This window comes from Girardinichthys multiradiatus, chromosome 13, assembly GCF_021462225.1.
Source record: "Girardinichthys multiradiatus isolate DD_20200921_A chromosome 13, DD_fGirMul_XY1, whole genome shotgun sequence".
NCBI lineage: Eukaryota > Metazoa > Chordata > Actinopteri > Cyprinodontiformes > Goodeidae > Girardinichthys > Girardinichthys multiradiatus.
In genome coordinates this window covers 31,988,398-32,060,486 of record NC_061806.1, presented here as the reverse complement: position 1 = coordinate 32,060,486, position 72,089 = coordinate 31,988,398, and the positions used below count along the sequence as shown (strand labels likewise).

Genomic DNA, 72,089 nt, shown 5'->3' with positions numbered 1-72,089 from the left:
TTTTACTCGCCCTTGGTTTCAGTTTGCCAAACATTCCCTGACAATGAGACCAGATAAAAATGTTAATCAGGGCAGCATGGCCCTAAACCAAGTTGAACCCAGTTTGATAATTATTCATGAGCTAGAGTGTCTATGCCAAGCAACTGCTGATGAAAATCTTAGGATTTACTGCAACAAGCTGAGTTTCTCCTTTAAATTCTATCACCAAAAGACAAAGCGGTCTCCAGAGGACAGCTAAAGATATTAGTTTTGGCAAGTATAAACTTCTAAAACTGAAATTTTCACATCATGTTATTATTGCTAACGTTGTGCTGGTAAAAGGCTCCCGATCTGCTCCACCAGAATATTTTCTATAAATTGAAGGACCGTGAGAAACATTGGAAAGTCCCATCTTCTATACTGTTGCACAACTAAAAACCTTTTGCCAAATTAAAATGTTTAGTCCTTAACCAGTTTAGCAATGTAGTAACAATGTTGATTGGTTAACAGAAAACAGCAATGATCTTAAATAAGGTCTTTAACAACGGTCAAGGGTAAACTTTGATGTCTGCTAATGTAATGTTGTATTGTTGTTGTTGCGTTTGGGATCAGTCTGAGAAGATGTGATTCTTGGCTCTGAGAATTTTTCTTTTGATGGGTTACAGAACTATTACTGATAATAACTTCACAGAACATCACAGAAAAATATGAACCATCCCTGTATTGACATTTCTAGTTAAAATGTTTTACTATTCTTGATCACTCTTTTCTTTTGATTTTCATATAATTTACTCTTGTTACATGGATGTGAGTGTTATTGATTTTACATGATCAAATAATTAAATTCTGTTTTTATCTGAAGATATGGAACCAAACGTTGTTTACATGTCATCTCTAATAGATTTTCCCTCATTTTGATGGAATAAAAATGATAAAAAGTTTACAGTATAAATGCTACACAAGAACATAATTTAACACAGAATCAAATTACATTTTTTACTTTAATGCTAACAGCAGCTGGTGTGTAAAGATAGAAGATAGGGTTTGGGGTTCATTTTGACAAAGCTGAGCACATTTTATGTTCTATTTCTAATACAGTTAATGGTTTTTCAGCTTTAAATTCAAGAAATCTGTTTATTAACTGGCTATGCCATTAGAGGATCTCCTCATTGTAATATGAAACGATCAGAAGTTCGAGACAAGGAGTATAAAATAAGGACAAAAACCCACTTACATTAACACTGCATCTGCTGAAATCCTGTAGTCTCTAGGATTCACAGGTTAAGGTGTTTGTCCTCTGTGCTTGTGTCGATTGCAAAGTGTTATAAAGTGATGAATATGCAAGAAAGCTTGTGAATTTGTGTAAGTGTGTGTTTGTTTGTGCTTTACATGTACTTGCGTGTATATGTGGATTGAAAACAAATGGTGTCCATGTCGGCCACACATCAGATTTGCTGTTGCCCCTGGTGATGCGGTTACCACTTGGTGGTATCCATTGGTTACCTAAACATTGTGGCCAGTTTGGAGAGAAAGAGAGATGGTGGAACATGAAAACACAGCACCTTACATCATCAGGGCTTCTGTTCTTACTTTTTGGTCCTTCTGACATGTTTCAGCTCATCAATTAGATTTTATTATGAGACATAGACAACCTATGTAAATACAATATGTAGTTTTCAGTTATTTAATGTATTATAGGAAAACACTATCCACCCTAAGTGAAAAAGCCATTGTGCTCAAAACCTGGCCTTTTTAAGCTCATGCTTCAACATCTCAATTGGATTTTAGTCCAGTCTTCATTTTGTTTTGGGATCTTTTTCAGCTATTGAAAGGTGGAACATTCCTGCTTAACCCAAGTAAGCTTGGGCTTAAGGTCGCAAACCAATTACCAGCCATTCTCCTACCGGATTTTCTGTTTGACAGCAGAATTCGTGATTCCATCAACTAAGGCAAAGCATCTGGGCCCTGACTCAGCAAAGCAGCCACAGGCTTTTACTATCACTACCGCCACAATATTTTACTGTTGATATGTTTTTTTCTCTCCTGATATGCTCTTAGTTTTATGCCAGATGTAACAGGACACATATTTTCCAAAATGTTACATTCAGAATACTTCTCCAAATGTCTTGGTGATCATCAAAATGTTTTTTGGTGAATGTCCAACAGGGATTTGTGTTTTTTTTGGTCACCATAGGTTTTGGCCTTTGACCTCTCCCATCGATGTCATTTTTGCCCAGTCTGTTTCTTGATGATGAATCATGAACAGTGAAGCAAATTAAGTCAGCAGGAAGTTAAATGTAGTTTTTGGTTTTGTTGGGGGCCTCCTGGATGAGCTGTTGATACACCCTTGGAATAATTGTGGTAGACTGGCCAGATCTGGAAGGGTTCACCACTATTCCATGTTTTTCCCATTTGTTGATAATGGCTTTTATTGTGGTTAACTGGAGTCTCAATCCCTTGAAATGGCTTTGTAAACAGTTCTAGGCCGATTGATGTTAACTTTATTTCTAACCTGTTTTCAAATTTTTTGAGATATCAGTGTGCTCATTATTGTTCATGTTACCAGGCAGGTTCTTTTTAGGTGATTTCTGGTTTTTGCAGGTCTGGCAGTAATCGGGCCTGGATGTTTTGAAACTGCTGGTGAATATGGTTAATCAATTAATTCATGGTTTAACAAAAAGTGGTTACTTTTTCAAATCTTTGATAATAATTGAACTAAAGTCCATCTATCCTGTGAAATTTGGCTATTTTTAGCAATACCCACATTTTTACATGGCCAAGCGGAGTAGTTTACACATCCATGTGTACAAATACATCAACCATGCTTAACATTATGACCAATGACAGGTGATGTGAATAACATTGACTATATTTTCATCATTGTGCCATTTTGTGGGATGTGTTAGATAGCAATTGAATATTTTGTTTTTACTATGTTAGAAGCTGAAAGAGGCAAATTGTGATAACAAGTGTCTCAGAGCATCTACAAAACTGCAGCTGTTTTAGGGTTTTCAAGGTCTGCCTTGGCTAGTATCCATCTAAAAAGGTCCGAGGAAGAAACAGTGGTAAACCCGTGACATGAGTCATGGGTGACCAAGGGTTATTAATGTACATAATGACTGAAGGCTGGCCTTTGTGGTCTGATTGAATAGACAAGCTACTCTAACTTAAATAGATGAGCAAGTGTCTGCCTATAATGATAGAAATAACAGACAATGCATCACAGTTTGTTGTATATAGGGAGGTGTCACAAAATGTTCTAATTTAAAACCCAAAGGTTATTAAAAATACAAAGTGCTTCAAGCTTTATTCAAGCTTAGAATAAAAATAATAGATTATTTACATCACTGCATTTGTTGCACAATAATAAAAATGCTACTTATTGCTTAAGAATGTAATTTAATATTTTCAGAAGATAATACCTTCATAGACTACATATAAATATTGAGTTTGCTTTAATTCCAGACAAAAACTATTTGTAAATTTCACTTTCCCTCTTTTAAAATCTCTTTTGTCTTCCCTCCTTTGCTCATTGCACTTACGTTCTTGTACTTTTCTCCTTCCTGTTCTTCATCCCCTCTTTCCTAGCATGGCCATACTGAGTTTTCCTGGGAAGGAATCAATGTAAGTCTCCTAGTTTAAATCTCCCTGTTTTTTTTTTTTTTTTTACAAATCTCCTCCTCCACCTGTCATTTTGTCCTCCATTTCTTACAGTCTACCTGAGTTTGAGCTGTGAGAACATAAGTCGACACTCTGCTTGTTTATCTGTCGACCCCTTGCCACTCATTCTCTTCTCCTTATCTGTCTATTTCACCCCTTTCTTATCCCTATTTCTTTCTTTTTTCACCTGTATATTCTCAGTCATCCAACTCCTTTTTAGCACTCTACTAATCTACTATACTGCAAGCAATATATACTTTCCCGTATGTACAGAATTATAGATAAAAGGCTGTAATAGGCTTATCTTATGTGCAGCTGAAGCACAAATCCCAGTTGTCACTGAGAGCAGAGCGTGATATAATGCACCTTTAAGTAATTGTTGGTGAATCTTTAGCCAAATTTATTTGCACATGTAAATTTGTTTTGTCTCTAACTGGAAGCAAAACATTTTTCAGTGATGCATTTTTAAGTTCAGTCAGCAGAAATCTAATGAGACAATACTGACTAAAAGGTGAATCAGAGTGACTGTAACTTTGAAGCAAAGCTTCTATGAAATGGAAAATCTCTATATATATATATATATATATATATATATATATATATATACGCATTGGTAAGTTACTGAAATGCAACATTATATCTTTTGTAAGCATTGTTAGCCATAAGAAAAACAATTCAACCAAGTTAGAAAACACAGTTTTGATTCAAGTCACAATGCTGTTTTCCAGCAAACTAAACCTTGCCATCTCTGTTATTTTTTTTTTAAACCTGAAAAACAAAATGCGAATTTGATGGTAATGGTAACATAAACAAAGTAATCAGTAACAATAAAGTGTAATTCTGGAACATAGGATAAATTAGTGCAATTTAGGAGGAATGAGAAACCAGAATTTGCTTGGAGTGTGTAAACAATAGGCTGGAAGATAAAGCACTGCAGTGACTCTGCATTTTGTTTCCTCTGTTATTGGTTTTATACACAACAGTGCAGATTATCATTTAACAATACATTATACCGGGAAGGGCATCCACAAGTCTGCCTCCTAAGAATCCAAATTTCAACTTCAGAATTTGAAGCAAGCAATGACAAAAAAATCTCTCTCTCATTATTTTGGCATTTAGGCAATTAGAAATAATTTTTCCAAACATATTTGACCTAAAACAGTAAAGGTTTTAGTCTGATTTTCTGTCAGATAGTGAGAAAAAAAGGTTGTGTGTCTTTTTATACAGTGCATGTAAATATCTGGTTTCAACTGTAAATGTGCAAACAAACAAAAATATCAAAAATATGAAGTGCAAAACATTTTCTAATGGGTGAGATGGCAACAAGATTAGACATGAAAGGCTGAAATCACTAATCAATTGTGGTGTGGCAGACATATCCCTGAGTGGGAAATTAGAAATATGTTTCAAAAAGGGCCCACAGTTCTTACAAAATGTGCCATTCTGACTATTAATAGAGCAACAGATATTTCTGAAGCAAAGACATGACATTTCATCTGAACTCTATTGAATATTGGTGGGCAGGGAAGCAGTCTTCCATCTCAATAATATGGCACACCTGGGCAAAAGACAACCATTGGACAGCACGTAGTGCTTTACATAATTAATGTGTTTATCTATTTGATCCACTGCACCAAAGAAAGCAAAGGTTAGAGGTCAGTTTCAGGTCAGTTAACTGATTAAAATCCTGGAATCTGTGAACTGCCTGTAACAAAAAGTTGTAGTAACAAAGTGATGCTGAATCTTCTGACGTGAGGACTGATGATAAGAGTCTGGAAGATCTTATACAAAAAGGTTTAGTTCTTTATCTCAAGATGAGTACAAATGTTCTGAGAGGGCTTCAGTTGCTCCACAAAATTTATCATGGGGAAGGACAATAGACCTTTGCCTTACGGATGTCAAATAAGAAACTTATCAGATCATATTTTTACCAAAGTGTAATGAGATTCCTTGACTTCAGAAATAATGTTTTATTCTGTAATTAGATTAGTGGAACACACAGTTCTGAAGTCAGCTTCACTTTTTAAAGTTACTTTGCTTGGCATATTACCAAACAGTTGGCAGTTTAGTCCTGTTGACCAGAACCACAATAAAAGGGACTATTTAAAATAATCATCCTTTTAGTCCTCATTTTGTACAGACAACATTTGATAAAGGAATATATCGATATTCATATCAGTTCATGCGCGACTCAAAGACAACAGGGCAACAAGGTCATGGGGCAATCCCAAATCATCAGCTTGTTTCCTCCGTGCTTGACAGCTGGTAGGAGATGTTTATGGTGAATAGAGACTTTCTTCTGATAATTTTTACAAATGAGCAAAGGTTGGTTATATTTTGTCATGACTGTTAACATTTAACACTTTGACATTAATACAAGATCTCGTCTTTTAATTTCTGTAAATAAAACACTGTTTGACCTCAGGCTGAACTTGCTGGCATGTACACTCCTAGGAAGACCTGCTTCTTTGTGGTTTTAAATAGTTTTGTTTCTGGAAAGCAGTCAGCCTTGTCTGGTTTGGAAATGATCCAATAAACCTTCCTGGATTGACAAGCTGCCACAGATGCTTTTCAGAGATAATTATTGTGAAATATATTCATAAATGCTCAGGAGTAACAAAGTATCGAAATATGTGTTTTTATAGAAATGTAAAAAACTTGTCATTACTTTATAAATAAAGACTTACAGCTTTAGCTATTTAGCTTATCATAACAAAGTTTTTCAATGCTGGGAAGGAAACAACAGTGTCTTGGGAAAACATAAAAGGGATAACCAAATCTACTGTAGCCAGAAATATATGGTCCTCTTATTTCTGGTTTATAGTAAATTAAATGACATTTACAGATAAACCGATAGGAATGCATCATGTTTAATTAGTCACATTAGCTGTTTTAATATTATAATCACACATTTTATCAACAATCTTGGGCATTTTCTTTGCTAAAGAGTGACATTTATTTAAGTTAATGTTCAGATTCACAGGCAACTTGACGGTCTGTGTTTTACCTTGAAAATAACCCTGTAGCTGGTTACAGTCTCTAGTTGCCTCCTAAAGGGTCACATCATACCATACATGTGTGAGAAAACTGTCACTTTTAAACAGGGCTTTTCTTTTGAAACAAAGACAGCAATACATCATATTTCAAGCTGCCTTGGGGAAATCTAGCATGTCCCTATAGAAGACAGAGACTGAAAGCTCAAAGGTGAAACAGAACAACATGGTTGGAATATATTCAGGTTTCCTTGTATCTCGTTTAGGTCTGGGTCTCTCTCTCTCTCAGTCTGAAATGGAGACTTGCTGTAGAAAATATAGTTTTAGTTTAAATAGTTCCCTATATTTCTGTGCTTTTGCTAACTTTCATATTAATACCTCACTGAAAATCGCTAACACAAGTCAGACCTAACAATGCTTACATATGGTGCATTTAGTAATCAAATTGATAGGATTTTTTGAGTTTCCGAACAGCCGGTCAGCAAAAACTGGCCGATTCCAATCACCAGCCAATTTCACAGTGCATTTCTCTATATCATCCATATATTTCCTGCCTAATAGTATTATTTCCCAATTTAAGCACCTTTTAACAACTCCTTGCATCACATCTTTAAAATACTATTCTATGGGGAGAATATTTCTTCCATTGGGGTAATGTTTCATAAATACAAACTACTATATTCACACAAGCATTTATTGTATTATTTTTAAATATTCAATTTCATTTAGCTATCATATCTTAAGGTTTTTCTTCTTAAATTAATAATGCCTATAAGAAATTCGCAATGTGCTAAAATATTTAACCCTCCTTTTCTTATTTCTACCCTTATAACCTCTCTCCTCTCTTATTTCATCTTCTTCAAACTGTTCTCTGAATGTTCAATCACCTGGTCTTTCCACCCCAATTTCTTATCAAATCCTCTCTCTTATATTCATCTTCCCTGTCTGTTCTTACGTTGTCATTTTCAATATCACATTGATTTTCCATCTTCTTATCTTATCACTAACATCTTTCACCAACATATCCTGTATTTTCACATCTCTGCTCACTAACCTTTTGATTCAACCATACTTTACTCCACTCCCTTTTCTCTTTAGTTGTCTATGGAGGATACTACTTCTATTCTGCCTCGACTGAACAGGAAGTCCAACAACGCCTATGGGATTGGTGCCCTGGCTAAGTCCTCTCTGACAGGTGTGTCAGGTGTGTGTCTGTGCTACTAGGTGGTAAAACAGCCCCCATGTTGCCTCCACATGCTCCACAGTGGGTCAAGGGTGAAGCTGTTGTTGACTGATAACAAGGTCTGAAATTTCATTTGTGTAAAAGATTATTTTTGTTTCTTGGTGTGCTTTCAAATGGTTATTGGTTTTTACAGTTAAATAAACCCTTTGGGCTTTGATTTAACTGTAATCAGGCATAATCTGACAAAATCCCTATATTATCAGTCAGAATATGTATTTTTCAAATTTATTAACATTATTTATTTAGCACCACCTAACAACAAATGTTATATCAAGGCACTTTACAAAAAACAGGATAAACAGGCCTAATCAATATCCAGTCATGCAGAATCCAGTCCATTCCAAATCCAGACTAAATCAATCTAATTAGGTCCAATACAAACCAGTCATAGAGTCAGATTCACATAAATTACATAGTACATACATACATACTGGTGGTTAGGAGGACAGGAAAGAGAGGGCCTACCTATACTCAGAAGCACTTACCAAGGAGTACTCTCTAATACACACATTTAATGGCAGGATTGTATAACATTAAGTATAAATTTCTTTAATAATTTGTTCTGCTAATTATCTAATACAACACATTGCATTAAAGGCAGGCCTTAGTCTAACGGTCACACTTTGTTACTGTTAGACTAAGGCTAAATTAGACTGTAAAACTTTGTTACAGTTAGACAATGTTTGTCAGTGGATTTATTCCAAACATTAATGTCATCTAACATCAAGTTCGTTTCAGTTGTTATTTTGCAAACATCTGAGAATGTTAACAATATATTTGTTAGTGCAAACCTTTCTGGCAGGAATGTGAAACCAAATGCCTTTATTACAACACAAGTAACACATAAGACACATATATGTTAAATAGCCTGAGTTGTTTCATGCAAAGTAAAGAATTGTAGAATCAGCAAATATAAGTGGGCTATTGTTCATTCCACCAAAATTATCAGAAAATGTATTCCTTTTAAATTATGTTACACATGGGTGGATCGGTTCGTTATCTTGGTTAGTTAAAAAAGTTATCTTGTACTGAAGAGGGATGAGCCAAATGTATACCATCATAGAAGAGAGACCGCAAGAAAAACAAAGAGCTAAGCACAAAGGATAAGCAAAGCCAGCTGCCAGCCAGGGCCATAACTATTTTCAACGACTTGATTCTCTCCATTATAATGCAGCAGTCTGTCTATTATAACTTCTTTTTGGTGACATTCAAAAACATCTTTGACTTGACAAAGATCTAAGTATGATCAAAATATCCAGAAAATGCTGCACTTCTCTCCATTAACATTTTGGAAACCTTTGCAGCCCTGCGCCTTCATGTGCATTTGACTACCTTCCTCCCTACTGAAAACAGCAACAAGACCACAGAACACAAGTAATGTTTTTAGACATATATTTCAGACCGCACCACAACGGCAACACAGTGCTACAAAGAGTTAATGCAACAGTAATAGTGTTTAAATGCACAGAGCAGGTAATGATCCACAAAAAATCTTTCAGAAAAAGAGTTTACTTTCCTTCACACATGCTTCTTTGTCAGTATTAATTAATTTATTTTCAGTTAGGTTATTATATGATTTTTTTGGGGGAATTTACAGTTGTTACGTTACATAATTTTCCCTCTACTGTGTTAATTTGAAAGAATGTTGCAGAGCCCAAATGCTAAAGCTTTCCTTCTTAATAAGACTTATCAATAAAACATTTTAAGGAAGTCTGGTTGTAGTAAATGTAAAATATTGAAAAAGTAATAAAAAAATGAAAGAGTTTTTGGCAGCACAAGTAGCCTTTATTATCTCATTAAGTCAAAAGGAAAGAGTTTTTGATTTGTGAACTTAAGTTTTAAGTAATTTCCCCCCATATGTTATATCTATTTTTATGCAGATTTTGAGACCTTTTCTCCTTTATTGAACAAAACATCAAATGCTTTAAAGAAGAAAAATATACAGACCTATTAGCTGTAATCAGTCCATGTTGGTTGATTATATCGACTTCCAAAATCAACTTCACTTTCCTAAAGTTACTTTCCCTTGGTTTTAGCATGCTTGGCAGACCAAATAATCATCTGACACACCCACACAAAGAAAGCACTTTAATGATCTCTTAACCTTAGCAACAAATGTCAGATTTTGTAAATCCAACCTTGCTTCAACAGACGACTTCACTCTTAACCAGGAGGAGGAAAAGGAGCTTGGAACCAACATGACCGCCCCTGTGGGTGCCCCTTCCTATATCACTTCCTACTTTTCTCCTCTCTCTCATTGATATCAACAGCTGACGTCAATGACACATGTCAGAGTCATTGATGGAAATCCAATCAGGTCTTTGATTTCAAAGAAACTAAAGTAAGTGATATTACTTACTTTAATTACCAACTGAAGCATCCCCACAGGCGTGTTGGGGAATGTAGTGTACTGTATCGTGGCGGTGCGGGTGTAAAATATTTGTGCAGTAGCTGCATTTGTGTGCAGTGTTGTGACTACCAGCGGCTGGTTGTTCCTCTGTGCCTTCTCTTGTGCTCTTTGCTTCCGACTGCAGTGCTCTGTGCCCGACATTGTGTAGCACCTTGTAGTGTTTGTGAAAAAACAAATTCTGTTGTGTCTGGTGTACTTTGAACAAATGTTTTGGATTGTTTAACAGTGCGTAGAAACATTTTTGAGCCTTTGAATTGCCAAGACCCCAACACCCTCCCTCATCCTTCATCACCATTTACTCCACTCATGTTTCCATCCCCAATTAGGCTCTACAGCAAGAGTTTGATTTTCAAATGAGATTGGCTATTTTTATCTTAGGGGATGACTATGTGTATTTATAGGTCAGCCTGCAACCTGCCCTGTGGACCTGGGGAGAAATTTCCATTTGTGTATGCAGCTGTAATCAACTGTAAAATTTAGTGAATAAAATTGGTGTAGATATTTGGATACATTTTTGAGTTTAATCAATGTTTCAGCGTAAGATTATTTAAGTTTAAGAGTCAAAACATGTTTAAATAAATGAGAAAATTTTGATGTTCCTACTCAGTTAAATGTGCTAAATTTGAACTAAATATCAAGATCAAGCTCTGCTGTGGTAATAAATGGTCAGAAATCAATAATTAAATATAAAAAAAATAACAAATAAACATTTATTAATATTTAATTTGGTTCATATCGTGCCTATAGTTAATTACAAACACAAATATAAATTTTAGTGCTCACTGAAGTTTTTATGAACTGCGAAACACATTTACCAATTGTCTTGTGTAGGTTATGACTATTACGGTATAGAAAAATTACTTCTATATTAATTTATTTAAATCCATAATTCAAACATAAAGGTAGGATACCCCCAGATTCACTCAATAAACTGTTTGCTTTTAAATAGTAGTCACAATGTTGTTTGATGGACAGTAATTTAGTTTCAGCTTTAGGTTAGTTTGGAAAAAAATCAAGCCAACAAATATGCAAACATTTCTTTTTCATGTTTGAACATTTAAAACAACAGAAAGCTCCATCAGATGTGATAGCAGCAGTGGCAGTGCATTTGAACAGGGCATGCAATCCACACCCGCTCCTGCAAACGTTTTACCCAGTTGTCTCACATTTTGTTGGCATAAAAAAGAAAGTGAGCTTTTAAAAAAATTGGGATAACAATTACTGATGCAGAGTAAATGTATTTTATTCAAAGCTAAATAGGTGCTCGGGTTTACTGATCATCTTGCACCTAGTCACATGAGTTCATGCATTACATATTCAATTGCCTCATTGACTTCTGCTGTCATAGCCTCTAGGATTAAAAAGATCCTCTAAATCACAGTTTATCATTCTCATTCTACTTCCCTCCTGTGCCTCAGTTGGAGGTGTAGTTATTTGCAGAGGCCAGAAGATGTTTTGACAGTTTGTGTGTGTGTCTGGTGTGTTTGTGTCTTTCCATGTGTGTCTGTTGCTGGCCTGCGACGCCTGCCAACCTTAAACCTGGTGTAGGTGTGACCCGGTCAATGAAGGACAAAGTGACCAAGCCCACTGCCATGGCCCAGGGTCGGGTTGCCCACATGATCGAGTGGCAGAGCTGGGGCAACCCATCGGCGGGGCCGATTGGGAGCACGGGTCATGCCAACTTGCAGCGGGAAAAGGAGAGGAGGATGGAAAACGATGCTTACAGCGACCTCAGTGATGGCGAGAAGGAGGCTCGCTTTGCAGCAGGTGAAAATAACACCTTGGCTTTTATTTATAAAACACATAAAGTGTCTAAAAGCAAGTTCCTTTATTGTATGGAGTATATTCTACATCATCTGTTTGTATTGCTCAGAAATACAATGGTAAAATAAGAAATAGCTCACTGGTTCTGGTCGAGTAGACTTACATTTAATTGCTTACAACAAATCCCGATATTCCCATTTGGAGTAAACACTATATTGTCCTCCACTGCTCTCAAAGCTGTCTGGTTCTCCATGTTAATGACTGTTGTTACCTCTTTTGCTTTAATTACTAATTAACACCTGTATGCACTAGCAAAGCAGGGTCTGAGATTCTTATTATGCACTCCATCCCTAATTAGTAAAATAAGGCCTCATACTGCTACATGCTAAGTTTTCAAACATGAACCCTGCTGCCTCTCAGCTTCTACTGATGGTTGTCTGTCCCCTCCTCAGGTATTATGCAACAGTTTGCAATCTCTGAGGCCACTCTGTTTGGCTGGAACTCGATGGATGGTGATAGTATGGGAGCTGGCTCGAACCAGGGCAGCGTTGCTCACTTGAGCGAGGTCAACCAGGAGAGTATTACCAGCAGAGGTAAATCAGTTTAAAGCACTGCATGTTTTATACTTCTTCTACCTAAATCATAATATGGAGGTACTGAAGGAATCAGACATCTTTAAGATACGAAGAGTCCTTTGTCAGATTAATATGCTAAACCACAGGGGCCACGTGTACAAAGGAGTACCGAGGCACAAAAACATGACATAGTCTTTTTCATGCAAAACTTCATACATAACAGACTGGAAATAACTGTGAGAATGTGCCCCACGGCAACGTTACGGATGGGGTTTTGTTCCTTTTTAAAACTATTGGCTTGTTGGCAACACTTAAAAGTATGCTAAGGAACTGCGAATGATGTGAATAGTTATTCTACGCCCTACTAAGTTTTGAGGAACAGTTCTTGCATCCATATGTTTGCTTTTACATGAATGGATATTATACGATCATACGTGTATCATACGATCTACTTTTCCGTGTACGTGAACTTTGGTGACATCCTATTCTCAATCTATAAGTTCCGGTTCAGGAGTGTGTTCATAGTTAGAGGAAAAAACCAGAATAGCAATCTCTGCTCTAATTCATCCCAAAGGTGTTCAAGAAGGTTAGGGTTAGACCTCTGTCAAGCCTTGGAAGTGATTGTAACACTGAATTTCATTGATTTGATGGTGTGACCCAATGCTTTTAGCTACATAGTGTATGTGATGTTCAATTAAAACTAACCAACTCTTTGGAAATAGGTCTTGGTTCACCACAGTTTGCTTGCTCCAATTAACAGCATATTTGGGAACATAATTCAACCTGAAATGTTTGATGGGTTGCTTCTTGATAAGTGAAAACATTGGCATACAGCTCATGAAAACCCACAATTCCTATCTCACAAAATTAGCATATTTCATCCGACCAATAAAAGAAAAGTGTTTTTAATACAAAAAACGTCAACATTCAAATAATCATGTACAGTTATGCACTCAATACTAATACTTGGTCGGGAATCCTTTTGCAGAAATGACTGCTTCAATGCGGCGTGGCATGGAGGCAATCAGCCTGTGGCACTGCTGAGGTCTTATGGAGGCCCAGGATGCTTCGATAGCGGCCTTTAGCTCATCCAGAGTGTTGGGTCTTGAGTCTCTCAACGTTCTCTTCACAATATCCCACAGATTCTCTATGGGGTTCAGGTCAGGAGAGTTGGCAGGCCAATTGAACACAGTGATGCCATGGTCAGTAAACCATTTACCAGTGGTTTTGGCACTGTGAGCAGGTGCCAGGTCGTGCTGAAAAATGAAATCTTCATCTCCATAAAGTTTTTCAGCAGATGGAAGCATGAAGTGCTCCAAAATCTCCTGATAGCTAGCTGCATTGACCCTGCCCTTGATAAAACACAGTGGACCAACACCAGCAGCTGACACGGCACCCCAGACCATCACTGACTGTGGGTACTTGACACTGGACTTCTGGCATTTCGGCATTTCCTTCTCCCCAGTCTTCTTCCAGACTCTGGCACCTTGATTTCCGAATGACATGCAGAATTTGCTTTCATCCGAAAAAAGTACTTTGGACCACTGAGCAACAGTCCAGTGCTGCTTCTCTGTAGCCCAGGTCAGGCGCTTCTGCTGCTGTTTCTGGTTCAAAAGTGGCTTGACCTGGGGAATGCGGCACCTGTAGCCCATTTCCTGCACACGCCTGTGCACGGTAGCTCTGGATGTTTCTACTCCAGACTCAGTCCACTGCTTCCGCAGGTCCCCCAAGGTCTGGAATCGGCCCTTCTCCACAATCTTCCTCAGGGTCCGGTCACCTCTTCTCGTTGTGCAGCGTTTTCTGCCACACTTTTTCCTTCCCACAGACTTCCCACTGAGGTGCCTTGATACAGCACTCTGGGAACAGCCTATCTGTTCAGAAATTTCTTTCTGTGTCTTACCCTCTTGCTTGAGGGTGTCAATAGTGGCCTTCTGGACAGCAGTCAGGTCGGCAGTCTTACCCATGATTGGGGTTTTGAGTGATGAACCAGGCTGGGAGTTTTAAAGGCCTCAGGAATCTTTTGCAGGTGTTTAGAGTTAACTCGTTGATTCACATGATTAGGTTCATAGCTCGTTTAGAGACCCTTTTAATGATATGCTAATTTTGTGAGATAGGAATTTTGGGTTTTCATGAGCTGTATGCCAAAATCATCCGTATTAAGACAATAAAAGACCTGAAATATTTTAGTTAGTGTGCAATGAATCTAAAATATATGAATGTTAAATTTTCATCATGACATTATGGAAAATAATGAACTTTATCACAATATGCTAAGTTTTTGAGAAGGACCTGTATGTCTTACTGTGTCACATAAAATTTTTGAATGTGAATTTTACAGTCCAAAAAAAAGCACCTTGTCAGTCACTCTTTCACCCAAAAGTCATGTACTTTTGGAGGTCAGCCACACCGCACACATTTGTGCTTTTCCTTCCTACAGGGCACCTAGTCAGAAACTTCCAAATGACAAATCCGGATGACAGCCTGTCATTTCCTAGACATCAGATGGGGTTTAACATGTGCTGTGTGAGAGAACTGACTTACAAATCTAAAGGACAAACAAAATGACACAAATAAGTGAGGATCATATTTTCTGCTTCTTTTTAACACCAAAAACTGATAGATTCAAGTTCAAGTTCAAAGACATTACTATATTTTAGGTGCACATCTAAGTTAAACTTTAATAAACAGATGAAAGCAGACTGTTTAGGAAATATAGTTAAAACAAGGAGTTCTATGACAACTATGTTTCTAGCTACTCTGAAATATTCTGTAATAAATTTGCAACTCTAACCTGGGTGCCACCTTCATTTTTACACCAAGTAACACTATAAAATGAATGAATTTCATTTCTCACTGGTGTTTAGCAATGTCTGTCTAAACCCTGAGGGACCCTGTAGGTTAGCACAAGGACTTTGTTCTGCAGCTTTGCTTTCATTAACACCTCCATATGGGGCTCTGCAAGGCTTCATGTAGCATAAAACATCAACACACATGTGTGCACACAAACACAGCAATGATTATAACTTTATAGGACAAAGAAGATGGTATTCAACAATGTCAATGTGTCTGCTTAATCATAGCAATGACACATAGGTCAATGATACTCCTATTAAATTAATTTGTGTAAATCTCTTGAAACTATCACAATAAATGATCTCGCCCTTTGTGAATTTATTGTTTATGTCTCCTTTTGAACAGTCTTTGTTTCTTCCAGTACCTCACATCTCCATGTTTTTGTGCATCTTTGAACAGACCAGGTGCTCCATCACTCCTCTGCAGATGTCTGGCCTCACACCTACATCTCACAGGGCATGTATTGCCTATCTTCCTCTGATGCTTGGGACCCAATCACCAGCCAGCCTTCAGGCGTGGTCTCGCCTGCCGCAGGCTCCTACATCATGGCTGCGGGTAAGAATTGATGACCCTCTCAAAATGTTTTATACTAAATTAGACAATAAGCACATGCTTGACTGTGTGAGCACTGTTTATTAGGCAATTCTGTGGTTGTTGCAGGTGGTGGTAGTGGAGCAGGATGTACCCCTGGAGATGGGTATGAGGGCACAGTTAACAGTTACATTCAGCATCACCAGGCTCAACTTGCACTGCAGCAACAAGGTCAACTCCAGCAGCTACATCTTCATCATTACCAGCAGCAACAGTTTCTGCAGTACCAACAACAACAACAGGTATATAGCAGACACTTTATTTAGTTTGTTAAGAAGTGGTTACTTCAATGACCACAGAAGCAAATTCATGTTTTATGGAAGAAAACATTGTGGAAGGTTTAAAGCTAGAGTCCTTGGCTGGTTTGGTAGAGTTATGGGTCAACAAGATCTCTTCTGTTTTTGCTATTTCACACGGTATAAAATCTTTATATCAGACAACGCAACCCTGAGTAAAACACGGTTTTCAACTGATGATACAAATTTATTACAGGCAAAATACCCAGTTCAAACCAACCTACCCCCATGTCAAAATTTAACTGCACCCTCAACCTGGTTAGACCACATTATGGAAACCTAGGCTATGCTAAACTGTATTTTTTGTATTTTGTTTTTGTTTTGTTTTTTAATCATTCAGAGGGGGACTTGCTGATGCGCTTTGGATCATTGTTCTGTGTTTTTTTTTTAGACAGATGCGCAGTCATAGAAGATTAAATCAAAATATAGTGCAACAACCCATGGAACTCTGTCTTTCTTATAAGCAAAGGAAATGTGAGCTGCAGTGCATCAAATGACTGCACCCCACAGCAGAACGAAAAAAAATCAATAATTTCAATTTTTTTTCTTTTCTTGCAAATTATTACAATTACTTTAAACCCTAAAATGATATAGGGGGATAATTTAAGTAGTTCTGAAAATAGTTATTTTAAAACCTTTGTATACCTTGATACTGAAAACTTGCTCTTGACCACAAATATCTCTGTATATTTTGTTGACATAATGGGGCAGGCAGTTGTCCTTTTTACAGCTTACATTGCTTTATAATATGTTTCATCCTCACTGGTAATCAATTTGATCACTATTGCATCGGCAGGATTTGTGCTTATTTTGGCTATGAAGTCATGGGTCAGCAGAATAAAGAACAAATGACTGAATATGCATCCCTGAAGGGCTCCTGTCCTTTGTTTGATAGGGCATTGTTTGTCTGCCTACAAAATCAAGAGTATGATTTTCTCTCCAAACTCTAAGAGTTTGTCACTCAGATGTGTGTATAATTTTTTGTGCTTTGGAATACAACAATGTGAGGTGTGTAGGATTTAGACAATCAGAAATGACAATTCCAACATTTCCTGGAATAATCTAAAGACTCAATTGCTGTGGACCTGACGACACCATATGTGTTACATATGGTGGTCGACAAGTGCAAATGTGCAGCAAACGGCAAAAACATGCTGCAAACTCCATAATTCATGAATAATGCAAACACAAATAACCAATGCAACATAAAAATGCTGTAAAACAAAAATGCTGCAGTCACAGAAGCAAATGAAAAAAATGCTGCAAATACAAAAACAACAGCAAATAGCAAAAACAACAGCAAGTTAAAAAAAGCTGCAAACTCACTCCACAAAACGGAAGTGCACCAAACCACTAGAGGGCGTCGACCACTAATATTACCGATACAATAAATATGCTGCTGTTCTATAAAATTGTAAACTATTACAACCACTTGTTTAAAAAAAACATGAAGCAAAACATACTTTTTCTGTCTTCCCTCCAAGTTTCCTGTGGGCATCCTGTTAATGCCTTTACTGAGAGTCTGGTCCCATATGACTTGGTGATCGACTCTCCCTAGTGGTTTGTTGCACTTTCTGTTGTTTTTGCTATTCACTGTTGTTTTCACATTTTCCTTTTGCTTCTGTCTATTTTCTGTGATTGCAGCATATTTATTTTGCAGCGTTCTTGTGTTGCACAGCATTCATGTGTTTGCGGTGCATTTTCGCGGTTTGCTGTGCACCTTTGCACCTTTTGGACACTGTAGATACATTATTAGAACAGCTGCTAACATTCCCTTTTGCACCTTCTGGTTCAGCTATAACTTACTTTTTTAAGGATGTTCTGTATTTTGTTGCAGGACATCAGTTGTTGAGTTTTACATTCTCAGATTAAAGGAAAATGTTCTGCTAAAAAAAGTGAGTCATGAGCTGCGACACCCGAGTGATTCTCAGCACCACTGGCTGTTCCTGCTGTGTGCACTCTTACATTAAATAACTGGATTTTGAAATAATAACTCTTAAATTCTGGGACTGGTTCTCTGAGAAGGTTTGCTGATACAAGACCTCAATGGAAATGAGTTTGTTAGCTGTATTCTATACATTAAATGTGATACATTATTTACAAGTATATATACAAGTATTATGTCACATACATGAAACCTTTGATTTAACATCAATGCATATGTGTCCAAATCTTTTTTTCTACCGTTCGCTGTAGAAGAATCTCTGACTTACAGTTTAAGGGTATGAAATACTTATGTGATGCAGAATTTTATTGAGGAGCTGGCAATGATGGAATCATTGGTAGAAATATTTTCTTTCCAGGTAAAATTTTGCAACATGAAATTGGAAGAAAAATAAATAAATCCTGACTGATCAAATTTCCAAATGCTCAGTTGTCTTCTCCTTCTCCTATTAAATTTCCTTTCTCTTTTTCAGTCTTTGGAGCACAGGCTACACAGTGCCTCCCCTTCCCTCCAAGCCACTCCCAACAGCACCATCCACAGCCTCGGTCCTCCTACTCACCCCCGGCTAGCGGACCTGTGGGGGGCTGTGCAGGTAGAGGCCCATCAAGTAAGCGTTTGCCTGCTGACTCAAAATGAACACATAATATTTGATAACTAGGTGATGGTTTAATATGGCTTGACAGAATAGCTATCACAAAGAACAAGGATACAGGGGTGTTTGACAGCATATATAGTCATAAGCATACCAAACTCTCTTTAGTTCCCATCAGGCTAAGACATCACAGCTATCACTACCAGCCTTATGTGTTACAGAGGTTAATGTCTTTGTTCCATTGTATTAAAGGTACAGAGAATATGCACATACTAATTTACTTTTCCTATTGGTTTGGATTTTTTGTATCAGCAAGCCTATTTAGCACACAACTGTAATGCAGTGAGTGATGAACTGCCAGGGATGTCTTCCAGGTAGGAGACAGGCTAAGGGTCTGCATGGCAAATTTCCAAAGGTCTGCATGTCAGCTTGAGGTAGATTTGATGAATTTTGGGAAACAGACCTGAGTAAATCAGCCCGGCCTCTATGGTGGCATGTCTAAAAGCCTGCAAGGTTACAGCTCTAGGCTTCTGGATCCAGCATCTGCACCTGTTGCATCCACTAAAGTCTTGATGCCCTGCACAGGAAATCCAAGTTGGGTTGCGACAGGAAATCTTCCCTACTTACTCTGTTGCATATTTTTGCCTATCTCTGGGGTTTTGGGGTTTTAAAGTATATACAAAAGCGGTCAAAAGTTTTAGATACACTTTCTCACTTAATGGGGCTCTAGTTTCATGACTATTTACATTACAGATTCTCACCAAAGGCAACAAAGCTATGAATGAACACATATATGTGAAATTTTTTTTCAGATTCTTCAAAATAGCCACCCTTTGCTTTGATTACTGCTTTGCTCTCTTGGCATTATCAACATGAGCTTCATGAGGTGGTCACCTAAAATGGTTTTCCAAAGAATCCTGAAAGAACTTCCCAGACATTAATTGAGAGACGGCCAAAGGTTAATATGTCAGTCATGACAGCAAAGAGCGGCTACTTTAAGGAATCTAAAATATAAAACATATTTTAAGTTCTTTTGCAATTTTTTGTTTGCTACATATTTTCATAGGTGTTCATTCACGGTTTTGTTGCCTTCAGTGAGAATCTACATACAATGTAAATGGTCCTGAAAATAAAGAACACCATTAAATGAGAAAGTGTGTCTAAAACATTTGACAGGTAGTGTATATACCTGTTAAACATGACAAAAATAGATTGTTTCCACTTTGAAAAACAGCTGATATACAGTTAAATCAGTAACAGCATCTGATTTCAGGTGGAGATTGTTGGGCAGCTAAGTGCACAGATGCTTGACCTGGTTGGAGGGGTTGTAGAGACAGTTGGAGAGGAGCCAGAACTTGAATCTGAAGAGATCCTTGAGCAACATGAAGAGGAAGAAGAAGAACTGTCAAAGGTGTGTTGAAACTGTCTTTCCTTAAAACCTCTTGTTAAAATTTGATTTAATGTCAACAGAGAAGGTACGATATTAATAGATTGGATTGCATTAGGCCCAATAGGCAGTGTGTTATTCAATGCAATTCGCCTTTTAGTTTGAATGAAATTTAAAGCCTCTGTTGCTTGAGGCACATCACTAGCATTATAAATCATATTGATTACATTTTACAGGTAGAAGAGGTAACACTGACCTTAGAGCCAGAGCCATGCTCTTTAACACCATCCCCGCTGAGGGAGGATGCCCCAACGACAAGAGGTTCAAGCCCAGGAATACCAGTGCAGACTTCAGAACCTATTCCAGAGAGAATACCTTTCGATGTCACCCCTTGCGTCGTCCAATTGCTCGAAGAGAATGACGAGGAGGCGGAGGAGGGCTCCATTGTCATCGTTGCAACAAACTGAGTCACATGGCCACAAAAAGACTAAGACTTCAATAATAAACCAAGCTACTACCCTTCCCATTTCTTCTTCCAAATATTTACCTTTCTAAACCTGAGTAAATGCTACTTCAGCTGGAAATGTTGGATGTAATGTATACAAACTAGATGCCATCAACCCCAAGGCTCCCAGTTAAGCATCAAAAATGTGAACCTTACCAAGACTATGAACTAGTAATATTAAAAGACAGGAGGGACGTGAAGTCTTACACTACTGAAACACACAACCTGAGGATATAATGGATTATCAATGTTAGGACCAACTGGACTAACAAGCCAGGACTGGAAGCCAAATAGGGAAGAAAAGGATGGACGCACAATTCCCCAAAACAAACAGACAAAACTGAGAGATGAATGAAAAGAAAAAAAAAAATCTGTGCAATACAATAATTATGGATACAAAAATGGGTTGTTAAATTATTCAGATTGTTTGGTTCACGTTCTTTGGAGCAACAGACGTCTCAGAGAAATGCTGTTGGAGAGCTGTTTGGTTTGCTAACTAAGTTCCTGCTCAATGCAAAGAGGAGACATGTTGAATGCACAAACTCAAACCTCAGAGCAACCTGAGGCGTGCAAATACACCATCTGACCACAACCAAAAAAATGCATGCTTATCGGTGACCTAACCCTAACAGTATAACGCAGTATACAAGTAATAATATAACAAATTATTTGGGGTTTTGTTTTTTACAATAAAAGAAAATAATCCAATAAACTGATGTGTATATGTATGAATGTAAGACTGTATGTATGTGTGTATGAATGCAACTGCTTTGTTGGTGTGTTAAATATATATTCTGAGAAATAAATTCATATCAGTGCTGGTTATTTTGAAAATGTTCTGCATAATGGACAATCATTCCATTGGCAATCAAAAGGATTATATGATACCATGTCCATGTTCAGCTTAAAAGTACAGTTGTAACCACAACTGTTATAATAGACTAAGGAAAAAAGGACAGATTTATTGTTTTAAGTTAAATATTTATGAACATACACATCCAACAGCTTTCACTATAAAATAGTCACACACTGACAAACTTAGCATGAAGACATTATTGATTTCACAACAGCTTCAAACAACATTAAGGTTATATGGTAAAAGGTCTGAACAAGTTGAATTTCATAAGTTAGGAAATAGCTACCAGGGCTGTTCTATCGACTCAAGTGGTTGTACAATGTATGAACAGCAGGGATCCCAATAATTTTGTGAATAGTGATTTTTACGAAAACATTTTCCTCATCTCAATAAAACTGTGAAATTAAAAATTTAACTCTGCTAGATTTGCATGATATCAGGAAAATTTAAATATGGATACTTTTGTTGAATATTGTGATGGAAATGTTGATTCTAGCATTTTCTGGACTCTCTACTTTGATAACATCCACACCAATGTGAGCTGTAGCATCTTGGCCACTACATCAAGTCTGTGCATCGAGGGCAATGGAACTCTATCCAACAGGCCAAAAATATTTTTAGCATGCACAATTAGTATGCATAACATTCAAAATATATTATTCTGGCAAATAATGCATTCAAGTTATCCTTTGAGAAATTGATGTTCCAATATGACTGTTATCCAATTATTGTGCAGCTCTAAATTCTATCAAACTCTTCAGTATCCAGCTGTGGTACTGTAACAAAAGCTACATTTATTTTCAGCCCCATCATTACCAGGGGTACAAATTAAGTGTGGAGGGTGCAGTGTATTTGTAGGGATAAGGCACAATTTTTTGGTTTTGTCCCTTTTTTGATTAATTTCTGACAAGTAAAATGAAACAGATCCTATAAGCTCTACAGAAAAATAAAACAAAATCTGTTCCACTCAGCACATTTGGCTTATGCGCTACCCTAAACAATTTCTAGCTGTGTGAAGGCAAAAAAAGTGTCCTTGCCTATTTATGTCAGTAATTTCATGAGTTGGTTTGAAGGCTTTTAGGGACTTTTGCTTTACAAAGTCAATATAGGTTAATACACAGAGGACTAGCTAACAGATGTATAAAAAAAATCGGTTTTTGGATGTCTTTAAATGTGACAGTCTGTTTTATAATGCATGGGTCCTTGTATGTTAACATGTAGTGAAAGCAAAATTAAATGCAGCATGTAGCTTAAGAGGACAAATCATTCATACTTTCCAGCGATCCAGACCACAATGCCCCTAATCGCTCTGATAATCATCCATCTTCTTCTTGTCCTCGTGTTGCTCAGAGATCATATCATTTGAGCTGTTCTAAAGCCCAAGCACTGAAGTGACACTTAAAAAATGACTTAGAAATAAGGAATTTGAAGCGGTATAACAAAGCAACTCCTTTTACAGTAAAGTGAATTAGCAAAAGTGCTAGTTTTTAGATTTTAATTTTTAAAACTGTTATGTGGTGTACTTACAGTGGTTCTGAGTCAAAGATTGAAGAGCCTAGGCAACCATGAGAGTATCTGCACAAAATAAGATTTTTTTGTAAAAAGTAATTCATTATGAAGGACATGTGCATTATTATGAGTTTATAATTTTGCTCTAGACCTTGTGGTATTGCTGTGATGAAGTAACTTGTCTTACTAACTTTTGTTTTTGTCTTTACTAAATATTTTGACTTTGAACATTCATCTGCAGAAACAAACAAACAAACAAACAAATGGTAGGATGGTAAAATGGCCCCATATTTTCAGCACCAATCCCATAATACTTGTAGGTTAAACCACAGCTGCTGTCAAACCTTAATATTTTTTTGTTCTGAATGATGTCTACAGTGAAGTTGCATGACTTCATTGTAAAATAATTTGAATCTCAAAAATGTCAGCACTGTTAATATAGACGGTAGTTTATGAACCATTTAACTGTCTCTATTAAAAAGTAATGTTTGTAGATGTTATGTACATTGGAGGCAAGGTTAGCAAGCCGAATGCCATTCATGGTCTTTTATGTGTAACAGATACTGGGGAAAAAATATGCAAAATCCAGTTAAGGTAATGTACAAAAATTATACAGTGTAGAAAGTAGATAAGTAGCATTGACTTATATTTTTGAATCATATACTCCATTACATTTACATCAGAGTTACTCTGCCAAGATATGCTTAACTACATTAATAAAGATTAAATGCAAATGTGATAGTAATTTGTAAAACATATTTAAAATTTATGAGACTGAAGCAGTTTTAGGACATATGAAAACGTCTTGGCCCCGCTCAGACCAGCTGTTAGCTTTAGCTTGTGGGATCTAACTAATCACAATTAATACAAAATGAAGATGTTTAACAAGGTATTATTTGCTCATAGCCTTTAAACAGAACATTACATAAAAAATGCATATAGCTCTCACTTTGTGTGTTTTAAGCGGTCTGAAGATTTTTCTACAAGTGTCATATCTTGAGGTGGAAAGAACAAGAAAAAATATCTTTTAGCCAGGACATTTCCTATTTCACAAGAACTCAGCTACAGAACCCCTGAGACTCCATCATAGGTCCCTCCCACTACAGAATCTGTCAGTGTAGCAACCGCAACTACTTGTAATTTCTGACCGATTACACAATAGTTGTTGGAGCTTCTGCCGTGAATATGTGTTAAGAAGAAGCTGCAATAACTAAATCAGGGCTACAAGAACAGAATTGTCATTTTGGCCTTGCTCTACTTGGAGGAAGTACAAATTTCTCTCGATTCTTTCAGAGTTTATACAGAACTTTAGTTCTGGAGGACTTTCCAATTACATTTTATAAAGAAGTGATCTGCTACTTTGTAATTACTTTAAGCTAATCATGCCTTCTAATATTCTAAAGATCTAAAGATCATTTCATTTGCCCAACCTAACCTGAGATCAGTTATAGCTTATGTGACCGTTTTCAGTGATTGTACCCCTGCTATTGTTCCCCTGTCTTCATCTGCTATAAAAAGTGAGACCAATAATTTAAGCACACATTGAATGAGAACAAACAAATTCCAAATCTACAGTAACACAAAGCTTTATTTCTCTACTTTTTTTTTCAGTAATATCAATGTGTGGATAACATTTAAATCTACTGAAACACCAAAAAATAAATAATTTCATAAATACTAAATTAGCACAGACAGACGGATAAAGACTTACAGAGACTGAACCTCTCTTTAAAAGGTACAGATACACATTTTTATTTGAACATAAAAAGCTTTTTTCTTTGAAACGGGTAGATTTAAAGACTTTTAAGGTAGCACCTGAGGACTTACTTTGGGTTAAGAGAACATAATAGTGTAAGAGCATAAGATAAAAAATGGAAATGGTGCATGCATTTAGGCATAGATTATGTAAGTAAACAAGCAAATACTATTGAAATCCTTGCTGGCAGCTGGAGTTTAGTTTGACTAGTAAATGTTGAATTTCAAAAATGATCTTCAGTGAATTAATTTACTGAGGATAATTTATAACATTTAGTGGTCCTCTAAGGTGCTAAGCTGAGTTAGAAATTACACCCAACTCCTAATTTCCAGATTAACTGTTCTCAACAGAAAACTGTAGATTCCAATTACAGATCAACATTTAAGAAGAGACGGGTTGAAAACCCACGATTCTTAAATACAATATGTCTACTCTTAAATTCCAGTAACTGAATTAATTCATCATGACTGTTCTTCCTTTAAATAAATATGATAATTATTTCAAATACTAATTTAGAAGATTTCCATCTGTCAGCATTTGTCTGAATCTTTTTCATATGTGTAGATGTTATTCAACAAACTGTCAGCTGTCACTTACTGTCATGAACACTAACCATCGCTTTGCTGATGTTGCGGTAGATGTGTTTGTTTTGTCCGAAATGATCCTCATAAATATTCGCATTTAAATAATTTAAAGAAGCTGTGAGTCATTCTGGGATGCATCTTTGTAAAAAAAAATAAAATAAAAGGATTTGTGTAGAGTAGGTTTAGTGTTGTCAGCCGCCTTTAGTTGCTTCATTTGTCAACTTAGCGATGAAGAAATTAGCTCTGAGGCCGCTTCCACAAGGTCAGCACACTTTACAGGTTGTTGTGGGCTTTGGCCAATCTTCCATGGTAGACTGAACAGCTTTATTACTGCTTTGCTTTCCAAAAGCTCTGTGCCAAATCAAGTGCACCTGCACTAGTTTCATTTAAAATAACAATATGGCACTACTGGAACTTTTCTCTAGAGCCATATCTGTTTTTGTCAGAAAATATTTTGTTTATTTTTCATCAGATTTGCTAACAATTAATTTTAAAAACCCATTCATTTAAAATCTCTCTTTTTTTTGGAAAGCAGTTTGACAGTAACAGAAACAATCAAATGAACTATTAAGAAAAGGAAAGAATCATCATAATATATTTACTCTTTTTCTTCTCTTTTTATGGAATTCTTAATGATAAGCAGAAATCTTTTACATGCAGATTATGGTGAAGATTTTAGCATATCAAAATTCTCTAGATGCTGCTTTGGCTCTAAAACAATCATAAGCGCAATTGTGGGCTTTATTTCCTGTATTCAACAAATGTAATATGCTAAAGGTTCTGGTCAATCTGGTCAATCAAGAGTAAAAGGGGGGCGAGGACTGATCCCTGAGGTACAACACAACTCAACTGAGACTTTGAGGATGTAACACTTTTAAAAGTGATTACAAAAATTTTGCTGGAGAGATACAGTCTTAATAAACTGAGAGGCAAGCAGTGAATTATAAACCATAAAGATTCTGAAGCAGTGTGATAAAAAAAAGGAACATAAAGTGCCCAAACACCAAAAATATAAGTTAAGAACAAAAAAAAACTCCTTTCTATAAAAATTTCCAGTATAAAAAATATTCTTTGTTCACAAGCTAAACCATTGGCTCATCATCACTGTCTTCTTCCACCACAAGGAGTTCCCGGGCAGACCTCAGAGTGGAGAGAGGGATAGAGGAAGAGGGAGATGGGGGAGGAGTTGTGGAAGGAGGGGCAGGAGGAGGAGTGGAAGGTGGAGGGAGGGTGAGATTGCTGTTGTTGCTGCAACTTCTACTTCTCAAGCGACTTGTTGTACTGCTGCTGCACTCCTCTGCTTCCCCGGGTACACCCTCAATCCATACCTCTGTTTCATGCTTGTGGTGATTTTGATGATTATCCTGGTGGTGGTCAAGGGTTAAGGAGCAGGGATCCTCTGGGATCATTTGAGGTGAAGGAGGAAATGTTGCAGAGGGTGATGAAGGAGCACTGGAAGACGAAGGTGGAGGTTTAGGGACAGACTTGTGGTTGCTAATGTCACGAAAGCTGGCCAAAGGGGGCCGGAGTCGGACACCGGAGCGCGTGGAGCCCTCAATGGACTTTTGGAGCTGCGAAAGGAAAAAAAGAAAAGGAAAGCAGAAATGGAAAAAAAAAGAAACAGAGACGGAATGTAATAGAATTAGGTAAAGGAATAGGAAAAATAGGTTTCATGACACAATGCTAGATACGGAAGAGAAGATGACAGAAAGGAGGATTAGCTAAATACTTACAAACTTATGGAAATCAAAGACACTTATGAAGACAGACTATACTGTTTATGCTAGAAATGGTTTAACCAGTTTCAGAGGCTATGAGACCGAAGCCAAATGACTTGGAAAAACCATTTGTGCTTCACAATCACAAGAGATGCATCAGAACAGCTAAATGGTAGTCTAAAAGGAGTCAGTTTTGTCCCCACTGTTCAAACCCTAAACTATACATGCTTGTTAATTTTGTTAAATTTTCTCTTTTTTTACTTTATTTTCTGGGGATGCTTTAACACAGTATGGAGCACTAACCAAAAAAATAATAATAATAATAGCAGCTAGCATGATGGCAGAATCAGTACATAAAGAAAACAGCACAGTCTTCAAACACAGTCTAAGTCCACCCACATTTTGTACTTACTGATTTTAACAAACATATCAATTCGTAGACTGATGGGGGTAATAATAACATCTGGGTAGATAACTATTTCTGTATTGAACCCCCTTTACATTGGGACATGCAACACAGACCTTAAATCTGTCATTAAATAATGCATAAGTTCTGCATTTAATGACTATTCCCCCGGCAGCCATATCTCCCAATAACCTTTGGGATTCTACACTTGCCTTTGCTTCTAATATAAATTATTACTGTCCATCGGTAATTAATCGGCCAGAAATTTGTGTTTGGGGCATCTGTGCTTCTTTATCACAGGAGAACAGGAGTTATCAACCAAATATTAAAATTGTTTTGTCATGTCTGGTCAAGAAGAATAGGAGAAAGAAGCAGAAACAATGACCTTTGTGTTAGACATGGAAAATGTTCAAAACTTAGGTTTCTTACCTCTTTTAAAGCTACCACCCCCACAAGTTTTCCAATGCTGGTCACATAAGCATGACTTAGTCCAAGCAGGGAAAATAATGTGTGAGTCTGAGGAGAAAAGATGAAAGGTGAGCTAACTGACAGGAAATAGCTCTTCTAAAAGGACTTTTTTTTTTTTTTATCTGTCTATGGCTTTAGACGATTTACAAGATCTGTGCTTCTCTGTCTGCTCTGTCTAGACACAAAGAGAACAAAGTAGCTTCAGTCTCAACACAAAGGGGAAGTCCTTGAGCATATTTTGAATGCACAAGCTATATATTTTATTTTCATACAGCAGCTGAGGTCCCACGGTGGAGAGCTCTTTGTATGCATCAGTACATCTCAATCACAAGGACTCTTTTGCACATGAATGAGCACGGTATTCTGTGTATTACCATGGAAATGAAATCACAAAAAAGAATAATAAGGGTACGAGGGTATTTATTCACTTCAGCATCCTGCAAATGTCTGAAAATCCTGGATCACCAAGATTTATAATAATAGGAATCCCATCCAGTGGTAACAACTACAGAATACATGAAAGAAGAGGACACCTAATGAGGATGTAAAAACGCTTAACATTTCCATAAAGCAGATTTTCATAATGTTATAAAAGAACTGCAACTAAAATGGATTCCTGGCATGTTTATATTATTATTATTATTATTATTATTATTATGATTTTTTTTTTTACATTTCCAAACCAGAATTACACTTACAAGGCAGTGACTGAAAACTATAAAAAAGTAGCTGGCATCATTTGAATGTGGATGCATGTAAGGAATAGGAGCAAATGCAGAATGCAGTTTCCTAAATATTGCTTTGACGCATCTATCAGACACAATCTTAGATGCATTGCTTAGACTCAGAGAACCTGTGAAATTCTACACGTCAAAACATTCTGATACATGGCAGGTTTTGATAAAATTAGCTCAAAGAAAATGGCAAACAAGCAGCAATTAAAAGAGAAATGCTTTGGATTATCAAATGTTATTTTATTTTAGAAAATATTTGCAACTGTAGAGAATTTTTGACAGATCTCAGAACAAGAATGCAGTAAATTAATGTGTTTTATCAATTCTTTCAAGTCCTTACTAATAAGGATGAGCAAAATTTGCATTGGTTATACAGTGTGTCAGAATTGGTTATACTACATATATTCAATAAATTAGAATGTTTTTGAAACCTTAATTTACATTAGTAACTAAATTCACTAAGTGAAAACATTATATAAATTATTTACATACAGACTGATGCTTTAAAGCCTTTATTTCTGTTAATTCTGATCATTTTTCACTCACAGCTAATGAAAACATGACATTTCATATTATAATATTACATCAGATCCATAAAAAAACGTTTTAATACAGAAGTGTGGACTTAATTAAAAATATGTTTAAAACCTGCTTAAAAGGTACTTCTAATCTGTCGAGTGAGCCTCATTTGAACGAATATTCTAATTTATTGAATATGACCGTATACAGAACCGCATTGGTTATATAGAGAAAACATCATAACAAGCACCAAATTCATCTTTTTCAAAATACATTCCTCAATCGTCTAAAACACATTTAATCCCGTTCAGCTTTGAGGGGAGCCGGTGCCCATCTCCAGCAGTCAATGTGCATGTGATGGACAGGTCACCAGTCCATCAAGGCAACATGGAAACACACAGGAAAAACAACCATGCACACACACTCATATCTGAGGACAATGTAGTGTGACGAAGGGTCAATGCATACCTCATTGATTTCTATTGACTTATCCAACCTGCATTTATTAAACATATTTCTTGACAGTCTGGAGTATGCAAAGAAAACCTGTGCATGTAACTGGGATTCCAACCTCGACCCTCATTGCTGTGTAACCACAGTGCTAACAACTGTGGCCCCATCCAGCATACTATTCTAAATATGAACTCCAATACATTTGAATTTTTTGCATATTTTATCATTCATTGGAATATAAATATCCAACATGCCTGCTGCTCTGCCCACTCTCTGTTTGCGGCCACAGATGTGAGGAAGTATGGTCTGCTGTTTCAAAGATGCATATATGGCACTGGTTAATGCATGAACATCTGTTGTTTCAGACAGAGGAGAAACCGGGTGATATTTAAGATAATGAGGTTATTATCTTAAATAAAACACCTACTGCAATAAGACCTGAAAACCAATTGATAGACATTTAGATCAGATTATGCATTTCCAATTATGTGCAACCTTTCTCAATCCACAGAACGGCCAGTGCCCAACATCCTGCTTTCAGGGAAATCAAATTAGAGCAGGAGAACAGCTGTTTTACAAGGATTCAGGGAGATGTCTTTTTCCACCAACCTTGTGCAACGATGTTCTCTCCACTAGCTGGAAAGGCGAAGGGTCAATTCGTATCTCATCGATTTCCATCAGCTTGTCCATCTCTCCCTCTTCCCACGCTTTAATCTGCAGCAGCAAATAAACAGCAAGGTCACAGAGATGAATCATCTGTAGGCCATTCAGCCATACCAGCAGGAAAATAAAGTTATTTTTTAGAAGTATGACTTTACCCACAGGGTAACGTCAATATTTGTTTTTATGAGAAGTTATAAAGAATATGAATAAATCTATCAGGCAATAAAAACAAGTCTTATTTAACTCATAAACACCAAGCTGTCTGTATGGTTAAAAGTATATATATATGTGTTTGTACACTGGATGTTTGGCTATGTAGAGGAGAATGCTATAATTTTCCAACAAGGAGGAAGTTTTAGGCTAGAAAAATCCTAAAGTTTCTGTGGATTTTACTGATGAGATTTGGCCTCCTGTGACAGGGGCAGTGCTCTTTTACAAGACTGTGTTTGGGGGAATATTGGGATGGCATCAGGAAGACTAAAGCCAGGTAGGCAGATGGAAAAGCACTACAGGGAGTATTACTGTTTGGTGCAACAGCACAAAAAAGATTATGTTCTCCAATGCAGCGGATTTTCATCAAGTGAGCCACATTTGGATGCCGATTCTTCTATGATAGAACATCTTCTTAACGCAGTTCTGTGTGTCAGAATGTGACTTCCTTGAATTGTCTGTTTGAGATGGAAAAAAAAAAAACTAATAGGAGAAAAAAAAAAAAAAACGTTGTTGCATGTAGCAACAATATTTTGCAAGGAAAGCCTCAGAAATGGCTTTTGTTGGGGTCATCCATTTTGGGGGAATAGACCGGCTGGGCTGCGTAATTTGACATGCGCAGCTCAACAGGCGTCGCAGCTCTTATGTCAACCAGGATTATAAAACCCACAGAAAATAAACTTTCGTTGCCATTTCCAACGTCTCTCATGGGACGATGTAACAGAGGCACATATCTGGAGAGAAAAAAGCTCGCAGGCAAACTTTTCCACCACACGGCCATTCCCAGAAGAGCTTGGAAATCTGTCTGATACAAGAAGGTCAGAAGATTCATATACTGATCGAAAACCCTGCCGACACTCCGCTGCAGGTGGAAACCCACAGAGGCTTTATTTCCAAGGAGACCCCTTGTTGATTCAGTTGACTGCACGGTTCATATTTTCTCCGTTTTGGACGGATAAGAAGTTTTTTTTCTTTTTTTTTCTTTTTTTTATTGTGTCCTGTCCAGCAGAGTATTGTTTAGAATTGTTGTCTGAGTGCCAAGAAATTGCCCAACAGATGTACTTTCACAAGCAGAGCATCACAGCTAATGCTTTAAAGCTCTGCTTGATATTTATAGAAGAAACTTTATTATAAACATCTTTGGGAATATTTCAATTGTTACGGACACGGAGACTGAAATGAAAAATGAAGCTCAAAAAGAGAGAGATGGGGAAAAAGGGGAGAAAGGGAGGAAAGAGTGGAGGAGAGAAAGAAGGATGAAGAGAATGCAAGATTACACCCTGCTTGCTTATACACCTACAGCTGTTTTTTTTTAACAAAATAGTACACGGTAATTCTGAATGTAAAATGTACTTAGTGAGAGGTGCAGCCCAAAATAGAACATCTGTGTATCTGTCAACACCTGAAGCTTAACACCTGTGAGTATGGGTGTGGACACGCTTTTGTATACAAGGTTTCTCCACAAAAATATGCAATAGCGAGTGGGAGGACCCACAGGCCTGCCCCATGGTCCCTGGACGGACACTGAGGAGATCCGAGTCACAGACATCTAAAGGACCCCAAAAGCACAAGAACCCCAGGAGAATCACCGCCGGGACTACCGCAACCCCCCCAGAGAAGAGCAGTGGAGAGTCCCAGGGGAACCACCCAGCAGCGACAGTGCAGAAGCCCCAGGGAGCCGCAGCGACGAGTCCACAGGCCCTGCCGTCAGCCATCCACGCCCGAGCAGATCCAGCCATGGACCCAAAGGCCCAAGACCCCTGGACACACCTCCCCCCAAGCAGAGGCCCGACAGAGCCCAGGGGGCCAGGCCCCGGCAAGCAGCCACCGGGAGTGAGCCAGCCCACAACAAAGCACCCGGCCGCGGACACCGAGAACCACAAGTACACCAGTGGGCAGAGACTCCAACCACCAGCAGGCGATGTGGCGGGGAGGAAGCTGATCCAGGAAAGGGAGCAGTTCAAGACCCAACCTGTTGCAAAAAAAAAAAAAAACAGGCACACACAGTCACAATCACCCACTCCCACCCTCATGCATACACATAAAATCACTCACACCCAACATAAGGATAACAACAATGGACGTCATACACTCACTCACACTCCCCACGCATACTCTATACTCCCAGGTCCAGGCGCCTGTACCCCCTCAGGGCAACCAGCCCTCGGACCCAGGAGGTAGTCCCTTTCCCTCCTGGGGCAGAGGCAGGCAGACAGCGCCGGTACTGCCCAGACCCGGGTGACTCCGGCCCAGCTCCTGCCCCCCTGCCCCGAACCCAGTCCTCAACAACCCCCATCCACCTCCGGAGAGGGGGCTATGTACAAAAGAGGGGTCCACATGGCCCAAAGCAACCCACCAACCGAAGCCGCCCCAGGACGGAGCAGTCCCGACCCCCCAACGAGCCCTGATCTCAACCCCATGAGTCTCCCACCCCCAGTGAACCCCAACAAGAACAAGAACCTCCCCATAGGGCCACCCCCCAACAAGGACACCGATATCGAACACACCCCCCCGAACCCAAACGGCACGAATCCGCACCCCCACCGGGGCACACCCCCACAGGTGAACTCCGTGGCCGAGAAGCCAATGAAGCCACACCCACACAGTGCAAGCTCCACACACAGCCCTGCTCTAAGAACCCCCGCCGCACCCCGCTCCCCCACCACACAGCGCGCCGCAACGGCAAGGCAAAGGCCCTGCGCAGCGCCACCCCCGCCCACCGGCGCAACAGGGCAGACCCCACCCAGCACCGCACCCACAACCGGACCCCCGACCCCACACCTGATTGACCCCCCCGCCGAGCTCCGGCGGGGGAAATTTATCTGTCAAAATATGGTCAAAGTTCCCCCACCTTCGGTGAAGCGGTTGAACAAACAGTAACATAATAATAATAATAATAATTATTATTATTATTAATGATAAGTAACTAATTGTAATTATTGAGGGCTTTGAGCCCATACTCACAACACCAGAGGACATCTCTGATTTCTATTTGTAAGTAATAATATTTGGTTAAGAAATTATTTTTTCTGAATTATGATTTTTAACTATAATTTTTGATAAATATTCATTGATCAATAATCATAATTCTTGCAACATGTTTCTCATCTGTTCATAAATTTCTTCAGATTGGGACATGATGTGTTGCTTTTAGAGATCTTCATGCTGTCTGGTAGATTCTATTGAAGTGATGTTAATTCTGCAGGTCAGGGAGTAATCTGGACTAATCACAATTAAATCATGATTTCACAAGGGGAACAATAACTATTTACCCAATGCCAGGATGGTTTGGATAGATTTTCTTCCTTAACAAATGAAATCATAAAATGAAAACAGATTTTTGTATTTTTCTCATGTTATTTTTATCGAATCTTGAAGTTTCTTTAATGATTTGAAACTTTCAATGGTAAAGAGAAATCTGTAAGAAGGTAGATACATTGTTAGCTTATTTATATCAGTGCTAAATAAACAGAAACTCTAAAACAGATCTATTAAAAAGTTATTCTGAAATCTGTGACTAATAGAGAATAAACTTACAAAAAGCAAATTAAGTAGTGTTTTGTGCAGACATTTAGTGTAAGAAAAACGAGACAATGTCATAGAATGAAACACTGGAGGTCAAGCTGGTTTTCCTTTGCAGCCAAAAAAACCACTGCTTTAAAAGTGTTCATTATAAATTTCACAAGGTAATCATAGTGCATCATAGATTTTTATTCATTGTCTAAAATGGTGGTCTAACTGCAAGAGAGAATCAGTCAAATGACATTTTCATCTAAATGTTGTTCAATGGACTGTTTAAAACTTGATCTCTTGCTAAAAAAACAACATAATTCTAGATTAAACACATAAATTGACTGTTTTGGAAAGTAAACGGTGCAGGCTGGTATTCTGTCATCATCAATTAGTAGAACGGACTAGAATAGAAATCAAAGCTATAGTGATATTTAACTGTTAAAACACATTATATTTAATAAGATGATTCATTTCCAATAGTGTTGCTCCCAAAAAACACAAGATATTTTACAAAATATATCATGTTTCTTCATGGACCTACCTCATCTGATGTCACCGTGTCTGACAGAGGAGGAGGGCATTGCTCCTTGGGATAGAAAAATGAAAAGAGAAAACATTAGTTTCTGAATCTGACCATTTAGCTAGTAACTTAATAATAAGTCAAATAATTAATAATTAATAAAACTCAGTGAACTATTATATTATTTATGACTGGTTAAGATAGTGGGGTTCAACACCTTTAACTAGAGTTTAGTAGTATGCTGGTGGAACATTTTCCTTCGCATTTCTGTTTGATGTAATCAAATGGGTTTTTGTTTGATGTGAAAACATTTCCCTCTGAGGTATACGACTGGGTCCAAAAATGTAATTGATAATGAGCTCCACAATTTGAAAACCTCAGAAGTGGACAGAACAGAAATCAAATTCTTAACCCTCCAGCTTGCAGCCACACACATACAGTGTGATTTTCCTACCTGCAGGTGAGAAGCTTTGTTTCCCTCTGAGTCAGACTGACTGCAGATATAATAACTTTCCATTTGAGAAGATTGGAAAGAAAACGTATCATTTTGGAGAGGTTCTTCTGAATAAGTTTTTTATTTTGATTTTAAAACTTCTATTGATCAGATATGCAGCTAAATGAATAGAGGTTACATACCAACAAGTTCACCCAGCCGTACCAGTACATGGATGTAGTTCTGGCATAGCTATGGCTAAAGGATTAAGAACTATTTGCATTTCTATGCATAATATAAAAAACATCTACATTACAAAGTCATTTCTAAATAGCAGATTGAAGAAAAAGGAACAAATTACCACCCAGAAAATAACATTTAAAGCACAAAAAACAGAGGGGAACTGGTATTGTAACAGTGCAAGCTCAGAAACTGAACTGCATTCACAGACACACCTGCATTTCTTTCTCTGACTGTCTGTTCTTAGAGGTGAAGAGATTTCTGAGAGTTCTCCTCACTGACTGCAGGGGACCTTTTTCTGAACGAGGAGCGGAGAAAACAAAAGGTTGCAGTAGATGAGAGTCAATAAATTATACAAATGCAGCTTTAGAAGAAGTAACCTAACTGCAAATGGAATGTCAGGAATCTGCAAGAACCAAAGAAACCTTTTGATTGTGGTCGCCTGGATACCGCTTCACTTGGAGGCTGCCTATTATTGAGTTTGAAAAGCTAGTGAGGAGTTTACTGTGCAAAACACACAGACCATCTGCCTCCTCACTGAGAACATTGTGCCAAATATTTGATCATTGCTGTTAGAAATACAAAGCTACACTGTCTAATTGTTTGACATCTGTTGAGTGCAGAGAAACAAGCATGAATCAGTTTGGTGAAAAGCTGACAGTAATTAAATGCATCTTACTAAGTTTGGCACAAAGGGCAGATGTGAAGCTGCTGGGTCCAGAAAATGCATAAAGGATTGTTTTTGTCCCAACAACCATTTACAGACCCATTCAATAAATTAGAACATTGTTGAAAGGTTTATTTATTTGAGTAACTTAGCTCATTAGGTGAAACACCTACAGATGAACTGCTCATAAACTGATGTTTACAAGCATTTATTTCTGTTAATTATAGGGATTTTCTGCTTACTGCCTTTAAAAAACATGACCTTTAAAATTAGAATATCAGACCAATAAACAACAACTTTTTTAATACAGAAATGTGGGCTTTTTAAAAGATATGTTTAATAAATGCCTAAAGGTTGTTATTTTCAAAAAATATCCTTATTCTGAAAAACAATCCTCATTGAAACATTCTAATTTTTTTGAATATGACTGTATATGTGCCCTGGGTATATACAGTGCTTTGCAAAATGTATTTGTACAAGCTTTTTCACAATACAACCACAAATGTTTTTTATCAGGATTTATTTGGCAGATTAACAAAAAATGGGGCAGAACTGTAAAGTGGAAAGAATTTCCAGTTTATTACAGATTAAAATAAAAGTGTACATTGAATTTGTATTTAGCCCCCAACTCCCTACTGTGTAGAGACATCTTTTGCAAAGTTACAATACTGCTGCAAGTCTTTTCGGGAGAGTGATTTTTATGAGTATTCTTCTTTACAAAATAGCTGATACTCATTCAGATTGTGTGGAGAACCTCTGAACAGCAATTTATGATTGTTGCCACCAATTCTCAGCCAGATCTTGGTCTGGATTTTAATTGATCCATTCTAAAACATACCTGCTAACTAATCAGGTGTGCTCATGGCAATGTACAATGTTAGTTTTACACCATGCATGGTGTTTTACATTTAGATCAAAGGGCACTTTTGGTCTCATCTCACCAGATCACATTTTCCCCACATCTGTTGTTCTGTCCCCACATCTGTCCCCACATGGTTTCTAATAAACCTTTATCTGGACTTTGTACAGCTGGCTTTGAAATTAATTAAAAAATACTGACTAATTAGGCAACTTTGGTGATTTAATGCACTGGATGCTATCAAGGAATTTCAAAGTAGAGGGTACAAATAAACTTTTTCAATTTTTATTTGTGAATTTTTAGACTTTGCAAAAAATTTATCATTAGTCTTCCACTTCATAATTATGCATGACTTTGAGCTGTTTATAAACCACACTAAAACACATGAAACTTTGTGGTTTTAAAGGTAAAAAGTTCAAGTGGTATGAATACTTTTGCCAGTGTAGATTACTTGTTTAGCTGGATTCGAGCTAAATAGTTTACTTTTATATCAGTCCACCTCTTCCAAGAACAAAATGAAGGAAAACAAAAGTCAGAGGGAACAAATATAAAAATAATGAAAAAGTCTTCCTTACAGATGGTTACCAGGTTAGACATAAAGATCTTTTTATTTGACCCTTAGGTTTTTATTAAAGCACTACTTGCATTATCCTTCATCTGCATACTTAATTTACTGCACATTTCTGAATGTCAGTTAAAAAAATGTGCGCCTGATTAAAAATGTACAAATGAGGTTGTTAACCTTTATCAGACTACAGTTCCTAACTGGAAAGTAAAACTTCAAGATGAAAATGAATTAAATCATTATTCTTTTAATCTCTTAAAGCTCAACCAGCTGAACAAACATATCAGAAATTCTTTGTAATCCCCAAAACGCACACAAAAAGTCAATCAAGTTTCCTCTAATATGCAAATAGTTGTTTGCTCAATAACCATTTGATTCAGTACTAAATAGGCTAAAACTCTAAAACAGATGCACTAACATTAGAAAAAAATATATTTTGAAAACTGTGAGTCTAATGGAAAAAAATTCTACAGTATAAATAAAAGCAAATGAAGTAGCTTCATGTGTAGACATGTAAAAAATGTTTTATCTGTGTACATTAAGAGGACCACTAATGGGGCTAATTTTTTCCCTGCACTTTACTTTTTTTTAATTTTTCAAGAACATCATTTTTACGTGTCCTCGAAGCACGGATCTAACATGTTTTGAATGATAAAGCATCAAAATACTTAATCATACTTGAATTTTCCCTCAGATGTTTCTTTTTCAGGGTCAAGTAAGTCATAGCAAGGACACATTCATTTACATCAATGTAGTGAGTGAACTTGCATAAAGGTATCAATATTCCTCTGAAAGGCTCTCAGAGGCCTATTTTTCTGCACCTGCACATCTATTTTACATAAACACACAAAGTGTGGTGGAATGAAATAAATATGGTCATCTGCACAGTGACTTTTTTCCTCCGAAAATGGGTTATTAATGTAGTAGTTAACTTCAACAGGAACTTTATCTATGAGTTCCAGGTTAACAAATTGCAAACTGCTTCCTTTTTCAAAACATTTGCATGGCAATTATGGCATAAATACAGTTTTCTTACAACAGACATGAAATCCTATGTTTTTCAGAAGTCATTAAATGATACAAAAGTATGTTGTCCTTTCACCTCACCAGTGGCAGCATGGTTCGAGGAAGTTTCCTGAACTTTTGGAGGAGGTAGGGGACCGTTTCTCTCCTCCTGAGCAGGCAACAATTACATGCAACAATTACATTCTACTTTTTTTAATTGTTTGGTCTAAATTGTAAAGTTAAAATGACAAAATAAAATTCAAGCAAATATTTAGGTTTGAAAAATGAAAGTTTTTTTAATAATCAGATGTAAACAGCGATAAAAAAGTAAAGGAAATCATTGGGTCACCTTGTCCCTTTCTTCATCTTCTTCCTCATCTACAAAGGCAAATGACTCCCAGCTGCTTTTTGGACACTGGTTCTGCTCCTGTAGACTTGGACCCTGAGCTCACATCCAGGGAGACATTTTAAATCAAATGAATATTGTCGTGAAATGAAATAAACAATGACGTTTTTACATCTGACATGATCCAGAGTCTACTGACCATAATCTTGATGTTATTTTTTTTTTACAGAAACATGGTTAGATGAAAATAGTGAGACACCTACACTGATATAGTCAACACCTCCCAATTACAATTTTCTAAGTGAGACCAAGGAGCATAGCAGAGTAAAGGGGTCGCCACTTTGTTTCATGATTCACTATCAATGAAGTGTAAAAAGGTATCTCTGGGCAAATTTGACTCATTTGAATATCTTGCTGCCCAGGCAAAGGGCCCTGCTTGAGCTATGTTTATGAATGTTTACATGCCTCCATAATCCAAAACAAACTTTTTCAATGATTTCAATGACCTATCTGTGATATGTGTTCATTATGACTGTTTAAAGATTGTGGGAGACTTTAACATCCATGTTGACAACCCTCAAGACAAAGGGGCAAAATAATTATGTGATACACTTAAAGAGTTTAGCTTGACTGAACATGTTACACAGCCAATGCACAAAAGAAGACATATTTTGCACTTTTGGTCTGAGCATTTCCAAGGTCTTGTTATGATTTAAAGGTGGTTAGAGTCTCGTCTCTGATAATTTTCCAGGTGGTGCTTTAGTTCATTCCTTTATGTTTAGTTTCTTACTTGTTCTGTTTATTGTATATTTAATCTTCTGTTACATTTGTAAAAAAAAATGCTTTGCAAGATTGTTTTCTTGCATCTCTGTTACCACTCCCTGCCACAGTCAGCTTATAAATCAGCTCCATTCAGTCCATCTGCTCCATGTAATCAGTCTCAATGCTTTCGCCTATGCCATGCTCTATATATACTCTTCGGTGTTGTTTGTTCCTTGCTGGTTTATACTGTTGTCATGCCAAGCCTGTCTGCCACGTCAAGTCTGTCCATGACTGTTTGCCAAACTTGTTCATGTCTTCGCCTGTTTGTCATGGCAAGCCTGTCCACATTTTTGCCTGGATGTAAGTTTTCTTTATTTTTGTACTCACGGAGCTGCTCCTGCCTGTCTGCATTTCAGTTCCACTCCGAAAACCACACTCTGACAGGTCTTTGTAACTGATGTTGCCCTATTAGATCACTTTTCTGTTGTCTTCGAAAGAATCATTTCCAACGACTCAATTAACCAAAGAGATTTTATGAGACAACACTTTTTAAGGACAGATCAACTGAAACTTTTTAACCAAGTTTACTTTACCATTTCCACTTTGTCGTGTAACTCAGTAAATGAGCTGGTAGATAACTTCCATTCTAAATTTTCAGACGTTATTAATTCCATTATAGTGTAGGTTGTCTCTGGTAAAAAGAAATCTCCGTGGAGAGATGTTCCACCAGCAAGAAGTAAAGATAGGGAGTGCCAAAAAGCCAAACGGAGGTGGTGAAAGACTGGATTCAAGGTTCACTGTGATATCTATAAAGAGAGAGTTCACGGATATAGCTTTCAACTGAAAAATGCAAGGGGATCTATCATTTCTGCAATCATCAACAAAAACAGTAATAATCCTAGTGCATTATTTGCTACGGTCAACAGGTTAACAAACCCTCCTGCGTCTGTAGCATCTGAACTTCACTCTGCCAGGGCCTGCAATCAATTTGCTAACCTATTCACTGAGAAATTTCAAAAGATTAGAGGAGTAGTCTGCATATCATTATCAAGTCCAGCGCCAATGCTGTGTCCAGCCAAAACAAATTTTGACAAAATGACTCAATTCTACCAAATCTACTACAACAGTATAGAAAACAATTCTTTAAGAAGGTTTTGCCTGTTTTATTATCTGATTCAATATAATAAACTCAATCATGTTTCCCCCCAATCCTTAAAAATAGCAATTATCAAACCACTGGTAAAAAATAATAATCTGGACAATTTATTGCAAAATAACAGGTCCATCTCAAAGCTCCCCATCATCAGTAAGATTATAAAAAAAAACTGTTGTATAATATTAAATGGAATATTTTAAGTGTACCAGATATTTTATTTCTGACTGGAAATAATATCAAGATTTTGAGTGGCCAGGGAAGGGTCTCAACTTAAACCTGACAGGGAATTTGTGGAGGGAGCTAAAGATTAGGGTTATGGCAAGGATGCCTTCCAACCCTAAACACTTTGATCTCATCGCCAAAGATAAAATGAAAACATGCAAAAAGCTCGTCAGCAATTAAAATAGTTGTTTGATTGCTATAATGCCAACAAATATTATTCCATCGATTATTAAGAAGGTTATAAATATTTTTTGAAATGCCATTTTAAAATATGATTAAAGCAAATTATATTTCTACAAAATATTATTATCTTTTGAAAGATGCCAGCCCAATTCCTATAAGAAACAAACATCTAGGTTGAATGAAAATAATTAAAATCTAAATCGGCTAGGTGTATGAACACTTTTAGGCTTAACTGTAAGTATAAGGTATAACTACTTTACGGTACGTGGACATACTTCCAATGTCACAATAATTATGTATTAAAATCAGTTTTTAATGGTCTTAAGAAATATAAATTTTTATGAGAAACTAAATATTTGGTTTTACTGGGAGCAACCATCTTTATCAACCTTACATATATAAATACTTCTATATCTCTGTGTATGTAATGAATTGTTATACCTGAGCACCACTCAAAATTTCTGAATTAAATAAAATTTTCCAAGATTTACTAACTTTATCAGAATCACATGTACTCTTTTTCATCAAGTGAGAGAATGCTATATTTGGTTATATTTAGCATTTAGGTTTTCTGAGATGAACTTTGCTTGAACTGAACTCTGTTAACAAATTCAGCTATTATGATTATTCTTTTGTTTCTGACCTGGTTGTCACACACAATAATCTTACATACAATAACTGATCAAATATGACCTACAAACTGTGTTTTTATTGCTTTTTTGGGTCACTCAGTGGACAGAGAAGCAAAAACAGCCTCTTTTATGTACATGAAACAGTCAGTTACTGACAGTCATGATTTAAATTAAACATAACCTCTTCTGAAATTTAGACCAATCATTAGGCCAATTACTGCATTTGCAATTATGCTTCGGCACATTTTTAAGCAACCTATTATGTATCTGTTTTATGGAGCAAACATTTCCCATCCAATTAAATGTCATCTGAAGGGCACTTCAGATTGCACACAAATAATGATGGGCTTCCTAAAGCATCAGAGTGTGTACATGAAAAGCATATTGGGACTTTGTGTGATTCTGTTGACTGTTATACAAAGGCAAAGAGTTGTGAACAGGAAAATTTACATTGTTAAAGCGGCAATGAAAGACATACTAAGCAACCAAAATGAATGACTCAGTTACAGCTAATTGCCCTCACCTCCATCAGAAGTCTCCTTTCTGGTGACAACCACCAATCACAGAGAGCTAGAAGCTCTACACGGTCAATGCTGCCCAATAAGATCATAGAATCTAAACAGAGGAAAAAATATTTATTGGACTGCATACTGTCATACATAAATACATGATAAACATACCTTTTGAGTCAACTAAAGGGATAGTTTTGAGTGAGGAGGAATCCAGCAGGTGTTTGACTTCTCTGTATGTAGATTGGGAGGATATGAACTTCACCTTTCTCACCATAATGTCCTCTACAAAGATGTTGTATTGGCTGCAGGGTTAAAGAAAAACTAATTCCAGGTCCAAAAATAATATAATATAATATAATATAATATAATATAATATAATATAATATAATATAATATAATATAAATATAATATAATATAATATAATATAATATCAAACAGGATATTTTAAAATAATCAATTACAAGTACATGATGAAAATAATCTTTATGAAGAAGCTACAGTAAGTAATAATGTTTTTAGCCAACAGTTTCTGGACATCTAATGTTTACAGGAAGTTAATTCCAGATCTGTGGAACATATAAACTAAATACTGGCTTCCATTATTCAGATTTGGTTTTGGGAACTCTGAGGTATCTGATAAACAGAAATTACTCAGTGACCATCGTCACGTTGTCACACAGAGATTTAAAACTGAGTGCCATCAGCATACATATGGTAAACATTGTTGTAATACTCCATAATCTAGGATCTAACCATCTAAAACCATGACATAGGTTTTAGATAAATTTCTTGCATATGCAATTAACACAAACCTCATGTGTCCAAAGCCAAGCTCCGGCAGGTATGGTAGCTTCTTGACCTGGATGATAGAGTCATACAGAGAGGGTTGCAGGCCCTGGGCCACCATGTTGGCCAGGATTACAGCCACCATCATGGGGAGGATGTGGGAGATCTGGCCCGTCAGCTCAAAACATATAACGGCTGTAGACACAGTATGAGTCACAGCTCCAGTTAATGCTGCTGCTCCTGTCAGAGACATGGATAGAGAAATGAAGGAAGTATGGGATCCAGGGCAGAGGGATAATGGGAAGAAGATAAAATACAGAAAAGGTAGACTGGGATTATAATGGAAAGTAAAGGAGGGGACTAAAACAAGTCAGGACAGAGAGAAAGAATAAAATTAAGGTAGGGTAGAGTCCCCATTACTTCATAGAGCTAGAAAACTCTGCACGCACCAGTATTACTTTCTTTTTGCCCGTAGCTCTCCTCAGGCTGCATTGGGGAGGACATGCATGTGACCCCCTTGATCCTGCTGGCCAAGTAAAAGACTGCCTCTTTGAAGAAACTTTGAATCAAAATTAAACTACGGTCTGCTGTCTGTGTATTCAGTGACTGTACCCCTATAATTCTTGTATTTTAGAAAAAAGTTGTTTGTGTTTATTCTGTACATTTGTGTAGTCCTTGCAATTTGAGGACACCAGTGTGTGAATTCACACCTTGATCTATTGTTCTATAATACCACACATCATCAGGCAGATATCCATAAAACAATAACTGACAGAGACTAAGAGCTGTTTGACTATTAATTCCTGATAATCAGGTGGTTCCCCGACCTTTTAATTTAGATTAAATTGACTAACTTTGTTAATATTTGTCTTTGGCACTTATTTATATTATTATATAAATTATTCATATCCAAACCAAACTATGGTTCCACTACACTGAAGGACCAGAGAGGTTTATAGGAGGTGGAAGAGACGTTGACAAAGAAAAAAACACTTGACACTTTTTTTTTTAAATCATTGGATGCAAGAAGTTGGCAGGATGAAGTGAAACAAGTATTAAGAGATACTGCATGAGAAGATCAGAAATTGACAGTTTGACAGCTTCTTGAATCTGGGTTTTAATCCTGCAAAATTAATAACTGCTGATGATACTGGTAAAATGCAATAACACAAAACAGAGCAAGAATAGATGAGACAACAAACTACAGACTAACCAATTACTGCATAGCCCCCAGGAATGATACGGTACAGAATGCCATCAAACACAATCCCATTAGGAAACAGGGTTGCCATGACCTCTCCAACCAGCCTGCCAAATGCAGCTCCTACAAGAGGGAGCAAATAGTGAATGTGAATACAGATTCAGCAGTGGACACTCCAGAAGGAAAACTTTGTTGCCAAAGTATGTATGTGAATAATCCATTCATTTTCGATATGCACTGAATTCTGTTTGATGTGACCTAACTGGGGCTGTTAGGGTGTTGAATGGGTGCTATGAAGTGCTTATCTCCAGTGGTCATTGAGTGATAGCCAGGTTACACCCAAGAGAGGGTACCAGTCCATTACAGGGCCAACACAGACACATTCAACCTTCCCCTTCACAGGCTTACACTTAAGGCCAATTAGATGAAAACTGGACATCTTCAAAACACAGTTGGCAAAGGAAGCATAAGACAGGACAGATAAAGTTTCTTAAACTAGGTCATGGAGCCACATCAGGCTCCAGTAATACAGCGAGAAAGTGTAGTAAGTTTAATGTAGAGGCAGCACTTAGAAATTTCCACTTCAAAGTTCTTCACTTGAGGCCCTCTGACCCAATAATGTATTGCAGCCCACAAGCAATCTTTAAAAACAGGTTTTGATCCATCTGAAATTCGTATCCAATTTAAATGTTAAGGGGTCAAATAGGACGTCTATGCCTTAAAAAGGAACTGTGCTAGCTTAAAGGATGTATAAAAGAACAAAGAGGAATGTAGAACCTGTTTTATTGAACTAACCTTCAATTCTCCTTCAGAAATCCATATCCCATTGAACTTATAAAATATAAATTATCAGAATATGGTAACAAATAATAACATTTAACACATCTGCTATTACAATACTTATTACATAATGTGTGACATTGGCAGCAGGTTCCAATTATATGGAAACAAGCCTGTAATGGCTCCTCCTTTTACAGTCCACTGCTGATAGCAGCAATAAAATGTTACAAACCTATGGTTTTCTTTGTTTAATGATGACATCCTTAATTGTCAACAAGTGTATCTCTATGAATGCTTATTTGTCTTTGTATTATTTGTCTTTATGCGTCTGTGTTACCCTTTCATGGACTGGCAACCTGACCAGGGTTCACCCAGCCTCTCTTCTATTGACTGCTGGAGATAAACAGAGTTAAATGGATATAAAAAATGGATTGACAGTTGATATTTTTGAGAATTGAAAAATATCCACTCCAATTAATAATATCCACATGTTGTGTTTGCTCACCAAGTATGAAGACAGGCATGAAGGCTCCAGATGGAATGGGCATGGTTGTGGCCACAGCAGACATCCAGAACTGCACGCGAGACAGAGATGCAATGCTCTTCAGTCAAGAGAACTCAGAGCTGATAATCAGCCGGAACATTTTTATCTTATTTTTACAGCAGAGCTGAAAGTGTTACTGTAGCAATCATATTGAAGTCTCTAACATTTGTTTTGTATAATAAGAGTCAGGATCCATTCAGATGGCTTGGCAAGCTGAATAGTCAATTTCAGAATCTCAAGGAAACAAAGAAAAGTGATGACACAACCCTCTCTTAACATCATGAGGATTAAGACAAAACAGTTTTTTTTTTTTTTTTTTACAACTGCTATTTTACTTTCTTTGAGTTACCATCCTAATTATAATGACACTGCAACCTAGCTGTCGCGTTGCATAGCAACAAGGGTATATAGTACCAGTACAGTTTTAAGCTTCTTTTAAATTCCTTTCACATTTGAGTCGAAACGAAAATATCCGTCTATTCAGCCAGAGCCTAAAGAGTTTCAGTGGTGGAGGTTGTGCAGTGGTGCTTTTGTACATGTGGTGGAGGAGGAGATTCAATCACCCTGGGTATGCTTAAGCAAGGCACTTAGTGAGCATCTGCCCCAGAGAAGTTACAGATGCTGGTGCTACAGCTGTGCCAGCTGAATGTGAGCTGCTTACGAATGAATGGGTGAAAAGAAGAGTAAAGTACGAGCAAACTCCTCTGACAGTGGATTTATGCTAAGCTTTGCCTTTAAATGTCAGTTTCACTGTTTTAAAACAATACTTTCTTAATTTGAATGTAATTTCAAATTTGCTTTTCTAACAATATGCTTTGTTCCAGACCGCATCAAAGATTCCAATTACTGTCAGACTACCTGTGGATTTTTTTGGCATTTGGCTAAAAGCTTCTAGAACCTCTCCAAAAACACCTGCTGTGCTCAGCCACTCTCACTTGAAAATATTTTTGGGAAACATAATATTACCCTTTCACCAGTCCAGAATACCATTCTGTCATCATTGTTTGAAAACTTAATTACTATGGAAAAAGATAAATACTCATTAGCATGTCTCTCACATGGTGGCTCTTATGCTGATGACAGAGAAGAATATGTTCAGTTTTTTTCTTATCTCTTTGAATCCCAACAGCTAAAATCAATCAGGCAGAAACACACACAACTCACAGAAGCAGTTTTACACACACACAAAGACATGTCAATCAGGACACTCTCTTTCATCAGCGTCACAAATCCTTAGACAGATGGTACTTGCAGCATACTATGAAATTAGTACTGCAGATCAAGTGTGTTTAAAATAAAGGAAATTAAGGAACACCAATGGAAAAAGATACTGTGGAAGTTTAAACCAGGTATGTCCTTATTTGATAAGTATTAAAGCAGGGTACCAAGAAAGGCGTTTTCAAATGTACATACTGTACAGATTATACTGCTGATCTAACAAACCTTTCTTTAGAAACTAATGCTATGTACGTTTTAGGTGACACAATGTAAGAACATCATTGCAGCTTTCCTAAATGTGTTGACCCCACCGCCAGCATTTTCCTTTGGTTAGATTGTGTCCATGGATTTCTGTTTAGTTCCAGTCCAGTGTTTTGTTATCAGTCTCACGTCTTTCACCTGTGCCATGCTCTACTCATTGCGGATACATACTGTTGTCATACCAAGCTTGTCCATGTGTTGTTTTCGCCTAAATGTAAGTTTTCTTTTATTAAACAATTTCTACTCACCACACTGTTTCCTGCCTGTTTGCATTCTGGGGTCCACTCAAAGAGCCACTCATCAATGACACCTATTGCTAATTCAGGAACTAGAAATTACACCACTGAGGTCTTTGCCTTATGCAAATCAATGCACAATGCACCCATCCTTTAGAGTGCCCTCTGCAGTTGGTGAGTAAACAGGAAAGTTGGCCCATCTAGCTAAATGTTGAGAGTACTTGACCAAATCCTATGGGTAAAGGTTTGACCACCAGGCATTTGATGATGAACCTCTCTCCCATGCCTTACTCCAAGATAATGTGTCTGCATCTCTAATTCATGTAAGTTGTCCTTATGGAAAGGTTTATTAAACATTGGTTCCTAACCAAGAACAAAAATCTTTCTTAAGAAACCCTACGAGGTGCAAACTTTCCAGAAAACATAGCTTTTGGGGACCTTGGAACATTCAAAGCTTCTCATGATTAGGGGATGATTCACAAAGGCAAGCACAAGCAGCTAAAATAAGAACCTTGAAAAAGGTTTATGTACTTGTGATATCCGGTAAATAGCTTAGCAACATGGTGGGGTCAATATATGGCACTTCCTTGCAATGAAAGGAGAGAGTTAAGGTAGTTTGAGTATTTGGTGGAGATGCTACCCAGACCTCTTTCAGACATGTTAAAATAAAGAAGGCTCAGAGCAGAAATATTAAGTCTAACAGTGGGCTGGGAAACTCCTCAAAGGTAGCCAAAGCTGGAGACACCCAGGGATTTCTTTTCAGAGTTTTGTATCATAAACCATAAGAAAAAAACAAAAAACAATTCTCAGTTTAATGTTGCTGAAAGAATCTGAATCTGAGTGTTCACATCTCTACAAGCTCTAAGTGCACGGTGGGTACTTTTCAATAGCATACTGTGCCATACATATAGTGGATCAAAAAGAAGAATAAATAATAATAATATGCCAGGTTATGACTCGAGTCTGAGGCCAAGGCTCTCAACCACAACAAAAAGATTGAGTACACTGTCCAGGTTGGGTTGGTTTCCTGAGGTGCATTATGAGAAGACCTAGAATGTACCTCAGGGAATATATATTCTTTCTGAGCCAGGAATGCCTTAGGATCCCCCAGACTGACAGACAGTGTTGCTTGGGAGAATATTGTCTGAGTGTCTTTTCTGGATCCTTATACCCCATTGACCCAATCTTTGACAACATGTTTTTAGTAAAATGCGGTCTACATTTGACAAGAATGTATTCAGAGTTGAATAAAGATTTTGCTAATTCACTGTTTACTTAGCGCCTCTTTCAGGTTGTGTGTGTGTGTGTGTTTGTGCGTGTGTGTACACGCACCCACTTCTAAGAAGAACTCAGAAAACAGCTAAAGGTGCTGGAAATTTGCCAGCATTGTTGACCTTGGACAAGAAGAAAATGTAAAAGACAGCACACACAAGCACACACACAGGCACAGATGTACCAATCACAAACACACAACACAAGTGTTCAACAACAACCGTCCCTTATTAGGAGCATGATGACGAAAATGCTGACGTCCGGTGGCACCGGTCCCACACACAAACGTTCACACCCAAAAAAGAAACTGCAAAACACGCACACCTAAATATCTAACACAGCAAATATCATACCCAAACACACACGCACACAGTTTTCTAGCAAGTACACACCTTCATGATAAAGAAGAGCAGCAGGATGATAAAGACACTGACGTCAGGGTGCAGCCAGACAGCAGAGCGGCCCAGACCTGCCGGAGAGGGAGATCCTGAAATCTTCGTCCACGTAAAGTTATCGAACAAAGAGTTGATGCACTCCCTTGGCATTAGCTGGAGATGTAGGAGGAGGTTGAGAAAGAGAGGAGAAGAAAGACAAAGTAGAAGGATGGAAAAGGGATGGAAGGGGGCAGAGCACAGAGAGACGTCAGTCAGTGGGAAACGTGGAGTACAAATGGTTAGAAGTCTAAAACAAATGGGGGCAAACAGGAAGCAATGGATGGGAGATCAGAAGAAAATGTTACAAACGCGTAACAATAAAGGAGACGGTAAAAGTGAATGTAAGATGGTGCAAAAAGAAATGAAGCCATGTAGATGTAAAAGATTAAAGTGTGAGAAAGGTACAGGAGGAACATTAAGAGTCTGAAAGCAGAGGAAAGAGACACAAGAAGATATTAAGATGAAAATATTGTTGGACTTAATAGGAAAAAGAAAAAGGAAAACAGGTTTACAAAAATGAAGTTTAACAAAAGGAGGATGAGAGAAAAAAACAAAAAAGATTTTAGATAAAAGTGATAAGAAGATAATATAATAAACAGGCAGGAAGTCATTCAGTAAGCAGGAAGCAGACGGGTATGGGTGACCATGTCCAAATGAGTCATTCCCCTTGGATGACTCATGAATGACTAATTCACTTCAACCATTTGGCTCCACATTTGCATAGATGTCTCTGAATTTGCTCAGAGGCACAAAACCGTAGTGCCTGCATCTGCATAATGCTTTTGCGGGAGAAAAAAGCAAAACCGGTGTCATTTTGATTTTCCTACTTTTGCACTTCCTACTTGTGTTGGGGTTAAACTGAGGCTCACTATTTAGGATGTAAGTGGGAATCTTGAGGGTAAGCGGGAAACATTGAATACAAGAGTGTTTAATTTCCTGTTTTGAAGTTTTTGGTTCAATTCTAGTTTAAAGATTTTCTAGCCTTTAGTCTGCTCATGTGGTGTTGCCTCTTCTGTAATTTTACACTATACAAGTTGGACCATAGGGATTTCATTTACTAAAACAACAAAGACATTATTAGACAAGTGAAAGGGTAGATTATCCATTCTCCAAAAAGACTTTGTATAGGATATGACTTAAATTCAGGGATCAGTTTGCTAGTTATTACACTGTTTGGTAAAAAAGGTGTGTGTTGTTACTGAGTGACATAAACATAGAGATGGATGCACTCACACCTGGTTCTCACTAAGTGCTCTATTCTGAACATCTGTGAACCACATGATGAGACTTAAACTCTGGCTCAGAGAGCTGTTATTACATTTGGCTTTACAATGTTTGAAATTGTGGTTTTTAGAATATAAATCTGAAAAAGTGCAGTGGCATTTATTTTCAGTCCTTTTGAGTCAGCTCTTTGTAAAAACACGTTTCACAACAATTACAGTTGAAAATTTTAAAAGAATACGTCTCTTTCGGCTTTGAGCCTCCACCGACTAAAATATTTGTACATTTATATTTGTAAAATAGTTCAAACTGACTCAGATCGGATGGTGTTTCTCTGTAAGCGACAATCTAAACGATTTCATTATGACTGGTTGTTTTTTAGGATCATTATTTTACTGGGAGGTGAACTTCAGCCCAAGTCTCATGTCTTTTACAGTCTCAAAAAGGCTTTCTTCCTAGATTCACATCTATTTAGCTCCACACATACATTTAATTATGATAAGCTTCCCAGTCCCTGCTGAAGAAAATTGTCCCAGCAGCAGCATTTTGCATGTAGGCGAAAAAAGTTCACTTTTGGTCTCTCCTGACCTGAGCACCTTTTTCCACATGTGTGCTGTGGCACCCTGCATTGCTTGTAGCAAACTGTGAACAGGACTTCCAATGACTTTCTTTCAGGAATGGGTTTCTTCTTGTCTGTCTTGCATACTAGCCAGATTTGTAAACTTCATAACTAATAGTTGAACTGCTGAGAGAGTCTTCTACCTGAGCTGGGGATCTCAGGAACTTCTCTAGAATAACTCATGTGTTTCATATCTGCTTTTCTGATTAATGCTTTCCTTGCCAGGCTTCAAGGTTTAGATAAATCCTTATTCCTGACCCATCTGCTATGTTCCTTGGTTTCATGGTGCTGTTCTTTCCCTAATAATCTTTAACAAAACTCTGAGGCCTTCACAGAATAGTTCTGATATTTTGGTTGTAATGTGATAAAATCTAAAGAGGATTAGGGTCTCAGTTTAAACTTCAGCTTGGCAACTGAAAAAACCATATGATGTAGGAGCAGCTAATGGTAGAAAGCAGGTTCACTGTTATATTTATATAAACTGCTGGCTGTTGCAACCTTGGAACAAAACAAAACATTTAAATTTTTTTTTTCTAAAGACAGGCTAGGATGATAAAATTTGCACTCTGACCTCTCCAGCCATAAACTGTCCAAACCCTGGTGGAAAGGTCAAGGTGGCAATGACCAGCGTAACTGTAGCTGGAAAGATCAGTCGGCTGGAAGTGTTAACAAAACAAAAAACAGAACAGAAAAGAGAAGAGAAGAGAAGAGAAGAAAAAAGGCTGTTATTAAAGACAGAGAAAACGATTTAAATCTGTCTGTGGGGAAATATTAAAGCACAAAATGTTATGAGCTGCTACTACAATATGTAAGCTAGAGTTAACTTTTTATTTCTATGCAAATGCATATGCAAATAAATGGTTTACACTGCAAAAATACAGAGACTCACTGTTTGATAAGGAAGCGGGTCATTGCATTTGGTCGTCTCATGAACAGCACCACCTGTCTGTTGAGATAGACAAAGAATGCCCCAAGAAATCCACAGACAATCCTGCAGAGAGAAAGGAATGTGAAGTTACAGCATCCACTGATTTGTAGTACACTCTTAAAGATTTATAAACTCCTAGTTAAAATAGAGTCCTGCATCCTAAAAGAGCTGGAATACCAGGTGAAAGATTATTAATCAAGGTTTAAATTAAATTAATTAAATAGGTTTGCTAAAACCAGCCACCACAGAGACAGTTTCTTCTCCCAGGCTGTTTCTCTGATGAACACTTGACAGTCAGAGTACCAGAACAATTGGACAATTGGACTGATCTCACATTATCTTCTCTTGTAAAGTCACTTGTGTATATATGGACATTTTAAAGATATTTTTATTTTCATTTATACTGAAAAAAATTTTCTTCACTGACAGCAAAGTGTACCAGAGTCAAATTCCTTGTTTGTGTGCACAACTTAACTTGGCAATTAAGCTGATTCTGATTACAGCAGCACAGTAAAATCCCCACAAGTAAAACACACACTAATTAAGTTTAGGAAACGGTGACTTTTTGTAGCTTCCATCGAGTGTCACCGTGTTTTACACAACCACTCTACAGCTCACATTATATACTGTATGCTAATATGTAATGTATCTAGAAATACAGGGGTTGGACAATGAAACTGAAACACCTGTCATTTTAGTGTGGGAGGTTTCATGGCTAAATTGGACCAGCCTGGTAGCCAGTCTTCATTGATTGCACATTGCACCAGTAAGAGCAGAGTGTGAAGGTTCAATTAGCTGGGTAAGAGCACAGTTTTGCTCAAAATATTGAAATGCACACAACATTATGGGTGACATACCAGAGTTCAAAAGAGGACAAATTGTTGGTGCACGTCTTACTGGCGCATCTGTGACCACGACAGCAAGTCTTTGTGATGTATCAAGAGCCACGGTATCCAGGGTAATGTCAGCATACCACCAAGAAGGACGAACCACATCCAACAGGATTAACTGTGGACGCAAGAGGAAGCTGTCTGAAAGGGATGTTCGGGTGCTAACCCGGATTGTATGCAAAAAACATAAAACCACGGCTGCCTAAATCACAGCAGAATTAAATGTGCACCTCAACTCTCCTGTTTCCACCAGAACTGTCCGTCGGGAGCTCCACAGGGTCAATATACACGGCCGGGCTGCTATAGCCAAACCTTTGGTCACTCATGCCAATGCCGAATGTCGGTTTCAATGGTGCAAGGAGCGCAAATGTTGGGCTGTGGACAATGTGAAACATGTATTGTTCTCTGATGAGTCCACCTTTACGGTTTTCCCCACATCCGGGAGAGTTACGGTGTGGAGAAGCCCCAAAGAAGCGTACCACCCAGACTGTTGCATGCCCAGAGTGAAGCATGGGGGTGGATCAGTGATAGTTTGGGCTGCCATATCATGGCATTCCCTTGGCCCAATACTTGTGCTAGATGGGCGCGTCACTGCCAAGGACTACCGAACCATTCTTGAGGACCATGTGCATCCAATGGTTCAAACATTGTATCCTGAAGGCGGTGCCGTGTATCAGGATGACAATACACCATGTGCATCCAATGGTTCAAACATTGTATCCTGAAGGCGGTGCCATGTATCAGGATGACAATGCACCAATACACACAGCAAGACTGGTGAAAGATTGGTTTGATGAACATGAAAGTGAAGTTGAACATCTCCCATGGCCTGCACAGTAACCAGATCTAAATATTATTGAGCCACTTTGGGGTGTTTTGGAGGAGCGAGTCAGGAAACGTTTTACTCCACCAGTATCACGTAGTGACCTGGCCACTATCCTGCAAGAAGAATGGCTTAAAATCCCTCTGACCACTGTGCAGGACTTGTATATGTCATTGCCAAGACGAATTGACGCTGTATTGGCCGCAAAAGGAGGCCCTACACCATACTAATAAATTATTGTGGTCTAAAACCAGGTGTTTCAGTTTCATTGTCCAACCCCTGTAGATACATTGGGAGTGGTGGATTAGTGGTTAGAGAGCAGGACGTTTGCGTGCTGGAAAGGCCACAAATACTCTGGTTCGAATCCCACAGCCTGCCACTCTGGGTCCCTGAGCGCAGACCCTTAAACCCTGAATGGTCCCCAGGCGCCAGACAATGGAGCCCACTGCTCCCTTAGGGATGGGTTAAATGCAGAGGATAATTTCTTCATTGTGAGATCAATAAAGTACTCGTACTTGTCGTCTTCCGCTTATCCGGGACCGGGTCGCGGGGGCAGCAGACTCAACAGAGACGCCCAGACGTCCCTCTCTCCAGACACCTCCTCCAGTTCCTCCAGGGGGAGCCCAAGGCGTTCCCAGGCCAGCCGAGAGACATAGTCCCTCCAGCGTGTCCTGGGCCGTCCCCTGGGCCTCCTCCCGGTGGGACGTGCCTGGAACACCTCCCGAGGAAGGCATCCAGGAGGCATCCGATATAGATGCCCGAGCCGCCTCAACTGGCTCCTCTCGATGTGGAGGAGCAGCGGCTCTACTCCGAGCCCCTCCCGGATGGCCGAGCTCCTCACCCTATCTCTAAGGGAGTGCCCGGCCACCCTACGGAGGAAGCTCATTTCAGCCGCTTGTATCCTGGATCTCGTTCTTTCGGTCATGACCCAAAGTTCATGGCCATAGGTGAGGGTAGGAACGTAGACCAACCAGTAAATTGAGAGCTTTGCTTTTCGGCTCAGCTCTCTCTTCACCACAACGGACCGGCACAGCGCCCCCATTACTGTGGCAGCCGCACCGATCCATCTGTCAATCTCCCGCTCCATTCTTCCCTCACTTGTGAACAAGACCCCGAGATACTTAAACTCCTCCACTTGAAGCAGGAACTCCCCTCCAACCTGAAGAGGACAAGCCACCCTTTTCCGGTCGAGTGCCATGGCCTCGGACTTGGAGGAGCTGATTCTCATCCCAGCCGCTTCACACTCGGCTGCGAACCGCCACAGCGCATGCTGTAGGTCTTGGCTAGAGGGGGCCAGCAGGACCACGTCATCTGCAAAAAGAAGAAACGAAATCCACTGGTCCCCAAACCTGACCCCCTCCGGCCCTTGGCTGCATCTAGAAATCCTGTCCATAAAAGTTATGAACAGGACCGGTGACAAAGGGCAGCCCTGCCGGAGTCCAACATGCACTGGGAACAGGTCAGACTTAGTGCCGGCAATGCGGACCAAACTCCTGCTCCGCTCGTACAGGGACCGGATGGCCCCTAGTAAAGGGCCCCCGATTCCATACTCCTGGAGCACCCCCCACAGGGCATCACGAGGGACACAGTCGAATGCCTTCTCCAGGTCCACAAAACACATGTGAACCGGTTGGGCAATCTCCCATGAACCCTCGAGCACCCTGTAGAGGGTATAGAGCTGGTCCAGTGTTCCACGGCCGGGACGAAAACCACACTGCTCCTCCTGAAGCCGAGGTTCGACTATCGGTCGGACTCTCCTCTCCAATACCCTGGCAAAGGCCTTACCAGGGAGGCTGAGAAGTGTGATCCCCCTGTAGTTGGAACACACCCTCCGGTCCCCCTTCTTATGAAGGGGGACCACCACCCCAGTCTGCCAGTCCAGAGGCACTGTCCCCAACCGCCATGCAATGTTGAAGAGACGTGTCAATCATGACAGCCCTACAACATCCAGAGACTTGAGGTACTCAGGGCGGATCTCATCCACCCCCGAAGCCTTGCCACCTCGGTGACTTCAGCCTGGGTGATGAAAGAGTCCAACCCCGAGTCCCCAGCCTCTGTTTCCACCACGGAATGCGTGATGGCAGGATTGAGGAGATCCTCGAAGTACTCCTTCCACCGCCCGATAATGTCCTCAGTCGAGGTCAGCAGTCTCCCACCCCCACTATAAACAGTGTTGGCGAAGCACTGCTTCCCCCTCTTGAGGCGACGGACAGTTTGCCAGAATCGCTTCGAGGCCAACCAGTAGTCCTTCTCCATGGCCTCGCCGAACTCCTCCCAGGCCCGAGTTTTTGCCTCTGCCACAGCCCGGGCCGCAGCACGCTTGGCCTCACGGTACCCGTCAGCCGCCTCAGGAGTCCCACACGCCAACCACAGCCGATAGGACTCCTTCTTCAGCATCCCTTACTGCCGGTGTCCACCACCGGGTTCTGGGATTGCCGCCGCGACAGGCACCGCAGACCTTATGGCCACAGCTACGGGCAGCAGCATCGACAATAGATGCGGAGAACATGGTCCACTCGGACTCTATGTCTCCAACATCCCCCGGGATCTGGTCGAAGCTCTCCCGAAGGTGGGAGTTGAATACATCCCTGGCCGAGGGCTCTGCCAGGCGTTCCCAGCAGACCCTCACTATGCACTTGGGCTTGCCAAGTCTGTCCGGCTTTCTCCTCCTCCAGCGGATCCAACTCACCACCAGGTGATGATCAGTGGACAGCTCAGCCCCTCTCTTCACCCGAGTGTCCAAAACATGCGGCCGAAGGTCTGATGATACGACAACAAAGTCGATCATCGACCTCCTGCCTAGGGTGTCCTGGTGCCAAGTCCACTGATGGACACCCTTATGTTTGAACATGGTGTTCGTTATGGACAATCCGTGACTAGCACAGAAGTCCAATAACAAAACACCACTCGAATTCAGATCGGGGAGGCCATTCCTCCCGATCACGCCTCTCCAGGTGTCACTGCCGTTTCCCACGTGGGCGTTGAAGTCCCCCAGCAGAATAATGGAGTCCCCGGAAGGGGCACTATCCAGCACCCCGACAGGGATGCCAAGAAGGCCGGGTACTCTGCACTGCCACTCGGCCCGTAGGCTGAAATGATAGTCAGAGACCTCTCCCCAACCCGAAGGCACAGGGATACGACCCTCTCATCCACTGGGGTAAACCCCAACACGAGATGGCTGAGCTGGGGGGCCACAAGCAATCCCACACCAGCCCGCCGCCTCTCCCCGTGGGCCACTCCAGAGTAGAACAGAGTCCAACCCCTCTCAAGGAGATGGGTTCCAGAGCCCACGCTGTGCGTGGAGGCGAGCCCGACTATTTCTAGTCGATATCTCTCGACCTCCCGCACAAGCTCAGGCTCCTTCCCCCCAGCGAGGTGACATTCCACGTCCCTAGAGCCAGCCTAAGCATCCGGGGATCGGGCCGCTCAGGTCTCCACCTTCGTCCGCCACCCAATCCTCTTTGCACCGGTCCCCCACGGTTCCCCCTGCAGGTGGTGGGCCCACTGGGGGATGGCCTCGCGTCTCTCGTTCGGGCTTGGCCCGGTCGGGTCCCGCGAGGAGCAACCCAGCCACCAGGCGCTCTCCGACAAGTCCCGACCCCAGGCCTGGCTCCAGGGTGGGACCCCAGCTCCGCCGTACCGGGCGACGTCACGTGCCTCGATATTTTGTTCTTCATGAGGGATTCTTGAATTCTTGAACCACTCTTTGTCTGACCCATCACCTAGAGCCTGTTTGCCATGGGAGACCCTACCAGGGGCATTTAGGCCCCAGACAACATAGCCTCTAGGATCATTTGAGCACTCAAACCCCTCCACCACGTTAAGGTGGTGGTTCAATAAAGTCTAAATTATTATTATTATTATTATTAAATGTGGTTGTTGTGAGAAAATGGAGTGGTGGAGCTTGCCTGACTGCATGCCAGAGTAACAATGGTGAATAAAACCTAAAGAAAAAACTACCACCTAAATGCTGCTGGAAATTTTGTGTTTGGAATTACAATGTTTATAACACGTCATCATTTACCCCTTACGTGAGTGACTGGCAGACTGGGCTCACCACTGCAAGGAGCGCTTTTAAATCCCTGGACAGGAAACTATTAAGTCTATTAAGTCACCGTGATGCTGGTGATATTGGCTCTAGGACTTTTCTTTAACTTCCTCCTCCTGATTGAGCAAGCCCTTAATGTAAAATTTCATATTTAAACTGGAGACTTTAATATCACTAATACTGATGACCAGGTTCAATGTTAACTTAAGGTAATTCTATCTAAACATCCATCTGCCATGATGAGCAGTTTGGTAAATTACCCGTAAGAGATGTAAGCTCAAATAAGGGTGACAATGTTACTATGGAAGTGTATTTACTGAGAGGAAGCCTCTTGGTTGATTTTTTTAAAACTGAATTAATAAGGCCAAAAAAGTCACGAGTTCTGTGCATCTTTCCTGATTTCAGAAATAAATTCTGCTAATATTTGGTATTCTCTTTGTCTCTGAATTTTTTATTCTCCACATCATTTTTGATTTGAAATATGAATTAATTAAAAATGCTGTCCTCACATGTCTTTCTCTGTTTCCCAATTACTCACCCAATGATGGCAAATGCAGGAAGCTCCTGAAGATCAAAAGGGAAATCCATACGAAAGTTTGTCCTGAACAGAGCAGTGATGGTCACTAGAAAACAAACAAAAAACAACGTTTATAAATCTAGAAAACAAATAAAGGCAAAACTCATGCAACCTTTGTCAAGTCAGTCAAAAACAAAATCAAATCAGACAAATGTTGACACATTATTTTTTCTCTTAATAAAGTCAAATTTTGTCTTATTAAGCCAAAATGGTTTGCTTTACCCTCAGCTTCAAAGGTGTTGTTTGAATACAACAAAAAATATATTAAATAAAATATACTGCAGCTAAAAGGTGAGAGAGGGGAAGAACGGTGAAGCCCATAAACACGGAGTCACTCTTAAGACCTGCTAGTTTGTTCAGTGAGGGAATGGAAGACAAATGGCGCCCCCTCGTGTAAGAAATATAAAGGATCATATCCATACATTGCAAATACATGCAAAACTTTCTCTCCCTTCCATACCTGCATCCTTGTTAAACACAGAAAACACTCTAAAGATGAAGGCACTAAATGTAGCAGCAAAGTATCCTCTCCAGTAGTTTCTCACAGCAAAGTATGTGGACGTTACCTCAATACTAAAGAGCACACCTATTGGAGAAAAAGAACAAAGGCACAGAATTTGAAAATATGGAAAATATATCAAATGATGCAGCTTTACCTTTTCATTATCTTATAAAATATATGTGGTAGACACTGGAGTCGCATACACATTTGTGTCTATGTTAAACATTTAACATTTAAAAATACCACCATGATGGCCAATTATTAAGTGTTACCAGAAAATTCACTGTAAAGAGGTATTATTTATTTATACTGTGGTCAAGCTTTAAACATGTATAGTTGTAGGAGAGTAAGTAGACTGATAAGCAGGCAGACAAATGGAGAACAACATTTGCATGTGTTATTCTGAAAAGCTCATGGTTTAAAAATCACAAGATTTACATCAACTGATTACTGTTTGTCAAGGAAAAATCTGGTGTATGAGCTTATATATATGCATCTGCAGTTTTTATGGCTTTTATAGCTATGCATGAAATGCTGAATTCAAGAGTTGATGTGGCAGATGAAGAAAAGCTGCCATTACTGTAACAATTTCCATATTTTATACAGAAACTCTATAGAAACTGTAAAAAAAACAAAAACTGGATTCGTGCAGCTTCTTTTGAAATTCTGATTTTTATCTTCTAGAAAACAAGACATTAATTACATTTAGGTAATGCAAATACTTTTTACACTCTATTTTCTTTTTCTATTATTATACAAAGCTGGAAAACACTTCAATAATTACAAGCTACACTTTTCATAACGGTATAAGGACCTTGTATAACTGCATTCCTAGTAAAGCTGGCTAAGAAAATAAACAAACATGGAAATGGTTGTATACCTCCAAGTGGCGTACCAAAGCAGCAGCCCACCCCAACAGCACATCCCACTGTGAGGATGTCTGTATAACAGTAGGGATTCTACTGATGCAGAGAGTGAGGAGAGATAATTGAAATAAGCAAAAACTGCATGATATTTCATATGCGTTATTTATAGTTACAGGGAAAGGTTACATGGAAAATCCTTGTTAGCTGAATTTAGCTTACCTGATAAACTCCTGAAAAGAAGGACATGAAGCGGCTGAGAACCGCTGCACAGATGCTTGCAATGTGAACAAATGGGCCCTGGGTGAAGGAGAGGATCACAACAGGAAAACTAAAATCAAACAGTAAAAAAATGACTTAAAAGAAAAAAACAGAAAGGAAGGGGTTAATAGTATGGTAATAGTTAATGGTAATGAATGTTTTACGTCTTCACCTACTTCTTTTCCTACAGGCATGCCACTGCCCAGCGCTGCAGTCAGGCCAATGACCTTTGCAATAAAGGCCTTCAGAGTCAAGTACTCCTTAAGAACAACCCCTCTCAGGATGGTCTTCAACTCTGGGATACCAGAACCTTAGAATAAAAGGTAAGGGTGAGTTTGGGCAGAAGAGGCAAAACTACAGTCTTCTGTGGAATTCAAACCACTTGCCCAACTTTCCATCTTTAAGCTCATGATGTGGTGGAAAATGTTTGGAAAATGTTCTTCCTAAAAGCTTGTCATACTTCAATAAGGCATTATAGTGTACGCCATACTGGTTTAGCCAGTACACACCCATGTGGATCAGTCTGAACTAGACTTGGGCGTGGTGCTACAAATTCAAACAGTTGTGCATTTCAGACTGATTAAGCTCACATGTTATTTTAACGTAAGAGCAAACAAATGTTCTCCTAGACATGCAGGTTTGGACAGAGAAGTGTGAGGACAAAGACATGAGGAAGGAGTTAGAACAGACCGATAGCTTGAGGAGAAACCAGGTGACAGAAGAGGGAGGAGAAGAGGATAAACATCAAGGGATAGGAAACCCACGCCAGGTACTGCAGGGGGATGTTCCCCCTCAGTTCCCTATAAATCCACTTATAGGCTAAAGAAAGAGGAATTGGGACAAGGAAAAAAAATTGTGAAATATTGGAAATTGAAAGGTGCAAAAATACAAAACTATGATAACCAAAACTGGAATTAAACTATGGTGCTAGAAAGTGGAAATGAAGGGTTGAAAGTGTAATATCAAACAAAGGAGGGAAAACATTCCTACAGAAAACAGACAGGGACAGATTTCTTTTTGTCCAAAGATTTGACCATGAATGCCTGACTGCCAATGTTGTCTCCGTCAGAGTTTAGTTATACCTTGCAGGCTTTTTGCACTGGCATAGTCCATCGTCCAGCTGACCAGAGCCATCGTGATTCCCAGTAGAACCAGGAAGATCCAGTCTTCCCCCAGCCTCGTCACAAGAAACCGTTGAACCCGTGCTATGCAGTCTGTAACAACCAAGCAGCACAAGAACATAAAATGGATAGCATCCTCCTATGTCTTTACCTGAATGTTTTTACTTGGTGCTGCTCACCTCTGCATTTGGAGTAGGAGCGCATTTTCCTCATGGAGGTAAATTCGTTTTCAGCCATTTGCTCATCAGCGGCCTCATTTTCCATGTTGGGCTGAAACCTCGTCTTTTGCCTGCTGTGATCGGCATGTTGATGGCTGTGACTATGGCGACCATGTACATGTCGTGTCCTCCCATGGCTGTGATGATGATTTCCATGTTTCTTGATCTGCCTCTCAGTCAGCAGGCGTGTGGCCTCCCTTCTGCCCGAGCCTCCTTGGTGCTCCTGGTACTCTCCATAGAGCTGTAAGGTTTGGAGGCCATTCAGTTAGAACAAAGCAAACTACATCACATCTGAACATCATTCATCATTTAAACCCATCAACATGGACCGGTAGAATGTGGAGCGTAACAGTACTCTGGCTGAGAGGGGTCAATTTTAAAAATAGACAGAACCATGTGTTGACCCTCAAAGGTTGTAATGGAAGTGGAAACATGGGCTCAGCATCTAGATTTATCACCTCTGGAAGGGTTCCACAAAAACTACCCAGGACATCTGGGGAAGAGATTCATTCTCAGAATCACAAGTAAACATGTCTTATTTATAACTGAAAGATGGCCTCATCTTGTCTCTCATGTGTCCAAACCTAGCCTAGCACATATCATATTCTTTCCCTTTTTTCTCCAACTTTCACATCAGTAAAAGAGATTTCATAAAATGATTGGAAATGATAAAGATTTAGAGGAGCATTTAATGTAGGAGCTGACACAGCTGTGCTCATATGTTTACATACCCTGGCAGAATTTTAGATATTTTGGCAATTTTTCAGAAAGTATGAATAACACAAAGTTATTTCTTTCACTCATGGTTAGTGGTTTCATCAAATCATCTATCATCAGACAATTGTCTTTATTTTTTTGAAACATATTAACAACAGAAACTAACCCAACGGCCCTAAATGAGGCAATTTCATTTTCCCCAGATGGTAAAACTGCTCTCTTTGATTTAGCCAAAAAGCCTTTAGTTCCCATAAATTCAGCCTGTATGAGACCTGCCAAAGTGGAAATAGATTTGTGATCTATACCTTTTATTTATATTTTGGGTATAATACTACATAATTAGGTTGTATGGGTTTTCATATCTGACATGTTATGAGCATTATATCTGACTTTTGTCTAACACTTTTCCCCTGACTTTCTACCTGCCACTCTGTTTTGACATCTGCATAGAGATCAGAGCAGGGAGACACATGAATGGCTGAGTGGGTTAGTTGAAGCAGGAAAAGCTTCTCTTCTATAAAATGTCTGGGGAAACTGTTTGCCATTGTTGTAATTTCTGCAGATGTGGAGTCATCTGTGGAACCTACAACCTGCTTTGGGATATTAAAAGGCACAAAGACAACCCAGGTTTTTAACTCCAATTTGTCAAACCATAATGTTGATATTACGAGAGTTAGGGGATTCCAGTGTTTCAGAAGGGTACCACTGTCTGGAAGCAACATTTTAAGAAACACTTTGACATGTGCGTACAGGTATCTAAATGAACTATTTATCACAAATGCCTCATAGTCAGTTTTAAGCATGCAATGCTTAGCTCGATCTAATGTCATGATGAAGGCCTTTACAGCTGTCCTGTTCAGAAGAGTAAAATATGTGCATCTGTGTATGCATTTGTATGCAAAAAGCAAGATTTCCGAGGGTCCAATATCACAACACAAGTATGCTGTGTCATGAAGAATCTTTGTGACCATATAATTCTCCTGAATATTCATGATTTTTATTCTTTGCCTCTTAACACATTTGAAGGATTTTTAAAGAAAATCTAAGAAGCTAAAGATGTTCCACGTATACATGTATTGTGTACAGCAGTGTGCAAAACCTTTTGATTTCTCCTGATATTTTTTGGTGGGGGATGGCATTTGCAGTGATCATTTTTTACAATTTTCATTCCAGTCCTTGTAAAGAACAATCCCAGCAAAATGTGCATTGAGTGTCTAAATATAGAGAAGGGGACAGAACAGTGTCAGGTACTGTCCAATGCAGGTAAACTGTCATGTCTTTCAGAAATAAAAAAATCCTGCGAAGACCTGACTTTAGCTGATTATCTACTGTATGTTAAGTGTCTAGTTGATAACTATTTAATACCTTATAATTCCAAACTTTGTTTTCTGAGAAAACTGTCAAACCAAAAGAAAAAAAGAAAATAGAAGGTCACTCAAGTAACTGATAGTCTGCTGTTTGGAATTATTGTCCTGTTGGAATATCTAAATTGTTTCAGCAATTTCACACAAACTTGGTAAAAAGGTTGAAGAACCTGAAGCTATGTCTCCCTCTTCATTATTTCCATCAGCTTTAAATCTAACAAACACACCTGTGCTACTAGTGGCAAAACTGTCCGACATCATGATGCCAGATAGACAATAGCTCTTCAGAAACATAAGTGACAAGCTGGTAAGCTGTGTATGCTGCTGACACTTATGACATCCATGCACCAACCTTTCAACAGCTTCTAATTTAACGGGTTCATGGACAGGCTGATTAAAGGATGGATTTAGATGTACATGTACATAAAGCACTAGAGACACAGTGCGTGTGAGCAGAAATGCCAGTTGATTGTTGCTGAAACTTGAGGAGTGCAACACACAATGAACTGTGACTAAATGCCAGACTCAAACAATAACAAGCACAGCTGTCTTGACTTGGTAGGAGGAGCTTATGTGTTTGATATTAAATATAACATATAATGGGTGCTTTGCTGTTTTAATGAACAGTTTACCTTAGTTTGACAGAAGACTATAGCAAGTCAAATTTTGCGTGCCTAAATTTCTTAACAAAGAAATGAACTCTACAAGATAAAAATGTTTGCACTGACATGAAGCTGCACCTGAGGAACATACAGTAATTGCAAAACACCAAATAAAAAAACCCAGAAAAGTGTTTTATTTTATGAAAAACATTGTGTACTCTCATTTTATTTTATTTTACCTGGAAGAATTGCATATATTTCAACACCTCATGTTTTAAGGAGTAATGATGAAGATGGCAGCATAATAAAACAAATTCATACATGAAGCAATTTTTGCTAATTGATTTACAATAAACCTAATTTTGCCAACTCATTCATTTAAATATGTAAAAGAAATCTATAAATATATCACAGAATAGGTTGTACAGTATGTACAGTATGCTGATGTCTGTTGGTTTGAGTGCATTTTTAGAAATCTATGTGAAACTTAAAATAAAAGAAGCCGTTTCTCTTCCAGAATGTTTTCATAATGATTCATCCTCACAAAAACTTGCTAGCAGTGTCAGTGCTGAAAATTATGATTGTTGTTGACACAAATTCTTTTTGATGTATGGCATGTCAGTTTACCTAAAACCCAAAAGATCCTAATAACAATGTCAAACAATCCACTTTTCTTTAAATTGCAGATTAACAAGAATTTCAGTTGTTATGGTAACAGAAATTAAATGTCACTGTCACCACTTTTCTCACTCTGAACGAATCACCTTTCCTCTATTTGTTACCCATTTTTTTTATTACAGTGAACTCTTATTGGTTTCTTGCCTTCACTCTCACCAGATGAAACACTACTCTGAACTAAATTTAGTACCAGCTTGACACCATATTCCTCATAACACTTCCAACAACTCTTTCCCACATCCTCATCCATCAGTGTCTCATCAAGCAACCACTTGGAAAAACATGGAATTACTTCTATTGGGAAATGTTTATTTAGAAAAAAGAACAACAGGTACAGGAAAGATGTTTGTGGTAAAAGCGTTTTTCAAAGATAAATAACTCTCTCAGCAATACTGTTTTATTATTACCAACAGAAACCTAATATTTTTATCCATTGTATATAAAGACACAAACTTTTTTCTTCTAGTCTAACAATAAACCAAAATTAAGTTTTCTGGTTTAAGGTCAGTTAGGATTAGTAAAATTATTTCAGTTTCCTAAAAGACTATTTAGACTATTTTGTATTATTTTCTTTATATTCAGATGTTTGCATACACTGTAATTACTCTGCTGTTAAACAATCTGGGTACACCAAGCTTCTGATGAGTTAATTCGAAACATTTAAGTTAAGTGGAGGTACATCATTAGCTGTATCGTACCTCAAACAAACTGCACCCAGCAAAATATTTTGGAAAAATCTTAAGGAACCAGCCAAGATATCAGAAAAAGAATTGTGGACTTCCACAAGTCTGGTTCATGTCTGAAGGCGCCATGTTCATTTGTTCAAAGCAATAAACTGTATGCAAGTATAAACACCATAGGAATGTCAAGTCATCACAGTGTTCACAAAGGATAAGTGTTCAGTTTCCCATAGATCATTTCTTTATAAGAAATGCATCTACCCCAGAACAAAAGCAAAATGTCTTTTGAACATACTGGCTAGAACTGGTAAGGGTGTCATTATCTTGTCCTGTAACAACATGGGCTGAAAGGCCACTCAGCAAGGAAGAAGCCATTACTGCCAAAGCAACATTAAAGCCAATTTTAAGTTTGCAAATGCACTTAGGGACAAATAACTAATTTCTGACACTAATTTCTGGCCATTCTGACCAGCCTTACATATTGGAACAAAAAGAGAGAAGCTTGCCAGTTCGAGAAAACTACCCAAACTATAAAGTACAGACATTGCATCATCAAAATGACTGGGTGTTTTCATGCGGGACACAAAGATTGACTTAAAATAATTATTGACCTTATTTGAAAATCTTGAAACCACATCTAAAGACATCAGCCAGGAGCTTAACGCTTGTGCACAAATTGCTCTTCCTAAGGAACAACAACAACCCTAAGCAGAGCTAAAAAGGTGTGTGCGAGCAGGGTGCCCTTCAAACCTTACTCAGTTCCTCCAGTTCTGTTCGGAGGAATGGGCCAAAATTCAAGCAAACTATTGCACTATTGCAACAAGCTTATGTAAGGAGGCCTTAAATGTTTGACTCAATTTTAAAAAAGGTAATTCTAAGAAATACTAAGGAAATGTATTTAAACTTCTGACCTTAAAGAGAGGAAGAAAGATTGTAGCATTTATGAAATAAAAATAATGTTGGTGATCCTAACAGACCTGAGACAGAAAAAGTTTAGTCTGAATGTTTTTGTTTCATACAGTGTCTGTAAATAGTTTCAATTGTACTGAAATACATTATGTGTTGGTATAATTTAAAAATAAGAATATTTTGTGTTTTAATGTCCAGTATACATGATCTGGTTCTCAATAAATTTAAATCTAACCTCATTGTATACAACCACACATCTTGTCATTATTTTTTAAACAAAGATGATGCTAGAATTAAAATCTTTGTGAAAAACTAAGCATATTCCAAAAACCCCAATACGAAATAGAAAAACCTAAAATTTAAAGGATGTGTACTCTCTTTACAATGACTGTAAGTAGTTGGTGAGGGAAACCATGTTTGTATTTTCCAATCAGCTGGGGCTAAAATTTGAAGCGAGTAGAAAGAAACCAGTTATTGTATGTCAGATTAAATATGATCTAGATGCAGCAAGGCAGGATGTAAGAGCCTGTAAGAAACAAAAAAATAAAGCTCATCTAAAATTGTGAAGAAAATTCACAAGATAAGATATTACATAAAATCAGAGTTTTCTATTAAAATCACCTGAGCAGCTACAGAGAAATTAAACCTTTTATATAAAATATATATTGTTCATTACTTTGCCATAACTGAGCGAAAAAGAAAAAAAAAGAAAAAAACTGTGAAATAAAACATGAAACGGTAGGCAAAGGGGATTGCTGGTGCAGAATAGAGATATGAACATCGGTTTTTCATTCATAATTATTTATTTGTTCATTAACATTTTTTTTTAGAAGTTCAGGTGCATTGCAGCTGTATTTTACATCTTTAAATTACAGCTGTAATTTACATCCTTTAAAACATCAACTGCCTGTATTCCCCCCGGGCTTGACAAACATGAGTTAATACTATAAAAATAAATCTAAAATTAATATTTTCACATTATACAGGTCCTTCTCAAAATATTAGCATATTGTGATAAAGTTCATTATTTTCCATAATGTAATGATGAAAATTTAACATTCATATATTTTAGATTCATTGCACACTAACTGAAATATTTCAGGTCTTTTATTGTCTTAATACGGATGATTTTGGCATACAGCTCATGAAAACCCAAAATTCCTATCTCACAAAATTAGCATATCATTAAAAGGGTCTCTAAACGAGCTATGAACCTAATCATCTGAATCAACGAGTTAACTCTAAACACCTGCAAAAGATTCCTGAGGCCTTTAAAACTCCCAGCCTGGTTCATCACTCAAAACCCCAATCATGGGTAAGACTGCCGACCTGACTGCTGTCCAGAAGGCCACTATTGACACCCTCAAGCAAGAGGGTAAGACACAGAAAGAAATTTCTGAACGAATAGGCTGTTCCCAGAGTGCTGTATCAGGGCACCTCAGTGGGAAGTCTGTGGGAAGAAAAAAGTGTGGCAGAAAACGCTGCACAACGAGAAGAGGTGACCGGACCCTGAGGAAGATTGTGGAGAAGGGCCGATTCCAGACCTTGGGGGACCTGCGGAAGCAGTGGACTGAGTCTGGAGTAGAAACATCCAGAGCCACCGTGCACAGGCGTGTGCAGGAAATGGGCTGCAGGTGCCTCATTCCCCAGGTCAAGCCACTTTTGAACCAGAAACAGCGGCAGAAGCACCTGACCTGGGCTACAGAGAAGCAGCACTGGACTGTTGCTCAGTGGTCCAAAGTACTTTTTTCGGATGAAAGCAAATTCTGCATATCATTCGGAAATCAAGGTGCCAGAGTCTGGAGGAAGACTGGGGAGAAGGAAATGCCAAAATGCCAGAAGTCCAGTGTCAAGTACCCACAGTCAGTGATGGTCTGGGGTGCCGTGTCAGCTGCTGGTGTTGGTCCACTGTGTTTTATCAAGGGCAGGGTCAATGCAGCTAGCTATCAGGAGATTTTAGAGCACTTCATGCTTCCATCTGCTGAAAAGCTTTATGGAGATGAAGATTTCATTTTTCAGCACGACCTGGCACCTGCTCACAGTGCCAAAACCACTGGTAAATGGTTTACTGACCATGGTATCACTGTGCTCAATTGGCCTGCCAACTCTCCTGACCTGAACCCCATAGAGAATCTGTGAGATATTGTGAAGAGAACGTTGAGAGACTCAAGACTCAACACTCTGGATGAGCTAAAGGCCGCTATCGAAGCATCCTGGGCCTCCATAAGACCTCAGCAGTGCCACAGGCTGATTGCCTCCATGCCACGCCGCATTGAAGCAGTCATTTCTGCAAAAGGATTCCCGACCAAGTATTGAGTGCATAACTGTACATGATTATTTGAAGGTTGACGTTTTTTGTATTAAAAACACTTTTCTTTTATTGGTCGGATGAAATATGCTAATTTTGTGAGATAGGAATTTTGGGTTTTCATGAGCTGTATGCCAAAATCATCCGTATTAAGACAATAAAAGACCTGAAATATGTCAGTTAGTGTGCAATGAATATAAAATATATGAATGTTAAATTTTCATCATGACATTATGGAAAATAATGAACTTTATCACAATATGCTAATATTTTGAGAAGGACCTGTATATGGAAGAAAGCCAAAGCCACTTAAAAGACCCTTTGATGTGCACATACAACTGTAGAGTTACATGGATGAATGTGAAAGTCTGCCATTATAAGCCATCATCTGAAGTACAACAAATGCATAAGAAAGTTTTCTAAAATAGAGGTTAACTCCATAGCTTCAAACATTACCCACATGGCAGCCAAGTCTGTAGTCACGAGTCCTTCCTTTGTCACAGATTTCCTCTGGACTTTGATCAAAATAATAAAGTTTTTAAATCTAAAGAATCTCCATCTGCTCACAGAGCTGCTCCAAATTGTGACAGCATAAACAAAAGGGTTATTGCAGCTCATATAGCTATTTAGAGCACTCTTACAGTATCTTACAAAAGTACTCGAACACTGTAAACTTTTTAAAATGTTGTCATGTTACAACCATGAACAGCAATGTATTTTACTAATACAAATAAAAATATGAAAACGTGGGGCAGTACATGGTGTAGCGGTAGAGCAGGTGCTCCATGCTGCATATGGAAGCTGTTAGTTCTTGGTGCATCTATCCCGGGCCTTTGACATCCAACCTCAGGACCTTTTCTGCATATCTTCACCACTTTCTCTCAATGTCCATTTCCTGTCTGGTACATGTTGTCAAAGGCAACTAGAGTCACAAAAACACTTAAAAAAATCTAAGAAGTGGGTATTGAGTCCCATTTACTCTGATAGTAGTCATTTGTTCGCAGTAAAATACAATTGTTCTGTGAAGGTCCCAGAGGTTTCTTGGAGGACAGTAGTAAAAAAACAGCAATATTAAGACTACAAAACACAGCACTGTCATTTGAAGGCACAGCAACATATTGAGTGAGAATGCAGAATACAAATGCACACCAAACTTTGTGTTGGTGTATTAAAAGAAAATTTACCAAATTACATGGAAGTTTGTAGTTGTAAAGTGACAAAATTTAAATAAATTCTAGTTGTATAAATGTTTTCAAGATATTGTACAGATTCTCTGGTGAACATCCCAGAGAACAAGGAGTTTCACAGCTATGAAATTCTGTGATGACCAGCCATTTTAATTTTACAAATTGACACAGCAAAGACTACATCCGACTCTAAGGATTAAAGGCCTAAACATACTCTGCAAGAACAGAGAAATGTGTTGTCTCTTGCAGGGCTGACAGAAAAGAACTAACATTCTTTACATTCAGTGTGATTTGGGAGTTACAAATCAAATTTTTCTTGTCATAACAACAACTCAAAGCGCTTTACGCTAGTGCCACACTCACGCAATCACACTGATATACCAATACACAGATTGGTTGGCAACTTGAGGTTAAGTGCCTTGCCCAGGGGCACATCAACATGTGTTTCAGGAGGAAGCTGGAATTGAACATTCAGCCTTTGGACTGTAAGACAACTCTTCCTGTTGAGCCACTGTTCTAGCAGCTTATTCTCTATACATATCTGGGCAACCTGAGCCTCTTCTTTTCTGTAATATTTTCCTGTGGGAGTGGTCTTTATTTTCATCAGAACACATCCAGTTGATTTACAAATTTTCTGGGTATATTTTTATGCCACCTACTTTAAAATATATATTTCTACACATACCGTTTTTGTTTTCTGCTCACTGTTATTGCCAGCTATATCAAAATGCATAAAAAAAGCATCTCATTACTTTTAGGTGTGTGGCCACTGCTGCCCTTTTTAATATTTCCCTGTGGAAGAGGGCTTTGACTTGGTAGTGCATAATATGGTTGTTTTTCTGTTCACTGTTCTAGTTGGAGAACAAACAGGGAGAACAGAGACAAATCCTCTCCAAAAGACGACAGTGTCACTTTCTAATAAAACCAAGACAATGCAGAAAAGCTCTGACTACATGACCTATGGTGACTGGTCAGAAATCCTATAGAGCCTTAGAATGAAATGTGGACAAACATTTCTAGGTTTGTAAGGAGTATGTACAGGGCTTAAGGAGTGAAGTTTACATTTCACCATCTAACCAGGACCACTGTAAGACCATTTCATAAAACAAATGTATAAATAAGCAAAGAAACAAAGAAGCAGCATCATTTAAGTTTTTTTCTTTCTGTTTCCAATTAAACATGTATTTTCTCACAACCTTACATAAATTGTGTATTCAAAACATAATTAGTAATTAGTGTTTGCCACTATTTTAATGGGGTTTTTTTGGCAAAGAAAAAAATAAATCATAATTGCCATAAATTACAATCCAACAATACAACTTGAGCGTTATCTGGCAAAAAATCTCCTCCAGATGTTCAACCTTCACACTGCATTCCACCTACATGAATGGAGTCAGATTCCACTCCAAGATCAGGTTTCTCCTCATTGGAAACACATGTTCAAGGACACACGCACAAACACACCTCAAGGTTCAAACATAAAAAACAGCCATGCAGAAACATGAACACCCACGCTCTACTTTACTTACATACATTTACATGTATGGTATTTGTGTGTAAAATACACACAAAGATAAAGCACAGGGGTTGTTCCGACACATGTGAAGTCCAGACAGGGCTTAAGAATTGAGTTGTAGAGAGGTTGAAAAACAGGTGGAGGAATCAACAGTGGGAATCAACAAGATGGCCAGGATGTGTCATGTGTGCACGTGTGTATGCACATGCCAAGATCAGGAGGTGCCCAGTGTCTCAGCACCCAATATTCTACCATGTGTAGGACCCTGTTGTAGGTAACTGCTCTGCACACAACCTGGAAAACTCTTCCACCGACTTGACACTAAATGAGGTGGCCACCATTTACACAACTTTGATTTGCCCATACAGGTGCGTTATGAGTGAGAAGTAATTCAGGAAGACACTTGAGAACTTGCAGATACACAAAAACGTGACTGAATGAGGTTGACAGACACAAAGGGAGTTGGACAGAGTGAGGAAAAGTGAAAGGAAAGAGGAAATAAAGAGGAGGACACTGACCAGAGTTTGCTTGTACCTCAGAGCCTTCCTGTCCGACGCATCGGCAGCCATTGACACACTGTCACTGACCCAAAAATAAACCCAGTCGCTTACGGGGAGTCTCAGCATTACCAGAAGTGCTCCGGATGTTCCCTCACACACAAAAAAGGCACACATCCTCTCATCAACATGTGCACCAGCGCACACACACACTCTGTGACACACACACATATTCGGACATGGTGTAAATTATCTCCGGCTGGAGTTACAGTAGCATGAGCTTTCCACAACGATATGGAATAGCGGAGGGAGAGGGGCCCGGAGGTGCAGAATTTCACATCTCAAAAATTTCCCTGGTAATTACAGAGTATTTTGTTGAACCTCATTAACTGATAGACACTGCTTTTATCTCGCTCCCAACTTCATTTTAAAAACAATACAGAGGAAACGTCTCTATTTATTCTCCACATATTACCACCAAGTTATAGTGAAGGCATAATCAGAAATACATTTCCTTTACATTTTTGAATACCATTGAGATTG

At 38.7% G+C, this 72,089-nt stretch overlaps 2 protein-coding genes across 13 annotated transcripts in view; one reads left to right on the top strand and one right to left on the bottom strand.

Moving 5' to 3' along the window:
- Positions 1-21,599, top strand: part of LOC124879245 — a 63,753-nt gene extending 42,154 nt beyond the window's left edge. For 3 of the 11 annotated variants that reach the window (XM_047383676.1, XM_047383675.1, XM_047383673.1), the window contains exons 3-11: positions 3,568-3,603; positions 7,731-7,836; positions 11,834-12,052; positions 12,502-12,642; positions 15,877-16,032; positions 16,138-16,310; positions 18,782-18,916; positions 20,175-20,312; positions 20,525-21,599. In XM_047383676.1, the coding sequence (XP_047239632.1) occupies positions 3,568-3,603; positions 7,731-7,836; positions 11,834-12,052; positions 12,502-12,642; positions 15,877-16,032; positions 16,138-16,310; positions 18,782-18,916; positions 20,175-20,312; positions 20,525-20,755 (1,335 nt within the window). In that variant the 3' untranslated portion in view covers positions 20,756-21,599. Of the gene's footprint in view, positions 1-3,567; positions 3,604-7,730; positions 7,837-10,145; positions 10,217-11,833; positions 12,053-12,501; positions 12,643-15,876; positions 16,033-16,137; positions 16,311-18,781; positions 18,917-20,174; positions 20,313-20,524 lie in introns of those variants that run through there. The other 8 variants (XM_047383680.1, XM_047383677.1, XM_047383679.1 and 5 more) reach the window with 5 other exon arrangements.
- A 3,129-nt stretch (positions 21,600-24,728) lies between these two features.
- On the bottom strand, positions 24,729-71,666 carry LOC124879244 (chloride channel protein 1-like). 2 transcript variants are annotated; one of them, XM_047383670.1, is made up of 24 exons: positions 71,568-71,666; positions 61,050-61,329; positions 60,832-60,963; positions 60,440-60,568; positions 59,926-60,059; positions 59,711-59,788; positions 59,506-59,584; positions 58,584-58,709; positions 58,085-58,169; positions 51,747-51,848; positions 51,429-51,513; positions 48,976-49,131; positions 45,558-45,627; positions 44,285-44,395; positions 43,098-43,311; positions 42,453-42,586; positions 42,296-42,387; positions 38,821-38,913; positions 38,574-38,640; positions 35,591-35,673; positions 34,724-34,768; positions 30,406-30,510; positions 28,052-28,138; positions 24,729-27,069 (listed from the first exon to the last, which is right to left on the bottom strand). In XM_047383670.1, exons 1-24 carry the CDS (start codon positions 71,616-71,618, stop codon positions 26,581-26,583), a joined length of 3,027 nt encoding a protein of 1,008 aa, XP_047239626.1. In that variant the 5' UTR covers positions 71,619-71,666; the 3' UTR covers positions 24,729-26,580. The 2 variants fall into 2 exon arrangements, with proteins under 2 accessions (XP_047239626.1, XP_047239627.1); XM_047383671.1 differs by lacking the exon at positions 60,440-60,568.
- Between the last annotated feature and the right edge of the window lie 423 nt (positions 71,667-72,089).

What these genes read in the sequence shown, in the direction of transcription:
- LOC124879244 (XM_047383670.1), bottom strand. Translation starts at nt 71,618, where the DNA reads ATGGCTGCCGATGCGTCGGACAGGAAGGCTCTGAGGTACAAGCAAACT. An exon ending in TGGGGGCTATGCAGTAATTG is followed by an intron (nt 43,312 to 44,284) that starts GTTAGTCTGTAG and finishes TGTCTCTGACAG; the next exon opens with GAGCAGCAGCATTAACTGGA. An exon ending in AAAGGAGACTTCTGATGGAG is followed by an intron (nt 38,914 to 42,295) that starts GTGAGGGCAATT and finishes ATGTGAGCTCAG; the next exon opens with GGTCCAAGTCTACAGGAGCA.